Genomic DNA, 65,609 nt, shown 5'->3' with positions numbered 1-65,609 from the left:
TTATCTCCCCCAAGCCTGGGGTCCCTCTGGGTGAGTTTATACATCCAGTGCACACACACACACACACACACACACACACACACACTGCATGGCTCAATGCGAGCCTCCCATAGAGTGAGTAAAGGGAGAGTGCTGTCACACACTCATCCATCTCAGCTACATTCTGGACCAACGCCGGGAGTAGCAGTTCTCTCTCTGCAGAGCCCAAACACTGCAGAAGTAGGTTACCTTCAGTGTGGATCTTGGAAGGAGAGAAAAAAAAAGATTGTATAAACTACACCAGCAAGGGTATACATAGACATAGCAATGACTATGATGGGAATTTCTGTTGCTCTAGACTTTAATGGCAGTGACTGACCTCATAAATCACCAGATTCTACATTTGCAGCACTTAAATTCTCACATTTCTTCCAAAAGACTCCACAAGTTACTTCTTTAGTCACTTGCAGCATAAAAAAAAACTAGTGGCTCATGTGTCACCAAAACCAGACTAAAATAATCTAATTGACACTTAGAGATTACAGTTATGTTTGTCTCCAGCATTTAAAGACTTGACTATCATGACTGGTGTCTGTCTGTTGTCCTATCAGTCAGTTTAGCCATTTAGTGTCCTTTCAGACCCATCCGTCGTGATAAAGCCCTCTGTTAAGATATGAGACCGTGGGGTGTCTTCCATACTGTTACTGTCAACTGTCAAGTGTTAGCCGAACCATTAAGCAACGCTTTCAACATGCAAATGAATTAATGACAGCAAAAGAGGTGCTGGCTCGCTCCCAATTTGATTTGTGTCTATACTCAGCATTAGAAAGAAAACTGGGCCTCACAGTCTCAGGAGAAGATATTTTCAGTTGCATCTTGATGCTGGATCCTGCAAAAGTTCCATAGATTGAGGTTTGATCGAGTCAAAGGGCCAAAGGGACAGTTTGTTTTTCCAAGTGTGAGAAAGAAAAAGACCACCTACATTATACTGCAGCCTCTTCTGGAGTGTCTCTGCTGCTCTCTCTCTCTCTTTTACACACATACACACACACACACACACACACACACACAGTTACAAAAGTGTGACCTTTTTCACGTGCGTAGATAATAAGCTGTTACAAAAACCAAACAACCTGTCAGGGGGAAGATAAAAACAGAACAGCTGATTCACAGACACAAAAAGCAGCTTGGCAATGTGCAGTCCTCACTTATTCTGCAATGTAGAATAAACTTCCTGACACACGATCAGCCTTGATTTGCTGTTTCAGTTCTCAGATATTTCTCTTGCAATAACTTCTAGACCCATTTTTTAATTTCACTTTAGAGGGAGTCATATCTGCTTGACTTTTACGTGACATTCATCCACTGCTCACTTTAAACTTATACTTTTCAAACCCTGTCTGCCTTTATCCGGTGAGTGAGTGCTATTGCTGACTAACCCAGAGCCCTGCAGAAGTAGAGTACAAAGCAGAAAAAAAAAGCAGAAACATGAACTGGTATGGATCCGAGAAAACCTACTGGTGAGATATTGAGTGTTTGTCTCCTCAAGGGCCTGCCTCCATCAAGGTGATTCATTGCAGAGGGCCTGACTAACTGTGCGGGGCGCGATGGAAGTCCATCTCAGATGATAGTTTTATTGATGGCATCAAGTCACACATCGGCCTCTGCGGAGGTGCTACGCTGGCTGCTTAGCCTGGGTGGCGAGAGAGAGAGAGAGAGAGGGAGAGAGAGGGAGAGAGAGAGAGAAAGAGAGAGGGAATGAAAGCAAAGGGCAAAGGGGGTGGGGGGGTGGGGGGTATACTGGCACACACAGACAGGCCACAGCGTCTCTCCAAGAGCAACATGCAGACACCTGCATTTAGGGAGATCAATACCTTGCCACAAACAGCTAAGAGTGCCTCAGGAGAGTAACATTTATTGATTTGGAACTTGTGTTAATAGAAAGAGCCGATATCTCTGATATTCTCAGCTCGAGTCGGCTGTATTTATGTTTTTAAAAAGCAAAATTGTAGTAATCCCATAAGAGACTCAACCATTCCTGTCACCTTGTAATGTAATAGTTAACTGTTAACAATATTAATTATATTGAAGCATTTGGGCCGGCAGCATTTTATTGTGATTGCAAGCAATTAACCAACAAATGATCAAATGATCAAAATAGAGAAAATGTCTCTATAAATGTAATTAAAAGCTACATACATAAGCTAAAAGCAAACTACAGCAATCTTTAACATTCTGATAAAACATGATCAACTATCTGAGAGATTTAACACAATTAAAAGTTGCCACTCTCACAAAACAACTTGAAGACTGGCTGTGGCACGCATGATAAGTCAACTTGCTGTCCCAAAATGTGATGGCACCATACTGCTGCCTCTAGACATATTGACCTGCTGTGTTGGCACACTGTCTCTGAAGGCACAGAAGGGTCAGGCAGGGCTGTTGCCTCAGTACCCTTGGGATCAGTTACTCTGTGGGTATGGTATTGATCCCACAGCAGTTACAGGGCTCCCTGTTGAGTATTCCTATAGGGCCATGGCTCCGATCACGGCAGAGGTATCCCATAGCTGGTGCATTATATGTGGTGCGGTGTTTGCAGGAGGGCGTGGTACACTCTTGTCGCAATGCTGCTCAATCGACAGCTTTGTATGACCAGATTATTTACGCCTACTATGTCCTGCTGGTATTGGATTAGGTGTGACCAGTGTTCACGCAACATCGCTTCTCCAAGACCTCCAATCAATTTGAACATTTACAGTGTGGCAAACTGTCGTGTCTAAATTAACTCAGTAACTGCCAAAGTAACGGGACAAGACTTGATTCAAATAAAGGATTCTTTTAATAAGTTAAGCAGGTTTTAAGCAGTAACACCAAAAAGTGAGTATATTCCTTCATTGCACAGAAAAACTGTGCATGCTTTGTAGGTCAAGGCTGAACAGGTAAGTCATCTGTAAACACTCATGGATGTTTAGTGTAATAATTTTACCATGCAGTTTGGTTTGTATAGTTGCTCTGATACAGATACTAGTATCAGAAAAAGCCCCTGATGGGCTACTGCCTAAAATACTGGATTGGACAAGGCTACGTGCCGCTCCGAAACCATGTAATTTATTAATGAAGTGTATAGTTTCACACCTGGATAAAACCACAGTTTTCCCAGAAATCACTGCTCCTTTGCCACACTAAAATAGTAGTTGCCAGTGGTTGCACAGAGCAACTTCCTGTGCAGGCCACTGTTTAAGAGCTGTGAAGAAGAACTGATTTTGGTAAATTGTGTAACATTAGCTGTTTGCAAAACGGCAACAATCTGGGAATATGTCACACTGGAAAGTCCTGCCAATAAAAAAGCAATGTGTACAGTATGCAAAATTTTGAGGGGTTGCACTAGTGTTAGGACAACTAGTGTAAGTATTCTTATTTATTCGTACAGCATGTATCTGTTCATGTTTTACAAAGGGTTTACCTGAGCCATGTCATTCAACAATGATAGCAGCATTGTAGAGATCTTCCCAGGACGAAGCAGGTAAAGATGTTTAAATTGAAACAAACCAGCATGCTCAAGATCTCAAAGGACTGACAGGTCAAAATGTGTTCCATATGGGGAAAGTACTACCCAGGTGGAAGAGAGACAGGATTGCTTTCTACCTACAGTCTGTACCTGTAATTCCCACAGACTGAGAGAGGAATGGAGGGAGCCTGGACACAGTGCCTTATCAGCTGTAATGATGAGAAAGCTGGAGGCCATTTTCCAGCTGGGCCCAGCTTTGACATTGAAACACTTATGGTCTACCCTGCCCATGACAAGGATGGATGGGACTTCTGCAATGTTAACCATCCATTCAAATCTGATATGATGGCTTTACTGAGAAAATGCTATAATTTCACTCACTCTTGGTTATCTTCCATGGAAAGCTGAAGTTGAGAGCAGCCCTTTGGTTAAAAATGATTTGTCATTGCGGGACAGTGAATCTGTTTTTTTTGTTTTTTTGATGAAAACATAATGTTAAAATCAAATCCTGATTAATGCAGGCTATGATTAAAGTCTCTCCCCCAAGATGCATTTGTGTATTTGATGAATAGATGTGTGTTCTTTGCACTAAACTGGATAGCATGGTTGGTACAGCACAATATTTCACTCAACTGAACTGGCTTTTGGGATAAGAACTGTTGCACAGTCATAATTTACCTGTCACAGAGAGACTACTCATCAGTTACTCTAAATTGAGTTGGCCCACAATCACACAGGGTTTCTCAATATTCCTTCACATGATAAAAACAATTTTTCTCACTAGTAAAATAATCTGTTTCTTGTCAGATGAAAGTGAATTAAGTATCTGTCTCTTCTCTTCTGTTTCCTTTCTGTCTTCAGATCAGTCTGTTTTGTAATGCGTTGGTCTCAAAAATCTGCCATGCAGTTGAACATCAGTTTGTTTTACAGTTCACTGCAGCTGTAGGGAACACAGCACCATAAACCTGCTCTGCCCGGTCCAGGGTTGCTATGAGGAAGTTTTAAAACAAACATGGTCGTCGTCATTCCCAGCAGTAGATGAAAACATAGGCATCCTGATGCCTTTAAGCTGTCAGTGATGGCCATTAAACCTTTTCATATAACTTACAGTGGTGAGTTTTCTTGTGTATGCATTGTATGTCATTATATTAAATAACCTCCAGTGGTTTAACAGTAATGGCCATGGCAGGAGCATATGGGATATCTCCATTAATCAATCCAGTGTAGTTGATAGATAGTGGATTGGATGATTTTTCTCTCTTGAAAATAGAAACAAACTTTGTTCAGGTATAAAAATTCAATTTGAATGTTTAGTTTTTGAGCTATTTTTGTCAAGTATCTAAGCATTTATAGTGCTAAACTGTGACCTGCAGACAGCCCAGTTTACAAGATGGAATCATTGGCATAAAAATAAAAAAAGATAAAAAAAAAATACTTTATTTAAAATCGAATGACGGGGGAGGTTTCAATGTTCTGTTGGAAATAAATGCTATTCTAATATATTTACCCTATGCATAAATATTATTAATGTAGTAAATAGCAGGGAGCCTGATAGGGATCCCTGTGGGACACCATTGTCCATTTGATGACTTGATTTGAAACCACCTGGATTTGAACCAGCTGTAAGCCCATGCAAAGAAGCTGATTCTAAGATTTTATATAGAGAACAGATTAGACAAGGGCCATCATTTTAATCGCAAGTATATATAAGTGCAAAACTGGACAGACAGCAGCACCAGTTCAAGGTTATTCTGCTACTGTATGGACACAGCTTAACAGCTTTTCCACTGCTTTCTTGCTCTAAGACACTCTCTTGTTCTCACCCTATCAACACTGCACCATCCCTGTCTGCCTCCCCCAGAGGACGCTCCCCGCCCTTCCCCTTCTCCTCCCACTCTCTTCCAAAGACTCTGGCCAGGAGTGGTGCTGAAAGACTGAATAGTGGGAGATGGAAGGGTCTGTGCTCCCATTTCAGCGCTCCTGTCCCGAACCGGCTGTGAGGGCAAAAACCGTCCAATGCGCACAGGCGCAGATTTCACATCATGGTGATGCATGTCTCCGTTGACGTGGTGGATGTCTTTACATGAACCAGAAAATGTGTTATCTGATGGAGGGCTCTCCTAGTTCCAGACCGATCTCTGCTGCCATCCCACTACAAGCCTCGGGTCAGCCATCAAACATCTGTCCTGGGAATGTGTCAAGAAAACACTAGGCTTTATTTTATCTTCAGTAAGAGCAATATTAGCATTTGCCTCCTTATGAGGATGGCCCAGATGCTCTGTCAATTGAGGCCAGGAGTGGTGCCTCTCTAATAGAATTGCACGGAGAATCATAATCCTGTGGTTATTAGGAAAGCTCTCCTCTTTGTCGCTTCCTCTCTTCGTCTTTTTAGGCTTAGACAGAGCCCAATGACACTGATGCCTCGGCCTGTTGTCTAAAGGTTTTCAAAAGAGGACTCACAGTTTCTAATGAAAGACCTAAAGTTGCAACAGTTTGACTTTTCAAACAGATGTTCGTGACTCCTGCATGAGATGGATTTGATTCTCTGAAAAGCCTCTCTGTGCGAGGCGCTCATCCATCTGTGGTGATCTGTGTTTCAGTACATCTTAATAAAGTAATCCCCTCCCTCGTTTTTCTACCCCTAGGAATGCTCTTGTTCTTGCACTCTTCTCCTTTGTCATGTGGGGCACCCAGACTATGACTTGTTTAGGTTTCAGATTTAGGGTTGGCTGAGGCCATGACTCATCATTACTCTGAGATGACTTGTTTTAATCTCCTTTTTGTTAAAGAAACAAAACAATGTGGAGTTTACTGAAGGATTCTTGATTAAAAGGAATCCAGTGCAGTGTGCTTGTACTCATTTCAACATATTGTGGTAAACAGTTCTCCTCAGATGCACATTTTTCCTACATTTCATTATATTTAATCAGTCAGTAGAAATAAAGCATTTATTCTTTCCATCCAATTGAACCCTATCAGCCAAGGTATGGCAAAGATATACACCCATAATCCAAATAAACCAGCAATGTACCAGTGTGAAGTTTCATCCATCATCCAGGATTTCCATTCATTAGGCATTCATTTGTTTTCCTTCTGACATATCACCAGACTTTCAACCGCTGACCATGATAACTGAAGCAGTGGCCAAAGGTTCCAGCTCCTCCCTTTGAAATGCTGACCTGTTCTTTAAATGTTTAAAGAGCCTATTGCATCATCAGTCCTCGCCCACACATGCATGTTTGGGCGAATCTGAGGGGGGGATGCATGGGGGTGGGTGTTGTGATACATCATGTGTTTAAGCAGTGGATGGGAGGCCCGGGTTGTACGGGGTTAATGACTGGCCCTCTCTCTGGGCTGTGTCGACTCTCGGAGAGGATAAGACTGGCGGTGTAGGGGCATCTGGAGCGCAGGGGTCACATCGCTCACATCAAAGCAGGCTGGGGAGTCTAGGTCAGTGTGTTTGGCCGTGGGGTGGTAGAGAGGGATTGGGAAAAGGATCACGGGGAGTAAAGGAGATGAAGAGGCACAGGGATGGGTAGAGACAGAGAAAGACAAATAGAATAGAAATGAAAAGACTGTTAGGGTCAAGTAAAAGGGGAAAGTGAAACCCTACATTGTTCATATTCACAAGTCTGTCTGCACTTCTGAAAATGTCCATAAACAGAGTGAGGAAAAAGGAGTTGATAGAAGAAAAGTTGTAATGCAGCCTCCTACTACATGGTATCCCTGTTGTGTTGAAAAGAATAGTGGTTATCCAGTGAAACCTTTTTGAACACAGCTCACCTTAAAAGTGTATTATGTTCTGCTGGCCAGGGTTGAACAAGTTTGATGCACCTGTAGCTGCAAGGCTGAACTCTGTATCACCCAAACAGCACAACATCCACCCCTCAGGGCTACCAGTGACAGTAGCTGTCTCAGCTGGAAAGCCTCTTCTGGCTTTGGCCACTCTTCCCTTGATATAGGCAGTCCGGCTTTTACTTTATGGGTAAAAGGGTGAATGCAAAGGTTCCCAAATTATTACACAATAGGCCCTTTTTCGCAGACAACAATTTGACATGTCACAGCTGGAAAAACACATGTGTAAATAATAAAAATTAATGATGGCTGAATTGCATTTAGCTGGTTTGGTTTCAGGGCCATGGTGTTGTGCAACACTAGCTCACCGTCACACTGTCAATCGAAATTTTCCTCAAGACAAAATGTCAATGTCACGTAGCCAATCAACAACCAGGAAAGAATTCTTTAAACGAAACATCCTCTGTGGTCACAAACAAGCAGCTTCAGCCATGAAGGGTAAATCCACACTTGAAGTGAGGTAAAGACCAGAGTTCACATGCTGTTCATGTCATTGGAAAACAAGGAGAGACATATTTGCTTCTGGTCACAAAGTGATTGTACATTTACCTTGTTGGGGTGGAGTGTGACTAACCTCTCATTCAGGTAATATTGTTTCCATCCTTGTTTATAAAACCGCGGTAAAATAATGTAACAGCAGGAAAGGAAGGATGCTTTGTGGACTACTGTTGTTAGCCTGCTAGCTCCCACAGTTAATGCTTACAACACCATCCATGTGTCCCACTCACTTGTCTCCATACAACGCAAATACATTTCCTGACAACCTCTTGTCTGATCACACCATGAGGAAGACAACTGCTGCTTTTTTAGGGGTTGATTTTTTTTAGCATGTTGCACTTGTGGCCACTAGGGGTGCTGAGTACAGATGGTATATGGACAAATCTTTAATACTGAACCTTTAAAATGACCACACTGAATCACCATCATCAAAGATCAAATCAGAGGCTTCTCACTAGTGACTTAGAGCAGCATTGTTAGCTCAGCCATGATACACAGTACATTACCTCCTGGTACGTAAGACAGAAACAATCATGTTTCAGTAATGCATTAACTTACTGATTGAAGTGCCTTTGAATTATGTTTTGATCTCTTAGCCGACAGAGAATAAGTCAGTGACATCAACTCTTTGAAATGAACTGAATGAAATGATTTGAATGAGAAAAGTGATTTGTAATGTAAACCTCTAGGGGTCCCGGCTCAGTCAGTGATGTCACAGCAGGTGTTTTCCATCAGCTGTCAAAAGCAGTGGGATCAATAATTAGTTTTAGACCAGAAATACAAAATGATCCAAAACTAAGTGCAGCATTAGTTTTATTGACTCTAACATTGGACACTGGGTTTAACACACTAACACACACACACATGCAAGAGATTTATCAGGGGTAGTAACTCTCAAGGAGTAGAGGGTAAGAAGGTTGTCCAGACCGCAGACATTTAATCCTATGGATTATCTACAGGGCAAAGGGATGCCAGAGTGTAATTACTTACTGTGAACTACTGCGTTTAACTGACGTTAACTCACGTCTGTCATAATGTTTGGTTTACACATACAAACTGTTCAGTTTAAGGGGCCTGGTGTTATTTCAGTTATTCTGATTAGACCTCTGCTCAGGTTCAAGGTAGGAGAAGTCATACTGAAATTTATGTGAAGTCACCACACTCCATGTATCAATACAAATGATAAAGATAACAGAGAGTCAGTGAAATGTCAGTGAATCTCAATGTGGACATGCCAGCACAAGAGAGGAGGTCCAAGTCTGCAACAATGATTAAATTCACCTTTTGATAGCAGAAATACACTTTATCTGAAAAAGACATTTAAAAAAGAAACCATTCAGCAAGAACAGACAAAAGAACAATGTGTTAATGTTTTTAAATTTATTGCAGGTATTCTGTTATGTACATGTTTATTTACAAAGTTATTCATGTGTTTCAGTCTTATTTTGATACTTTTTGACAGCTGTCTAGTAATCTCCTGTTTTGATTGAATAGAAATATGATTGATATGATTAGAAAATCCTATAAACAATCATAAAAAAAACAGGCTATAAAAAAAAGAAATTGGACCTTCTATCTTTGATACATGCAGAAGCAGGTTGATTTACATAGTTGAAAAATAAATACTATTGACAAATAACATTCTATCGACTACAAGCATTTCAAAATTAGCCTTTGTCCACATGTAAAACATACCTCTAACATACACTCAATTGTATGGTGAAACTGACCTTTTCTTTATAACGTGTAGTGTACAAAGTAAGTTTTATTTGCGTTTCCAAATTTACATTTTATGTGATGTCCAGCTGCTACTTTACATGTTGGTTTATTTGATTGTCAGACAAGTGCCATTTTGAGGATTAATATTTAAAATATGAGAGCACACACATTCACTGGGTACAAAATGAGACTGCATCAAACACACAACCAGAGCTTACACAAAGGTAAAAATTCTCCTTCAAAAACTGCAGGGCTGTTACGTTGGACAGAGGGCAAAAATAGATTTCTAGTTTTCGATGCAAAGAACATTGTCAAATTATGTGAAAATGCAATGCAATTCTGCAATGATGAAGTTTATCTCTACATACCAAACTAAGCTGTGGGTGATCCAGAGCAACAGCCATTTCCCCAGAAAGGGTGACCAGCATTTCTGCATACCAATGGAGTGTGTAACATGCTACAATCCATTTAAAAAATCTGCATTTTCCCCATCAGTTATACATTTACAGTTAAAACCACATGTTCCTTGTGCTTGCGAGTTAACTATTTGTAAAAAGTAACGACACCTTTTATTTTGGTGCCAACTAGAATATTTCCTCTCTTACATTACTGCTGTTTCCTACTGAATGATGACTTTAGTGTAAACAAGTTTTTTTTTGTGGTTTTGTGCCCAGAACAAGGGCAGCAAGAAATCACATAATTTTGCATGCTCTCTCGCAAATAAATCAGTAAACCAAAAGGGACAGATTTAAATTGTTGACCCATTTCTTCAAGAGCGACATTGTAAATCTGGGCATCATTATCCTCGTTTCTCCCATTAACATCAGAATTTCATCAGTGTTTGTGCTGCAGAGCCAACACCCTGTCAGTCTGCAGGGAGCGCTGTTCTCGCCATCAAGAGAAACCAACGTTAAACTCAAACAGTGATCAACACATGATGCCCTACCACCATAATGACAGTCACATTGTCTAACTACGTATCATTATAAAGCTGTGATTGAGTAATTATGACATTTAAAGCCGCCTTAATGTTATTTTGGCCAATCGGGGGCAGAGGAACTCCACAACAAGGTGACAAACCCACAGCCTGACATATTATCACCTTATAAATTTGTGTTAGCAACCCTTTGCCTATTTACACATCCAGCAGACACGGAGAAACATTTACATTCATTTGGTGTTGTGTTTCACCTGATGACTTGAGGCCTAATTAACTCATATATTCCCCAGTAATTTGATCCATTGTTAATATGAAATATTGATTAGGTCATTTGGTTTTCTCACGATTGCTCACGCACTTTCTGCTTTACTTTTCTGGCTGTCCTCTGTCAGTTCTTCCATACTGGAGGAACAAGACTATCAGCATGTTCACAATGCAGTGCTCTATGTGTATGTGGATGGTATACTCGTTAAAGTCAAAAAACTGAGTGTGAAACACTGGAAACACCTCACCCTCAATGGCTGCTATCTCGGTCATGTAACAGACGGGGAGGGACCACCAGCCTATTTTCAAACTTGTGAAAATGGCGGCTGAGGAAGCTACAGGTGTTGTGATGGTTGCAGCAGTGAGTGGGTTCATTTAGCAGTCTGTAATAATTTGCTGCAGTGAACGATAACCAGAATGCTAGCTAGCTAGCTAGCTAACAGCAGCAATTGTCATTTCTGGCAGCTGTGTTTCATTGGAGACAACACTACCCAATCAAAATTCACACACTACGCAAGTATGTAGTGTACACAGTGTACCACATATAAGTGAACTGATGGAAGTATCAAGACAGAGCAAATGTTTGTTGCCACAACAAAAGTGTTGATTGCACATCCATCAGCAATCTCTATTTATTTGTCCCAAATCAACTGAAAATAAACTGCAGCAATTTTTTAAATCAATTTTGGAGATGAGTTTTATCATATTACTTTGAATACACTTAAAGGTTAATAGGAGAGTTGGATGTAGGCAGGATGTGTGTAAAATTGCAGTGTGGCTGTGGTATCATGGCTTGACTGGACTACATTGGAGTGCGGAGGACACTGCAAACTAGATTAGCTGTTTACTGTAAATCTTGGCTCATGATGGGAAAATAAAGTCCAGGTTTACCCTCAGACTCTGCGCCTGAAGAAATGATCTAACTGAAGTGCTGTCCTGCTTGTGACTTCTGCTGTCATGTTTCAGTTTCATGACATTAAGATTAAAATTGTGACGTGCGTGTCAATGTACCCAGCAGCAGGAAAACAAATAACCCTTGTAACAGACTTAAGAGCAAGCAAATTCAAGAGCCACAACAAAAGCTCCCCTTTGCTTATTCATTTTTTTAAACTTATAGCAATTTTACTACAAAGTAAGTTATTAACTACAAAAACTTAAAAGAAAATGAGAACTCAGGCTAACGTGTCAGAAGACAATGTTCTTTTTTTTTTTTTTTTTTTTTTTTAAACACAAAAATTTGGGACATGAGTACAAAAGAAGTTTGTACTGAAAAAAATGATGAAAACATATTCCCTTGTCTTTGAAAGATTGACATCCAAAAAACACCACTGCACGAAGACACAATCAACCAGGAGACTGGTGGCAAAGCATCTGAAGTGTTTTTCTTCTTCTGGTCAGTGTCTATGTTTCCACTGTGTTCTCTTATTCTGCACTTGAGAAGTCTTTGCATAAGTTCCAGCTCCTCTTTGTTCAAGTTTATGTAATTTTCTTATAAGTGCAGATGCTATCACAACAGGTTAAGTGATAAGATGCTTGCTCTCCTAGTCAACACCCTCTCACAATTATCCACTGCTGTCAGTGAACCAACACTGATCTCATTAAGATGAACGGCATCTCTAAAAATATAAATATAAGGTCATCTAAACCCTGCCTTATTTTGGTCCTTTTTTGTTTTTTCCTTTTATTATTTTCACTTGTTGAGGGTTAAAAAGGCTCTTTTAGCTGTTCTCGTTCCACTCTGGCATGATGCTGACACTATGTACAGTGTGGTACTGGTGTGGCGATAACGTACGTGGGATGCCATGTGTATAGAGGTACTCGTTTCCCTGTAAACCGGCTGTCGGCGACTGGATCCCAGCCCCAGGACTACACTGGCGGCCCAGAGTCTGATGGGTCATGGAGCTCTGGTACATGGCTGCGTGGTGGCCGTCACCCAGCTGCGGTGATGCGTGGCCCCCAACCCCACCCAGTCTGGACACCAGAGACCCTGAGGTGAAGTGAGCAGAGAAGTGTTGGTAGGGCAGCCTCTCCATTGGCTGCATGGTGGTGACAGAACAACTCCCATAGGGTGAGACGCTGGCCCAAGTGTTACAGCTGATGTCCTCCAAACTGGGAACAGGCTCAGCGCCCTGCGATGCGCTGGCATACATACAGGCCTGCCGCTGGCTGGATTCACTGCGGTAGGGCCCGCCGGCCAGGCCGAGGCTCTGGGCGTAACCAACAGGACGGTAGTAATGGTCCTCCTCACTGGACGAGCTCTCCAGGTAAGCTTTCTTATAGCTGTGCTCACCTGAGTGACAGTCATCCTCCACTGCAGGTAGAATGACAGAGTTAAACAACAGTGTTTCTCACTTTATGTAAAGTAATAAATGTCATGAACTTTGACAAAACTTTCTGCAAAATTGTCTTTTAATGTTGTTTATTAACACTAAAACAAATGATTAATTCAACTATTCTACTACTAATTACATGACTATCATAAAAACAAACCTTTTATGCACATATGTTATATACTCTGTGTGAAAAACATAGTATCAGGATGTGGTAGAACACTGGAAACTATCACACAAGAGACCACAAATGTAAATTTGTCATTTGGCAAATTCAGGCATATTTACATTTTAATTAGTTTTGATCAGTTTGTGCTGTTTCTAAAAAAAAATAAACACACATGTAGCACAACTTTGCATGAGATTTGAATGATAGTGCTAACACTCTATGTGAAAAAAATATATTCATACATATGTTCATATATCCATTCATAGTGTGACCATATATAAAGAAGGTTCTTGTAAAATTAACAACACATGTGACACTGATGTATATGCTGTTATTGGACAAATAAGAGTAATGTTTTTGTCTGTCACTCAGTACATGACCCTCATTAGAGGGCAGCTCAATAAAAGCATCATTCAGGCAGTAGATACAGACACTGTCATCGTCTCCTACCTTTCCTCTTGATGCAGTGGTACTCCTGGCTGTGCTCATGTGGCAGGGGGTAGGAGCCCGACTGAGGCAACATGTCCTGTGAGGTGCTCGTGACCCCGTTCTCACACTGAGAGTACTGGGAGCTCAGGGTGCTTGGGGTGCCCAAGCCTTGCACCTCCCCACTGAATGGGCTCTGGCTGGAGCCCACTCGCTGTCGCACTGTACTGCGAGGCACTACTGGATACTCCTTGGTGCTATTTACAGACACACACACACACACACATACAGTTACAGTAGTTAGCAATTATTCTAAACTGACATGAAATATTATTTCATATTCTATTCTAGTGCACATCAGAGATTGAACTTGTTGTGAAGAGTTTAATACAAAAACAACATTAGTAGTGCATTTCCTTATTTGTTTTCAGAGATGGCTACGCTCTCCATGACTGACTCACACAGACTCAGGACACACAGAGAGACTCTCTTCTGTGGGAAACCCATTCCAGTGAAAATGCCAGCATGTATTTCACTCCTATTAATCCACAGGATCCGTCAATAGATCATTTTGCTACTTTTGCCTCTTTGATTTTAGGGATCGCTTCAGTTGAAACAGTGACCTGATTTTGCAATAAGCTCTCCCTTCAAAGTAGTAACCAAGAGCAGACGCACATGGCTTACTGTACTCGGCTGGATTGGACAATGGCATGCGAGATTGATAGTGTGGTCTGGACTCTCACCAAGCTCTATATATTTGCAAGTTTTGATAGGTGAAATGCATTTCACTTAAAAAGTCATATTATCTTGTGGCACGCACCTACTTAAAGTGACTTAACGTGTGTCTGACGCAATCAGGCATGCGATTTAAAAAAAAAACCAAAAACTACTTGAAAGTACAGAAATCTAACCACTGTCCAGGGATTTTTCTCTGCAGCATAAACCGTGACATTAATCTGAAACGCTTAATTACAAAAACCTTTATTCTGTGGCTCAGAGCAAAGGTTATGGGAAGGAAGCAGAATTTTAGCACCTTGTGGAAAGTCTAAGCAGCTTTTCCAGTGTTGTATGATTTGGGATTTCTACATTTGAACACACACACACACACACACACACACACAGACACACAACGTCTGCATTGGCTGCCCAAAGAGAGGGGGTGGGGGAGGTGGGTTGGTGGGCTGTGAGTTTCAAAACCAGATTTTGTCCTTTGAAAAAGTGTTTTCCACACAGTATGGACTCTATCCCTCATCTGGACTGAATAAGAGAGAGAGAGCAATGTGGTTGTGTACTGCTTTGGCTGCCGGACCAAGCGATACCACCAGTTCAGCACACATGCATGTACACACACACACACACACACACACACATGCAGGAGACGCATTAGCAGTTGGAACATCCTGGTAGAAAGAGCTGTGAGGAAGGGAGATGTTGCAGTTGTGTTTCAGAGGTTCTGCCAGATCAGCCATAAAAGTCTTCAGCATGAAAACTGGCCGATGATCAAGAGCTACACTTACATCACTGAAAATAACACTCATAACTAGCTCGCACAGGGGTGATTGAAGGATTAAAGTGGGGCTTGTTAAGTGACAGTGTGTCCAGGATGTCAGCTATGCCTGCCTAATTGCGGTAACATTTATCTACTCATTTGACATCATTGAGTTTGTGTCAGCATTTCCATGTATCAGAGCCCAGGATCAATTAAAGAAAAAAAAGATCACGAATGCAATATAGACATGCACATGCTCCAAAATTAACAAGAGGCCCATCTAATATAAACATTTCTAGAGCTACCTCTGCATTCTGGACATCCTGTGCAGTTCCATGTCATCGCTTCCACGGAAACCTTTTGCAAATGGGTTGTTCTCAATCTTCAGCTGGGTTATCTGAAACAGCAAACACACTCGACATTATGATATATACCGGGCAATAAAAAAACACTTGTTGGGCTGGTTGTGCTTCGCCATTACAAGATCTTCAGCTTTGAAGCAATTTTTAAAAGTTGTATGGCCCCACTTAAGATGAACACACATACTTGTGTCAATATTTTTGTCCAACAATAGCAGTTATTCAAATGCAACATTTCAGTATATACCGGCCTCTCACAGTAAGCCCTCATCAGCTTGAGGATCATATAATGACAGTATTTTACAACATGTTTTTGTGGAGCTGAGTTCTGAAGTTTTTTTTGGATGCATCTAACTGCTTACAAGTCACCCAGGAGAATGAAATAATAGCTCACATTTCCAGAAACCTAAGATGCTTTGAGAGGTCCTAAACAATTCAATAAAAGCATGTCTCAATAAGACATATTATCATTGCATCATTTATAATGTTACATTTGATGGTCTCTGGCTTAGCAGATAGTTGGCACACGCTTGACATATGAAAATAATGTGATTTATTATATGAGTTTGTGTTTCGGTTAAAAAAAAAAAAAAAAAACACTTTTTCAGTATCAAACAACAAAAGTGCAGAATTTATTTTGACACAGTAAGTGAATCCCAAAGAGGTTAAACACAATCCAGGGATATCCCTCTCATGAGCAGTGGTTTCTGGCAGGTAATTAGTTGGCAGCTCTTGCGTGCTTCCAGCTTTCTGACAAGACTGGAGGTTTGTCTGCACGCTGGCTGACACTTTCGCCAAACCTTGTAAAATCTCTCGTGTGACACTCTGCTAGCTTCTTGTTAATGCACGCAGCCTGGCAGAGCATTCGCATATTGTTTCATCTTTTGGAATAAAAAAAAAAAGTGCTGGTGCACTCTCTTTACCCTCTGCTAGAGATCCAAGAAGAAACACAGCTAGACAAATAATTGCCCATTCCAAAGTGATAGCCTGAGCTCAGTTTACAGAAAAAGAAAATAATACAGTTTGCAAAACACATGTGAGTCCTCCTACTGACTGGGCTCAGAGGATGGAAATAATCACAGCAGAGAATATGAATACTATTAAAATTAATTTGGGACTAGACTCAAGACAATTGGGCAAAATTCATTCACAACTTCAAAGACTGCACAGTTTTCTAGACTGTGTCCAAACTATGCTCATTAAAATAACTGAGGCCGGTATATTTCCAGATGCTTTGCTATTTTAGCTGAAAGAAGCGAAGCACTTAAATGAGGTTTTCTGTTTAATAGGCCTAAGACTTGAATATAAGGTATAGAGATGTTGATCTGTGTTCATCTTTCAGCTCAAGAGTATTTCAGAAAACACAGTTTGATGCGGCAGGAAAGACCTGAAACCAGAGACTTTGGGCATTTTCATGAGCTGAGAGTCTAACAGGTGAATTGGACACATGCCTGCAGCACATATTGCTTTAGCAGATGTCAGACTGTTTGATTAGACAGTGGTGGTAAAGCGCCTGGAAATCAGAAATGCTTGTTTTTCTGCAGGCCTGGAAGGCCCCAATAATTAGCCCGGGGTTACGATCTCAGCCCCCAATAACATGTTTGAAAATAATGAATGGTTTCTACAGAACGTCGCTCATTTGTGCTTCCTGTTCCCAGAAGCGCAGAGACATGGGATTGGCTGCGGGGACATTATGAGCTTTCGCCCCTTTCTCCCATATTCCCCAAACTAAAAACATGTAGGCCTACATGGTTCAATGACGTTAAACAGACGCTGTTTACAGATATCTGTGATCCCGACATTTTTTCACTCCCAGAAATTTGGCCAAAATAAATACTGAGGTTTTTTTTTTTTTTTTTTTCCAAGTGTGACTAAAGTAGGAATAAACAAATGTGAGGCTGCTAGCAGATACATAGGCTATAACTTTTATTTAATGTTATTATGGGCTTATACCCTTTTCTTAATATTGGTGTGGGGGAAAAAAAAAACCTTGCAGGATTTCAGCCTTCACACACTGGAATGAGCAGAAACAGCGAGGCAGATTTTACTAACTGTTCATGTAACCCCGTCAACTTATTGCAAGAAAGTAAAAATAAATAAATGAATAAATAACAAAAAAGAAAGAAGTTTATTATTTCTATCATAGACAGATAGATAGATAATTTTTCGTTTTATTATTATTATTTTTTATTATTATTCTATTTTTTTTTTTTTTTTTTTACCAGAGCAGTAACCTCCAGTTTTATGTTGCGCATCTGTCACCAAAGCACAAAGGACTTTTTCAAAAATAAATACAGCAGATAAACTACAGGCCAGAGATAATCTCGTAATCCAGTAATCAAGTTAAAATAACCTCCACTGTTTTTTCTGACACTGTGTCTCAAACTGACTCAAAACAACACATATTAACCAAATAATTGGCACAAACCATTTCGAAGTGTTTATAATGTAGCAGAGATTCGCAACATGAGCTGCGTAATGAACAAGGTTATTTATTTAGCTCACTAATAACCTAGACGTATTATTATTATTATTACTATTATTATTATTAGTAGTAGTAGTATTATTATTATTGTATTTAAAAGATTCTAGCCGTTATTATTGTTGTGGTTATCACCATCATGTGTTTATCCACCGGGGGGGTATAGGAGAATATCTGTAGCGCTGTAAGCTTGTAACTTGGAAAAAGTCTCCTGAGGTCAGACGTCGTCTAGCCGGGTATCTGCAGCTTTCCCTCGTCTGTCAGTGACTCAGCGAGATATCAGAGATTTTCAGCTGACAGTGACAAGGCTTTGCTTTGCTACCTCACAGAGAACCGTGGCTTCCCTTTTTCTCTCCTGCAGCCAGCACATCCAGTTTGATGTTCAGCAGAAAATGGGCAAAATTCAAGTGAAGTCCAGCATGGGCGGCGTTTAAAATGACTTTATTCTTGTTTAACAGATAAATAAGACCTTTACATAATTTGCATTTGCATCGGGCTGTTTTAAAGCTGGCAACATGAGGTCCTGCTCTGCTGCGTTTTCCCTTTGCCTCATTAGAAACATTGTTAAAATGAAATCGCCTTATAAAATGCGCCTCGCATTTAAAGTCGCCTACTTACTATGTGACCGACTGCAGTAAAAAAACAAACCAAAAAAATAAAATAAAAAAAAAAGCCCAGGAAAGCCTTACCTTGTGGTTCTGATAGGATGTGACCGCAATGAAGGCTGTCTCGGGGAAGACGTGGGTGCAGAAGGCCGTGTTTTTGGAGCCGAAGCCGTTATTTTCATCCGCCTTCACGATGTGGATCCTCGGTTGGTATTTGTGCATTGAATTTAAGATGATCTACAATGAAGAAAACGCCACAAAGATTGTTAAAAAAAAACTTTCTAAAAATAACACTTGGAGCAGTGACAGAATTAACTGCGGGCACTAACTTTTTCTTCGGGCCTGCTTGGTGTGAAAAAACTTTTTTTTAAAGTGAAGCTCAGTTGCTTTGACAACGTGTTGGAGTAGTTTGGAGTATGTAATGCAAAATAAAAAAACCTTGTATTTCCCCTCAAATCCTTGTTTTGCCATCATGCATTTGAACTATTTTTGTTGCTTTGTTATTTGGGAGGTTTTTGTTGCTCACATGTTGCCTCATGAGGGAAAATTTCTACATTTGCATTTCTACATTTCTAGTTTTCTACATTCACATTTGAGATCTAGACACGTCGGTGTAAAGCCCATAGGCTACAATTACCACTCTGCGATACATTTCAGTACTTCAGCCATGATAACAAGTACCAAAATGAAATGCAAACATAGGCTATACAATAGCCTACAGAGCTGAGCACAATGATGATATAAAAGCAGGTGGGTCATTCGTTCAAATGTGAGAATTTTTATTGGCATAATTCCTGCATGAATTTTGCACTAGAGGAAACAAAAGAATGAAGGCTTGGCAGCTACTTAGACTAAATTAATGTCATCCATTAATCTCACAGAACCTCAGTATATCAAATTTAGATGAAAGTTTTCCCCCCAAGAAACTGCTAATGTACACTTCAAAGAGAAATTACATGTTTGAACAAAGATGAAACTTTTATTGCACTACAAAAGGTAATGAAAGTTTTATTGTTTCATAAATATTTCAAATAAAGTAGGGCTGCGTGCAGCGTTATTAGAAGGCCTGCTCATATGAACCCTTTAATTCATTAAAAAAAAAAAATATCAGACTGGTTCTATTTCAGCCTGAAGATGGAATAAAACATGCAGGGAACTAATTCACTTTCTATATTGTAATTATTACTGAGTTCTCATGGTAAGGGTCATGCAGAGTAATGAGATGAGCAATCCCAGAAGAATAATAGACTGACAGAAGCATGTCCCCTCTCTAATCGGACTAACCTAGTCTGTGCTAACTAATGACCACTACCAGTGGCGACATTAAGACGCGCTCCGCACAGCTGAACTTGAGCCTTGAACTTCTCTTTTGGGGCCCTCTCATGCGTGGGTCTTAAGTCTAATTGTTTTGACGGAACAGGGGGTCATGGTCATGGGCCTTGAGGAAATCTAATGGTTTTTATTTTCACCCGAACCACTTACATTTAAAGATAAAAAAAAACAGGGCTCCTTTTTTTTTTTTTTCCTTCCCCTCCTCCCAACCCCCCACACCCCCTCCTTTTTACACCCAGCTACCCCCCAACCTTCTGTCCCATAGGCTTTCCTCTTATCTGCTATCTCAAAGGTTGTTTTTGTACCTGCCTTTCACTGCCAGCATGAGAAGAGACAAGGGATCGCCCTGACCTCCAGTACCTGTGGGGGCATCCCGCAGTATTACACAGACATGACCCCAAGTGCTTTCTTAGAGCTGAGTGAGCCACAGAGGCCAACATGGATGATACAATGGTCATCCATTATTAATTTCCAGTTGAACCTGATCTCATATCAAGGTGCAATAGGTTTTTGTAACGGGCAGAAACTGGGTTGAAAAATATGTTCCCGCTGCCTGCCATGCACCTTGTGGATGCGAGATGATTTAATGGAAGTTACTGACCCTGTGCAGAAAACATCATCACTTTGGTTAGATTAGCAGGCTGTTGAAGAGTGGGCGACTTTTGCAAATTTTTACCATGAATGAAACTATTTACAACAAAGGGTTTTTAGGGCTGTATTGGATCTGTTTTACCAAAAGCGGAGTCCTAGACTGAGAAAAATGAAACCTCGCTGGGGTATTCCTATCTAAGTGTATTGGTTTCTGTGTTGTAAAGTTATGTCACTGTGCAAATGAGAACTGTTGTTAACCGCATATGCCAACTATCAAGTGGCACTTCCATTATGTTTGGATTCATAAAGGCTTTAACTTTTCAAAACTATCCAAACACAGTGCGGAGAAAAAAAGTGGGTCAAACAAAACATTTTCCCATGCATGCATTCATTGCTGCCTTATTTGAGGTCTGCAGAGATGCGTCCAAGCTTGGGACAAAACCACAACAACAAGCCCATCAGTGCAAACTCATCATTCACCACACTGCACGGCTTTAGAAGCTAAAAATGTCTGCCACTGAGACACATTAGAAGTTGCATGGAAAGTTCTGAGTGTACACTTCACCCTGGAAAGTAGCATGGTCCACTGACTGTGGGTTCCCAAAGTCCAGTATGTGTGTTAGTAGGGGGGTAGTGTGGGGGTAGGGGTGTAGCTGTAGACCACCCACTGGGGCCCCAGCACACGCCTCGTCTCCCAGGCCCAGCCGCTGCCCTGCCTGGGTCTCAGTATCTCTGTCCCCCCCTCTCCACCCACCCTAGCCTCTGGATGATAGTATTTAATGATAGTGAGGGATCACTTTGGGTCTCACACCGCTGCCCTTTCCTTTCAAGTTCCACCACATCAGAGAGTTTCCCCGAGCCTCGGGATTAGAAGGCTTTGTACACCATCATCTATTGCTCATCGCACACTGCCATTCAAATATAAACAGTGCGATCCTCACACTCCACCCTCCTGGCCAAAACATGTGTGGGAAGACGGGGAGACGAGTGCAGGAGCGAAGCGAGGAGGGGGGGAGAGATGAATAACACTGAGAAATATTCCTGGAGTTGAGAGGGAGATCAAAGCTGAAACTGCAGCTTGGTATGAAACCTGAGACAAAAACAAATGATTTTGAGGAATTCAAGAAAACAACACCAATTTGCTTACTTGACTCCATAACAACGAGTTCACAGTATTACTATAGTGGCTAAAGAAGAAGATACTTTGTTAAAAGCAACCCTAACCCTGACTGTTGGATTACCATTACCAGTGCAGTAAGCTGTGAGCAGCATTTAAGATGAGAACCTGTTTAAACCATGCTTTTGTATAGTTTAACTGAAAGCAACACATCATGTTTTTTAAGATGATCACCAGTTTTGTGAATTGCAAAGTGAAAAGTAGGATCAAACCACTACAGTAACTATAGCTGTCAAATAAATGTAGTAGGTCAAAAGGTACAATATCTCCATATGCAATGCAGTGGAGTAAAAACTATAAAGTGGCATAAAATGAAAATACAAAAAATTTTTTACATAAGTTCAGTCGTTGAGTAAATGTACTAATTTACTTTTCAAAACTGCTCTAGTGTTTTATTAACATGCATATTTATAACATAAAACCATATTCAAACCACATTATCTGCCACTAGACTGCAGTTCTCAGTGAAATCAACCTTTACCTTGAGATTACGATATGATCAATATGTAAAATGCTGGGAAAAACTGATTTCATGCATGTGCCTATAAGATGTAGCCCATATGCATATGTCATTGAAACATGCTGTTGTGCTGTTTTGTGTTGCGTTGTGCAGAGATACATCAACAATACATATTGTGTCAACTCACTCTTTCTGACTGAAAATGTCAATAAAAAATAAGTTGCAAAAATTAAGCAGACATGCAAATGAAGGAAACAAGCACAACACATAATTCAAAACTATGATTATGTCATTTGAAGAAAATGTAATCTGCAGTGTTTTTCTTTGCTATTGCAAACAAGCTGTATATTAAAGTAATTTTCAGAAGACTGTGTTGTACTAAAACCTAATGAAATATGATTTATTTGACAAAAAAAAAAAAAAATACATTGAACCCTGCACACAAACGTTCAGGCCCCATGTGGCTTAGCTTTCTTCACAACAGTCCTGAGCTGCGAGCTCGGCCCAGCTCAGTCCGCAGACGTGTGTCTCATTACCAGACATTTCTGGAGGGAAACGTTTGCTTCAGGCCTGACCCGAGCTGTTCCAATCTAAATCAGCAATATGTTTTGGTCTCATGTCTCACTGCTAGTAATTATAAATCATCTACATGTTATTTCAACCAGCTGGACCAACAAGCTGATGGATTAGATTTCTGGCCAGCCACCAGCATTTCATTTATGAATCCCATGGTGCTGTCTCCCAGCACAAAACAGTGCGAGCCAGGAACTACTGCAACCAATCAAAAAACACACGTTAACCTAAAATTTACAACAATGCTCACATTCCGACTGAGCCCCACTTTCATTTCACCAGCTGGGCTCTGGCAGGGCAACAATCAGCAGCACTGGTGCCATGTGGACCGATAGTGGCTTTTGTTTGTGTGTGTGTGTGTGTGTGTGTGTGTGAGAGTGTGCTGTAAGAATACACACTGGTATGCAATTTTCACTCTCATTTTAGATTCAAACTGAAGTCAATGATACAGATGGCTGTAAAAGACTTGACACCAGTTAGACTAGCTGTAGCTATCAAAATAATTATTAATCTGGGCATGATAATTAGAATTAATATAAAATTTCATTATAACACTGACTTAAGACAATAGCTTTTCTACTTCTTAATGACCGCCTACATTTACACAAAACAGCCTAATTAAACAACCTTTTTCTCATCACTGTTGAACCCTATTCAGTTTTACATCTCTAATTAACATTAACTGAACACACTTAATGACTTCGACCTAATTCATTTCCTGATGTTTTTCCTTATAATTTAACCTCTGTCCTTAAAAAAAAAAACAAAAAACGGGGCTGCTATTGATGTGCGTCTTTTAGCCAACCTCATTATTGTTTTTTCCTTTAACGACTGGGCCTATTAGTCAGAAAGCTAATTGTGTGACTATTTCATTTCCACAACAAGACATCTAATTAGGCCTCAATGTGCCCATCAACTCAAAATTTTATGAAAACCTGCGGCCAACAGCCTCATTTGTAGCCCGAAAACATGTTGATGAAGTAAGTGATATTTGTGTTTTCTGTTTTGGGTACGATAGAACTAACAAAAGCCTGGGGGCCAGATACTGAGTTGAGAATAATGAGGAGTTTAAGTTAGGAAATGGGTGCCATGCAGTCCCTCACTGGTAAGGGGGGCGAGGGAGGTGATGGGAGAGGGGGGGGGGCAATTGCCTCTTTCCTTTTTGCTAAAAAGTGCACAACTGCTCCCTTTTACTTGTGAAAGCAGACTTCCAGGAGGTCTGCAACTTTAATGCATCTAGGGGGTGCTATAATAAACCCAGCAACAAAAAGTGCCAAAGAGGTTCCAGGATGCTTGTATAACAAACATATTATTCTACTTCACCATCAGTGTTGGCATAGATTCAATAATCAGTGTAATCAATATTAGAGAATGGTGTTTTCTCCAAATAAAGGAGACTCACGAAAACATTATTGTATTACTTTTCTTTTGCTGTGTGCACATCAGGGCCAGATGATCATTTATGATGTCTGTTGTACATCATTAAGGGAAGCAACACAAGTGCACATTTAAAACGAGTTCACTTTGCCAAGGCATTTTTTGATTTTGCTATTTCTTTGAAACAAAACTATTTGGAGAAACAAAGGATCATTCTGTTTCATTTTTTCAGAAATCCAGTTTAAGTATTATTTGATTTTTTAAATTGTTAAAATTTTGTCTTGCAGCAAATCCCATTTTCTGTCATTTTAACTAATCTCTCTTGCATTTCATAGACAAAGAATTAAACACAATATTGAAAGCACGATTCATTTATGAGACTGATGAAAATAGTCAGCCCGTAGCTTATCTAAGTTTTAAAAAGTTGTGACTTTTTTTCCTGAGAGTAAATGTGAAAATAGATAATATTTTCTTTCTTTTTTTTAACACTTAATATATATCTCTTTCAACAGGAACAAGCATACTTTCAACAAAACTCCATAAACTGTATTCTTCTGTCTGTGAATTTTCTAAACCAAAACCCTCTTTCTCAAAATGCCACTGCAGAAACAGAAAATCAATTTTGCATCAGAAAAAAAAGCAAAAATAGTGGAAGTTTGAAAGATGAACAATTAACACAGGGAAAAAAACAACAACAAAAAAAAAAACAAAATGTGAAAACAACAATGAAGCAAAAAATTTATGACGAGCAAAATAGTTTGTGTAATTGGATTTTAGCACTAAAAATACTAGGCTACTAAATATAGTGAAGTAGTGATCCGTTCAGTTTTTAAAATAAATTTAAGGGACAACATTCAGACTTAATGGTGCCTAATCATGCAAAGGGTGAAGGTGAATCTTTCAGTTTTTTAAAGTTAGGCCTATGACTCTTAAGTTACAAGAATAGGTGGAAATTAGTGGTTTATAAGTAGACTAGCATAATGTAAAAATATAATAGATATACGTTCTCTGTATAATAATAATAATAATAATAATAATAACTACTACTTACAATAATAATAATAATAATAATAATAATAATAACAACAACTACTACTTACAATAATAATAATAATAATAATGATAATGATAATAATAATAATATTAATAACAACAACAACAACAACAACAATAATTTAAAGTTAGTAATTGTCATTTTTAGGAAACTGGCACTGTGTCCATTTTTTAAATGTGGGTAGTTTTCATATAAATGCATGAAAATCGAGGAAAACAATCAATGATCAGCTGTGAAAAGCAGCAGTTATATTGTAAAGTATGACAGAGAGGTCTATATGGGTAGAAAATGATGCTCTGGACTCAAAACGCGCCCACTGAAGTGAAGTGTCACTGAGCAACAATCCATGCGAGAAATAGCATTTAACACACACACACACACACACACACACACACACACACACACACACACACACACACACACACACACACGCTAGCATGTGTTTTAGCAGTATAGATGATAGGCCTCGGCACCTACGTGTCCGAACGGGTCCAGGTGGTTGTTGGTCAGTTTCAGCTTCTGGAAGGAGACGAGCTGCCTCATCCAATGCGCCCCCGTGGCGGGAGAGTCCGGGTGAACGTAGAGCCTCCCGGGCATGGCGGGCTCTGCCTTCCCGGTCACAGACCTGGATCACAGCAACACAGTCTCACTGTAACACCCTGAGCTGACAGCAACATGACAACTGCCGCCGGTGCGGACGCGAGCGCACTGGGAGAGGTGGACCGTGTCCGCGGTGCAGCATGTTAATTAGACATTTACATTAGGCTATATTAGCCCATTACTGCAATTCTGAAACTTTTTTTTTAAATAATGAAAATGAGAAAAAAGAAATATTAAATTAACATATATAGATTTTAATTTAAAATACACACACAAAAATGTAAAAAAAAAAAAAATTCATAGCCTATAATAAATAAATAAAACCCGCACAGTTAGTGGGACACTGTTACCAACCACCGAGGCTGATCTCCCTTCATTATGTCTCTCTGTGTCTAAAAGCTTTTCATCAGGGTTTCTTTACATTAAATACATCGGTGAAACGACGAGGAGTGTCGTCGTGTGTTATGTACAACACTTTTTTTTGGATGTAGTCAGTGGTCAGATTAGAACTGCTAGCAACTGTCTTCCCACATTATTAGATCAAGAGGAGAATTAGTTGCAGGACAAGCTTTGGACAGGTCATTATCGGCAGTATTGGCATGTGATTATCCTCCTTAAGTATCTCCTCATTGAAAGGCGATGACCCAAACAAGGCATTCCTGACCAGGGTTAGGGAGATCGACATGAGCTGAACAAATATGTTTATGCTCCACAGTGAAAGACACCCTTGTCGCGGCGCACATGTAACCTATAGCTTTAGGAGAAGTCATCAGACATCCATTCAGCACCGAGGAGTCAGCTCCGGCTCAAAAGTCTCTCCCTGCTGACTACATTTCTTGGCAACCATTAAAAAAACACACAGTTCATAATTCTGCAGGAATGAATACGTTCACTTCCGATTCTCCTCCATCAGGACAACAATATATAAGATTTCCTGTCGGAGTAAACTCCGCAGAGAGCAGTTGCGACCCCCAAAGACAAGGACCTCCATTATTATGAAATGCCCTGTGCGTAAAATTAAATAAAGGTTTGTTTCTGGAGGGAAAGTCCTTGAGAAGGATTTTTCTTAATGTTATTTATTTACATACCATTTATTGTCGGCGAATTTGTATCGATGGTCGTCCGCAGGAACAACATCCATCAGGAGAATATATTTAGTTTTGGGGTTTAGTCCGGTGACCTTCACTTTGAAGCTGGGGAACATTCGCCTGTGAAGGACAAAAGACGGTTTATAGCGCTTCGCGGTCTTTCTGCCAAAGGAAGGCCACACGCACACGCAACAAGAAACTGTGGTGTGTTTTCATTATTTTCTGCTCTGTAGAAGAAATCACTAGGGTTCACATCCAGTTTTGGCCATTTTCAAACCTTTAGATGGTGTACGCATCCAATGCACATTTATGAAATTCTGACTGAAAATAGGTGTTTTCAGAATAAAGTTCCGTTCAAGACATTTTAATGATTCCAATTTGCAAACTAAACTAAAGTAAACTGAAGTAAACTATAATGCATGCAGTGCGATGGTTTAAAACATCAGATAAATGCCTATATTTGCTTTGGAAAGGTAAAGACAGGGCGTTAGGTCTGTGTGAGACCTGCACATTATAAAACGTTTTTCCACCGTGGGCCAGATTTTTTTTTTTTTTTTTTTTTTTGCAGGATCCGTTTAGTAAATCATTTGGATATTTGGTAGGCTATCTGTCATTTGACAGAAAAAAAACACATAACATGAGTAAGGCTATCAAGTCTCCCGAGTCAGAGGGAAGGGCTGGAGACGAGGTGGGCTGCTGTGTAATATCGCTTCACGCCAAAAAACACCAGAGAAATGAGTGACGGGAATATAATGGGAGACTGTGCAGCTGTGAGAAAACAACTGTCTTCTGGTCGCGCCGGAGAGCACAATGAAATGTAGCTGTGTTGAATTATAAATGCTGGTCATTTATAATTCACACACCGGTCACTTTGACATGAGCAGACACCAGCGGTCACCACGCGCACACTGCACACTCAGCCGGCGTGCGTTATTTTGAGCGGATGCAGCCAGAGGGCAAAACCGTGGAGATGACAGCGAGACACATGTAGCTACAGCCCCTGCATAACATGTTGCATGCAAAAGTGTTCCAGGTGTCTGCATACGATCTCTCACACACACGCACCACACACACACACACACACACACACACACACACACACACACACACAGAGAGAGAGAACAGATACAGATTAAAACACATGCTCCTAAAATGACTTTATTTCATGAGGAGAGCAGACTCATACTCAGCAGTATTTTCAACCGGAGGACGGTTTTGTCCATTTGCTCTCTCAGGATGATTGGTTGATGGGTTTGCATGTCCCAACAGGGCCACCCAGACTAAAATGTAGCTATGTGGAACTGTAGAGCGCTAAAGCGTCCACCAGATGCTGTGTGTTTTCTCTGTGGCTCCTCACGGTGTATATTTCCAAATCCCCACGCAAGAAAAAATTCCAATCGGGCCTATGGTCTACATTTGGACGCACAAATAGGCCTAGGTAAACCCCATAATGGCGTGGGGAGCCTTATCAGCAAGCGGACATGCAGCAATCAAGTAAATAAACCCTGGTTGTGATTAGCACTCTCCAGTTATAATAATTACAGCCTAATTGTTTTTTTTTTTTTTTGTAATAGTTTGGCGTCTTACCTTCCAGCTTTGGTGATGATCATCTCCGTCCCCACCTCATGAAACTTCATCCACAGTTCCCTCTCGTGCAGGTAAACTTTTATTCCCTCCATTCCCTTCAAAATAAAACATCTTAGCTTTGTTGTAAGAAAAAAAAAAAAAAGAAAAAAAAAAGGGCCTATACTTCAGTTTTACGCAGAGGTGCCATATACTGGTCTCACATGGTTTTGCTATTTGGTCAAAACGCGTGTCTTCGGCTGCTAAAGGTGAAATTTATAAATGATAATTAACTGCAGTTTGAAATGAAACATTTCTTTTAATTTTAAAAGTACACTCTGTACATTCAGAGACTGAACAATAAATAATGTGGGACATATAGCGACAGTGCAACCCTCGTGTATCCACTCAATCATCCTGCAGCCTTAAGTCTGTTGGGCCTTGCATTCACATTTAACCTAAAGACAATATAGGCCTAGATATGGGTCTGACGAAGAGCTTTTTATCCTACAAAGCTTGTAATAATATAGTCTCATATACACTCAGAAAATCTCGGCTGAAACGAATCGAAAATGCTTCAGAATCTTTCTAATGTTTAACTTCTCTAAGTTTCTTGGAGCAGTTATACTCAACTTCACTAATATATTATACCTTTTTTTTTTTTTTTTAAGACAGACTAAAAAAAAGTTACATATGTATCCTATATAAAGATATATTTTGGAAACCAGCAGAATTAACCCATCCCATTGACACAACCTACATTTCCTTTTCTCCTCTGTGGATATTTTAACAACTAAATCTCGGGTGAATATGTGTCCAGTGTGGATGTGAGAGCTGGCTTTGCAGCCTGCAGTAGTGAGAGTGAGGCCTGCTCACTGACTGATACTGACCTGCTGGATGTAAGTTGTCTGTGAAGATGGGGATTTGCTTGAGGTCCCGTTCTGTTTCTCTGATTTATTATCGCTCTGTACTTCCCTTGAATCCGAGCCACCAGGAGAGTTTTGGAGGCCAAAAGTCTCCTCTTGGTCCGCCATGACAGAAGCTCCGTAAGCTACCGCCCCAGCTGGAAGACCCAAAGCAGAAATGTCAGTGTGTGCATGGGGCTGTGCCCCCTTATTAACATTATTCCTGATTTCAATGAGTTTAAATACTCACAGGAAGACACAAGTAAACTTTGTTAATATGTGACCACAAAGTTTTCTCATTTTCGGAAGTACAGTGTGCTAAATGCATCACAGGCTAAATAACTACAGCTCAGGGTGGCCAGCATTCAAGATCTAAATAGATTCATCAGGAAAGCATAATATAGGCCTGTTCATTTAAAAGTTACAGCGTAATAAACTGAACCTGCATTCAATCGTTTAAATAAGATGAAGCGTTGGCAGCTTGTGTCAAGATTCTTGTTGCAGATATAGTCAGTTTTACACTATCAACAGAGATAACCTATCATTTGAATGAGATGATTTACGCTGTTGAATCCCCAACACTGGGCTACAACAGTGAGGACTTATTTTAGGGAACTGAAGCTGCACATTGATGCAGGCCCCTCACTGTCAGGAAACGCTGTTCCCCAGCTTCACCTTTTTAACATCGCGATGTCCAGAACAAAGTGAAACCCGCTGAAAACAAACCCTCTCCACTCAGATGCTGTCCCTTCTGCAGCGGGCAGCGATTCGTGCAGCGCAGGGCAGCCTCTACTACCATGTAAACCCGCTATGAATCGCAACAGCAGTTCATACACGTAGCCGGATCAGAGCAGGATCAGCTTACCTCCAAACAAAAACACGTCGCAGCCTGGAGTTGGACACGGCGATGGCACAACAGAGAAAAAAAAACCGTCTCGCCTTTAAACTGTGCAATACTCCCGTCCCCGAATCAGATAATCCAGGCGTTTTGCTCGATGGAGCCGCACAGAGCCTCCATGAATCCTGCTTTTCTCTCTCTCTCTCTCTCTCTCTCTCTCTCTCTCTCTCTCTCTCTCTCTCTCTCTCACAGTTTAAGTCCAGATTTCCTACGAGCGGAGCAGCGACCGCGGAGATCCTCGCAGAGGGAGCTCGGTGACAGCTACAGCAGGGCGATCCTTGTCGGTGCCTGATTTTTGGAAAGCTGGTGACCGTTTTTGTGAGCCGACCCCCGCCGAAAAACACCGAGTAGTGAGCTGTAGCCGAGTCCCAGAGGAGCAGGTCCGTCACCTCCTTCTTCCCTCCTCTCTCTCTCTCCCAGTCTCTGCCTTGTCAATTCTACATTTCTCCCCCCCCCCGCTCTCTCTCTTTCTCGCCCGCGTTCCCTCTCCAACCCTCCACCGCGCATCAATGACCAACCGTGCGAAGCGGAAGCCGAGTCCACGACGTAGATCGGAGGAGGGGGGGGTTGATGAGGGGGGCAGCCTGTGCAGGAATAGTATTGGTTTATACCCCAAATAATAATTCCTTCCAGGTCCCCACCCCAGGTCTTCTGATTTTTCCGCTCTAAACCCCTCCATAATCCCAGTCTGGTGGCAGGAACCCATTTGGTATTTGGCGTTTCATGCGTAATGACGCGCAACTTTTAGCCTCCAGACAGAATACAGTTCATCAAACATCAGACCCATCTCGACGTGATAGGCGCGTCAGCAGATAGGCCACTGCATGGAATGACAGCAGCTGGTTGATTAATTGACCATAGGTTTTTGCCTGTAGGTCTGTTATTACCTGAACAATTACCAGGAACAATTAACGGGCCGCTTGCTCAGGCAGGTTGTCTCTGAATGTTATGAATGAACCTTGTCCTATCCTTTTATTTCCCCCCCAGAAGAACAAGACCAGACGGTTCAGAGCAGGAGGACAAAAGGCTTAAATAGATCGGATTTTTTTTTTTCGTCTCCACAGATGAAAACTAAACCCGGGAAAGTGAATGCACATCTTAAGACACAGGTTTAGTCTGACTGTTTCAGGCTGTCTCGGACAATGGACTTCAGATTCTCACACAAAAAGGATCCTAACAAGCCGCCAGAATTTCCTAAACTGTATGAGAGTGCGTGGGCTACACCACTACAGACACTGATGCATCTGACCTTATCAAGTCAGGGCAAAGACATAGGCTACTAATCCATGCACTGCAAAAAATAACCACCTTTTCATTATCCATACAGATACAGAGCAGATAATCAGCCCTGACGCTGCGCTGGTTGGACACATTTGGCCACCTTTCCCTCTTTTGTGTCAATGTATTTCCTGAAGTGTAACTCAGTGGACCGAGAATAGCTGCGCGTTCCTCCTGTTCCTCCCGAAACAAGCAAAAAATATTGAAACAATAGACTCAACACATCAGCCTGAGCAGAATATTTACTGCCAGTGAAAGACAGCAGCGACGGGACATCACGCGATTTGCCAAAGTTGTCATTTTTTTCAGTGTGCGCACCAAAAATGTCTCATTTGCAGTTTAGGCCGTTATCACACTGTGCAGGAGCCCAGAGAGTCAGTATTTACACCGTATTTCATAGAATGTAAAGTTATTATTTATCTGGACTGAAACCGAGAGTAATGATGGACGGGTAGTGTAAATATGGTGTTGAAAACAGGGACTAAGAGTTGGCTATAGCAGCTGATATTATAGATTATTCCAAGTGTTAAAGTAATTTTAGTAAAATAAAAATATCAGAATTAATTATCCAGTGTCTCACGATAAAATGTCTTAGCAAACTGAGGATGTAACCTCTAGATATGTCATAGCATTTGTCCAGAAACCTTCTCCTGGAAAAGTAGGCACAATATACTTTGACTACAAATTGTTATTGTCACTCTCGGTTCAAAAATAAATAAATAAATAAATGATAACAAAAAATAAAAAATAAAGGATATCTGGATAATTCTTTCTGATGCTTCTTTCTGAAGCTTTACTGTTTGTTACATGTTGAACTGCTTGTCTCTCATCAAAAAATAGATGTAGGCATACAAAAGAAGCTGGAGAAAAACAAAGTTATGACAGCTATGACAGTAGTCTGGAAGTTTTGAACAATTTGCTGTCTCTCTCTCTCTCTCTCTCTCTCTCTCTCTCTCTCTCTCTCTCTCTCTCTCTCTCTCTCTCACTCACACACACACACACACACACACAGACTTCCCAGTGGCATGCTTCTCCATTACTGTATCAACACAAGTAACGTAGGCTCTGCAGAACTTGGACAAGGCCACAGACCCGATGTGTTTTTTTTCACAGTGCAAATATGACCAGAATTTAGACCTGAAAATTGGCCCAAGATCCTTGAAAACGTACGATTATTACTGACCGGAGCTACACTTAGTTTTACAGCGTTATGCCACGATAACAGCCAAGTTGAAGATAAGTGTTCAGTAAAATGAAATATTGATGAATACAGATAAAGCAAAGGAGAAAATGCACAAAGGACAAAAAATGAAGAAAAAAAAAACGGTCACAACTCGAGTTTGCATACACATTAAAAATGTCTGGACAGAAATGAAATCATTAAACTGAGAAGTCGGTATGGCGCTGCAAAGTCAACATAATGTAAAGGTCAGTCTAATAAAGTTGAAACCTTCCTCTAAGAAGTCAGTGACTCGGTGGGTAACGAGGTTCATCCAAACTGAATTCCACAAATCAGTTTTAGTATAAAGTTTATATCAGCCGTACATCGATATGACTCCATCCTGCAAACACCTTCTAGGGTTTTATTTGTTGCCATTTAGCTACTAACTGGTTTGAAAAGTCATTTAGAACAGAGAGAGAGAGAGAGAGAGAGAGAGAGAGGCACAGAGAGAGGGAGAGAGCTTATTTGTCTGCACAAGTAGAGTTTCATGTCGACGGAAAACAAATGAAAAGGTAAAGTGCAAAATCGGAAAACAAACCCCGCTGACTGGCTTTCCTGGAGGAGCTGTGAAAAGACTCCAATAATGAGCCTCGGTCATTAAAGAGGAAAAGACCAAGTGCAGATTAATCGGAGGCCTCATGAGCAAGTAAAGGGAAAAAGAACAGTCGCAGTGGCCGCAATATTTATTCCCATAATGAACTCGCAGCCTCCAACAGGAGATGCGTTACCAACGAGATATGGGACGAAGGTTACATCAGAGCAAAACGTAAAAACGGCTGAATTCAGTCATCTTCTGAGACCAAAAACAAACAACGGAGCGACTTCTGAGATAGTTCAGGACTCACAACAAATAAACGGCATTAACACCGAAACGTTTTCGTTAAAAACCTCAGGGACGGTTGAGGATTTTTGACCATACATGAGTAAAGATGCCAACTTACATCATTATTTGATACCACAATAAATAGCCTGTGAAATATTTTCTAATGTGAATAGACGGCATAGCCTACTTTATTATAGATGTAGCCCACTGATTTACACCTTCAAGCAATTAAATAATAACAACAATAATAATAAGAATAATAATAAAAACTGAACAATGCATACTTTATTACATAAGTGGTCTAAAATAAATCGCACTGAAGTTCAAATGATGCAGCAGTTCACTGTCAGCCTGATAAGAAACGATATTAAAACTTTTACACACAAAATGCATCATGACAGATAATATGATAACATTTGAATAGAATAAGTTTGGTAAAGTAAACGCCAAAAATTAGAATTGGAAACCAAACAGCTTCTTATATTTTCGGTTGTTTCCGCACCAGTGTATTGCACTTGCGGGACGATTCAGTGTACCTACATTTGGTCAGTCTGGCAAAATGCCTCGGGTTGAGACCACGTGATGAAGGCCAATTTGAGACTTAAATGCAAACAACGTAATAATTAGATTTGCTTTAGAGCGCCACCTTAGAGCGCCACCTAATTAATCCGCAAAGTGAACCTGAAAATGAAATGAAAACAAAACATCTGCTCCATGAGGCCACAGAAGTCCGTGTGTCACATGGAAGATGACAGCAGACGTGATTCAACTGAATGCATACAAAATACAAAATCACAGCATCATATCATGGTGGCAGCTCCCTCATTGATTCTGATATTTATTTACTGTGACTGAAAAGATTAAAAAAATCAGCAATAAAAAAAAATTAAAAATAAAAAAACAAAAAACAAAACAATCTAACAACCTGCAGGATTCTTTGAGATTCTACAGTAGGATCTTAGAAAGAGCAGCTGAGCTGTATCAAAAGTCTATTGCAGCTTCAGTTCAGTAAGACCAAATCATTAGGAGTGATGAAGGGGAGCAAAACAACACAGCGGATTAACATGAAGCACAGAGGAAACCTGCATGTGTGGATCACCTCCTCTACATTTTTAAATCACATCTTCTCTGTGGTAGAACATAGTGAGCCTCTGGTGTTTATGTAAACTGCAAAGTTCATAAAACCTGTCCTCGCTTCTAATAAAAAAAAAAGAAGAGAGAGAAAAAAAAAAAATCTCAACATGTTGCGTGACCAGCTAACAGGTATTTACTCTGAAACATAAAGTCTAAATGTAGCCTCGAGGACAAACAATGCATCCACCACAGAAGTCAGTAAGCAACAGTAAGCAACACTGACCAGTGGCATCCAAACGGTCTGACCGCCAGCCTGTAAATCTGCAGCATTAAAATCACACCACTGGAATATAAACAGTGTCTAGAGCCCATTAACATCATATCTTAAAAAATAATCACATTGCCAGTGACTAAGCACAGTGTGTGGCGTGCTTCTTGAAAAACTACAAATCCCACTCATCCGGGTGAAAATAACAAGGTGGCAGAAATTAGAGTGATATTTTTGGTTGAAGCATCAGGTGAAAAAAGGTGAAGAAAAAATAAATGAATGCAGGACTTTCAGTAAGCAACTACTTGTGAATTTTGTGCTGGAATTGTTGTGCAAGTTCAGCCTAAAACACATATATACACACAAACACACACAAACACACACACACACACACACACACACACACACACACACACACACACAGGTTAAATACATGCTCCCTACCTCCTGGCTGTCCTGGCTGACTATTGAGTGTGTGGTCTGATGTTACCGCTTGTTTAGAGCCGTTTAAAGTCTGGTGAGACTTCAGCAGACAGGCAGGTGAAAGCGCTGGTGTGGCTAACCACCGGTCCAGCCAGGACTCCTGGGTCAGGGGAGAGGGGAGCCTGCCCAGATGCTCTGCACCAAATACCAGCTGTGAGGTTTGTGGCTGAAAACCCATCCACGGTTTGGCTCTCAGGAACAGAGCCAGAGAAGAGGAAAGGAGAAAAGAGGGGGAGTAAGAAAACAAAAGCTGCAGACACTGCAATTTTTTAGGCCAAATCTTTTCCAGGTGGCACTTTGAAAGAGTAATACCCCGATTTGATAAAATAATATGAATCCGATGTTAAAATACCCACTTGTGCTCTTCACACAAAGATGCACTTTTTTACTGCTTGCAGTGTGTTTTCATTTGGGCTGCACAGATTTGACAGGTATAACGCAAGCATGGAGTGGATTTTATGACCAATTTCTAAAGCATAAACAAAGGAATATTATGACTCATCCTCGTGTGGAGAAAGTTGTTATGAATGTTTTGCGCTCGGCTGTTTGTATATTCAGCAAACATTCCACTGTCAAATGAGCAGACAAATGTTACTAGATGATAGAGAAGTAGAAGCTAAAATCTTTTCTGCGGACTGCACCTTTAAAGTCCCACCTCTTGATCTAAAATGCAGCCAAATAGGCAGGAGTATATAAAATAACATGTTGTATAATGCTTTGTGTTTGAAATTATTGCCCTGCTTATAGGAACTGACAGAATTACATGGCTTAAACCTAAAGACGGGAGGGGAAGAAAAAAGCTGTGTAAAAGAAATGAGAAAGAAAGACATTAGAAGCCTGCAGGTTAGGTCATTATAATGACTGGAAAGTGATGTATTCCGGCTGATGCCTCATTTGTTGGTGAGCAGCGTGCACACTCCCACTCAGCCACCACCATCCTCCTCTGTCTTTCAGTTTCTCTATATAAAGATGGAGAGTTGTAAACTCCCTCCTAATCCAGTATGGTTTCTCCCTCCATGGCCACACATGGGCCTGTGGTCTGCCCTCCACCCAGAGTCTTTGGCTGCCTTTTTACCCACCTCCCCCTCCCCTCCCATCAGCTCCCAACCCTCACCCTCGACCTCGTGAGTGAGTTTACCCTTGTTCCACTAGAAAAGGCAACGATAAGGTATCTGGGCCTCCATGGCGATGCAGGACTTAAGAGGTATATCGTGTGTACGCAGATACACACACATATTCGCGTACAGTGCTCTACTTTTACAACCTGAGCAGGGCTGTGGGCTCAGGGGTGGTGGTGGTGGTGGCGGTGGGCTTGGGGCTGACACGTTTCTGCTAACAATCACATCACACACAGGGACCCACATTCCAACTTCCTGATCAAACCGCCCCCCCCGCCTCCCTCAACTGCCCCACCGCCCTGCTTCCCTGAGCTACCTCCACCATCGTCGTCCTCCTCCCCCCAAAGATCTTGGTGTAGACTTTAGCCGGGAGAGTTTAGAGAATTATGGAATTTTTCGTGGAAATATTTACAGAAATATAGAGTGGCAAAGATATAAATTTTAGGAAAAAACAAAATTTAGTCAGTCTGATCGGGACTGCTCAAAACTGCTCTACTGCAACATCACATTTTGGTATAAGGGAGAGTCTATTAATTCTGACACATCTGGATCTAGTTCATCTTGACATGTTGGAGAGTCATTTAAGTGAGGGACATAGAGTATGTGTGGGTGGGTTTTTATACCTGATGTCATGTACTCTGGTGCCCTCTAGTGACTTTTTCAACAGTTCACAATGTAATACGGTTACCTTTAAGTGTTGAGTCATAGATAAATTAAAGGCTATTCGTACTGATACAGGGTTTTCTATATAGGCTAGTTTATAAAAAAAAGTGTTGTATTTTTACATGAGGTAGTTATGTGTGTGCTGCTTGTGTATGTAGGTGATACTCTTTTGTGTGATTTACATATACAAATTATTATAGTAATATTATATCCCCAAACATGATGGGTTATACACTTCATTACTCTTCAGAGGATATATGCGTAATAGAGAGAAAAAAAAAACATCACGAGCCTCCAGAACACAACCACATGTATTCAAACAGCGACGCTGACAACGACTCCAGCACAGACACAGACACTCAGCCACCTACAAAGCTGAGGTAATGAGCATGGGTATCATGTGGTGTGGTCTGCTCCAGCCACGGCCACATTCACAGGCCTTGGGGGCCTGCGGGCCATCATGTCTCACTTCAGTGAGGTCAAAGCACCTTCAACTCTGACATGTTCAAATGCACAAATTATGACTCTGTCAAATCCAGAAATTATGAATTAGGTATGTCCTTTGCCTCATTTTGCATCTCTGGTATGTCAAGGATTGGCCTGGAAGTTACATTCATGCTGATAAAAGGGATGAAACACACTGTGGATAAGCTCTGCTAATGCTCACACAGAATAAAATCTGAAACTGAGAAGTAGTAACAATACATTTGTTTTGGGCGTCCTTAATACAGCCATATAATACATTACTGTCTTGTATCATGTGGAAAATGGTTTAACTGATGTACAAGAAAGTACACGTTGTTTACAGGGAAGAAAGACCTCTTTCTGAATTTGTTAAACATACCTGAAATAGTTCAACCTGAGATAATCATTAACACAGCTCTTATGCACCATGTATTGGTAACACTAAGGGGACACTAATGAAAAAAAAGTACATTTCACTAGGTTTTGTGAAATGTGTCAAAAATCTGAAACCTGTAGAGCATGTATGTATAGGAGGCTGGGTGTATGCAGCAAAGGTACTGCCACAGCGACAGTAACAGAAAATAGGACTGTCAGAAATGAGAATAATAAGTGCACCGGAGTGTGGAGGTCGCAGGAGGAACAGGACTTCTTACAACTGAAGAAAGCAGACGCTGATGTGGGAAACTAGACCAGCAGGTGGCAGTAATGAAACTTACAAGAGGATACCAGCCTCTGTAAAACCTCACAGAAGAAGAGGAAGCCTGCATTCAAATGCACTGAACAAACTAAAAACCCACTTCCCAAGTTACTGGCTGCCTGAGTAGATCCCTCCTAGTCCTGGGAAGCCCTCTAAACACGGTAAGATGCAAACTCTCTCATGACATCTCGCTGGCATTAAAGTGTCTGTTGTGATGTTTACTGGTTGATACTGGGGCCTGTTGTCGCTGGAGTTTTTGAAGCATTGTTAATAAAATGTCAAACACATCTTCTTATTCAGAAAACAGCACTGATTTGGACTTTAACATCTTTATTCAATCAGTCTGAGTGTCTTACCTTTCCTCTCTGCTGCACATGATCAGCTTCAGTTTTACACACAGGACCTGCCAAACCACACTTTGTCAATTTGACTTCCTCACGTGGGCTGTTCCTGGGGGAGTGTACCAAAAGTTGGATAGGTATGGGGGGTGTGATGTAGTTAGGAACAAATGTGATTTATAAAGTGGTGTTGATGTCATTTGCAGAAAGAACAAATTTAAAAGGCCTTTTAAACTGGCTTTTATCTCACATTTTTTGTCTGGAGGACTTTTGTTTCCTCAAGCTTCTCTCACCAAATATACAGTTTAAATTCCACTGCTGAAAAGACCCTGTGCCTTCAGTGCTTGACCAACCAGACCCCTGCTGCAAGTAATTTGTGGGAAAATACCATATAAGTTGAACAAATGCAAGACAATGAATATGAACACAGCTGCTGCATCGTATATTTCCACTTGCTCTTGTGGAAAAATGGCAGAAAAAATGTTTTATGCTTGCAATGGGTAAACAAGGCTTTCTGGAAGAACTGAGTCTTTCCCAAGTGATGGACTGAAAATTACTCTTGAGGCTTCAATTGTTCAGTAGGGACATCTGCTGGTCAAAATAATTTACAGCAGGGATGTGTAAGGAAGGCTGTAAGACTGTGTGTACAACATTTGAGCCAGTTATGAAATTTAAATTAAACTGTTTATGCATAAAATTGCACAATGAATATTCAACATGAAAAGAACCTGGTAATGATGGAGTTATGGATTACCATGCTACTGGCATCTCGATGCTACTGGCATCAAGAGTTCTGTACGTTAGCAGCATTGTTGAGTGGATAGCCGTTGTGGTTAGTTGACCGGTCCACCACAGTGATTGAGATTGAAATAATTTAAGAGATTGCCTTGCCATTTAGTCAGGTATGTTAGCATGTTAGCATTTAGCTCAAAGCAATACTGTGCCTAAGTACAGCCTCATACAGCAGCCAGTGTGGCTCCAGACTCTTCATCCCATTTTCAGAAGAGTGCCAACCAACACAGTGTTGAAGGCCATTGAGTCTGTAAGTCTGTGCAATGATGCAGCAGACAAGCAGACAAGCACAGCTGCTAGTACAACTCAACATATTAGTGTCAGACATCTGAAGTTTAAATCACTGTAAATGGGAATATCAAACACAAAATCAAATCCAACCTCAACACTATCAAGATCTCAAAATATGCTGCTAATTTATATCTGCCTGTTTCAATTATCAATGATAAGGTACCAGCTGTTAACTGAGCACACAAAGGCCTATGTCTTCTCTGTAAAAGAAATTCAGTTTATGGTTCTGTCTAATAATCTCCTTTGATTTTGTACCTTTTTAAACTTTGGATTATTACAGATTTCCTACCATTATGAATCTTTAGTAGTCAATGTGTCATTGGTATCTGTATCACTTGTGATTTATTTGAGGAGTGACAGATGGATATTGCCAAATAACATGATATTTGTGTGATGCTAGCTTATGATGAATGACCTGCTATAACTTAATACATGCCAGTATACACTGTAGCTGTAGAATTGCTTTAGCTGTTTGGACATTGTGGTTATTCCTTCATTAAAACTATTACAGGTTTAGTGCTCGCAGGCAAATAAGGATAATACATTTTCCTGGGATGCGTCCTGTGTTTTACTTTCTTCTCTGTTTCTCTAGTTACTAGTAAACAAGAACTAGATGAGACATTGGTGTAACCGTCCCACGCCACTGTTGTATTCAGCTCTTTAAAAAGGACTCACTGCCAGTTTTAGATCGATAGTGCACGTCATAAGAGTGGATTGGCTGGTCAGCCCAAGAACCCTCACAAACAGAGTTGTGTATGGCAGAGTTTTGGCAAAGTTATCAACACACAAACAGGAAAGAGAATATGGGGGAAAGCTCTGGAAAGGGGCGACAAGGAAAAATGGTTGACACTCAACTGGAGAAAATTAGAGCAACAAGGTGTTGAGCCAGGTGCACAAACTGATATTGAACAGGTTCACAGTGTACTGCCACCTTCTGATGACAATTCAGTGGACATTTCTTTTTAAACATTTGAAAAAGGCAATGGAAAGTACATAGCATTAAGGACAATGGCCTCAAATGGAGAGCAGCTGCAGCAGTAGACATAAATCAGTTTATGGTTGTGTTCCAGAAATGTATAGAATGAACTTTTGTGAATTTAGGCGACAACTTGGAGGATCATACCTGGATTTCTGGAGGAAACAGGAAGTAGCACTGGACTGGTGCCTTCATTTCTGTGAACTTCTGCACTTACCAAGAAATGAAAGATCTTATTTTATTGAAGCAGTTTATGGTTGCCATGCCACGCTAGAATGAGCATGAAGCAATCCCAAAATGTGCAGCAGTTACGAGGTGGCTCGTGGTGGTATAGGAAAGTGGTTGGAAAAAGGAGGCCAGATGATGAAAGGACTGAGGGGAACAGAGCCTGGTGTACACTGCCTGAGCAGAGCGGTTTTCAGACTTGCTAGACCTGGCAAGGCGCTACCAGTTGTCCATCAGGACATCCTGCCAGCAAAATGGCAGAGCCCTGTTTCCTGTTTCCTGTTATAAATTTGAGCATAAAAAGAGCAGTTGGCCAAAGTTAGATTACCGTGGTAGCCTAGCTAAGCCAGTTGGAATAGTAGCTGTGGGGAAAAGTGTTGATGATGACCAACCCCAAAGACCCAGTTGAGAGGCCAACATTGCCGGGGGGGGGGGGGGGGGGGTGGGGTGGGGGGGGGGGTGTGGGTCAAGTGGAGTGGCAGTAGAAAGCTGTGGTTCGGGTAAGGCCTGAATCCTTTCTTCATGCTGTTGTTCGCCTGAAGGCATTCAGCACATGGTGTGACCTGTTAGTAGCTGCTACAGCCATGAGGCTCAGTTGTTATTATGTCCTCCGGCTCTAACAATCAGTCATTTCACCAGTACTACCTGTGCTGTGACTATATGATGAATGGATCTCAGATTAACCAGGTGGCTCCTGCAGTGTCTTGGCCTTTAGGTAGGGGATAAACCTAAATTAGACACTAACACAAAAACTAAACTAGTTGAGCAAGAATGAGTTAATATGACAACCTTGTCGCTGGAATTCAGGAACATATGTTGTTTTGCGTCACAAAAATCTCAAGACTGACTCATTACAGAGGCGCCCGATTTCAAAACACAGGCAAAATCTTTTAAAATGTTTTGCTGCACCACTCTGCATCATGATTCTGTCATTTCATTTTGTCTTCTGAGTTTAAGCGTCAAGTCCTTCGCTCACTAATTGTAAACTTGAGCAATTGGAGATATTTTAGGTTTAATTAAACTTTTAATGCGAGCTCAAGTATCTAATTGCTTATCTGAGGTCCATTTTAATTCACCATAATTATTCATTCAATTCCAGCTGCCCAGTGTGCCATTACAAGAGCAAGTAACTCTTTTCAGGCGACTGTGATGCTCAACTTTTTATGAACAGAAGACATTTAAAAAAAAAAAACAAAAACAAAATAGAGAATGCAAAGAATTCCACAAATTAACAAGTTAAGAAACAAAGTCATTATATAAAACAAATAGACAGAAAAACACAACACTTCACTAACAAATTAAAGAAACGTAAAACAAGTAAACAAACAGATGATGACATTTTTGCAAGAAGACAGACAGTACAGGTGTAGAGGTGGGTGTGCCTGTGTTTCTTCACCGTGCCATTTATCGGATGTTGTTCTGCTTTTGTTAGTGTCCCAAGTAACAAATGATATACTATTTCCCTGTGGTGTGGGTTTTATTGAGAAGCCCGGCAGCCATCCCTCGGCTACAACAGCTTTCCCAGAATGTGAGGCAATAACAGTGGTTTACACTTTATCTCTTAATGTCACATGAAGGGTAAGACTGTGGCGGTTTTCTAACCCACACAAAGCACCTCAAAGATGCCAGAGCGAATATACTTCCACCCTCCATTAACTCATTTTTTTGGCCACTGTAGAGCAGACATGACTCAAAGCAGAAACTTTGAGTCGTGTCTGTAGCTACACCTGGTGAATGTAAGGCCAACACTGATTGTCTGTTATCTCTGTTTTTGGTCTGTGCCAACTCCTGAGAGAAATATTATCAACTGAGTCACCCCTTTCACACATAAGAAGTCATGTGATCCAATGTTAACAACACTGATTATAGCAGCTTTAAACTGTTTCTAGGTTGTATGTTCGGCTGGTTATAACAATTTTCTTTCCTTTAACCACCCGCTTGTTGATGGGATATATTGACTTATTCTTTTTTTCAATGTTCAAAAACTTCTTCCTGGTCATGCCTGTCTAGGGTTTGAGCCATCATAGATGAGTGGTTATGTTATGATGGTTATGTTAAATGGGCCACTCTGCCTTTGAGTTTGGCTCCCCCTTCTTCACGGCTTTGCTGCTACACTTAACCAGTTAGTGTGTGGACCCCAGGATTGGCTCTGGTGATTTACGCTACAGTGTGGTGGAGCCTGCAGAGGGCTCCACCTGCGTTCATAAGTGGCTTCTGTGTCCTCTCTGTAGATGGATGATGGATGAGATTGTATAAAGTAACCAGAAGAAAGAGGAGCTCCTGGAATGTGATATCAATTTACAAAGACAGAATGACCCGTGGTGCTGCCAGAGCTGCTGTCACATACCCAACACAATGAAGTGTGCTTGTGTTTGTGTGTGTGTGTGTGTGTGTGTGTGTGTGTGTGTGTTGCTGCATTACCTATAAGAAGACCATCACATGTGAATGTATTTGGATCTATTATCGTTTGTGCATTTCCCCTGTATTCCTTGAACCGAGGCAGATGCAAATATGAGTTTGAGTCCACTGGCATGTCTGCTGGTGCGTGCGTCTGTCTGTGCGTTTGCGGTGAGCCTTCCCTCTAATATGCCAGCCAGCGGTTGTGTATGAAGTGCTGCTGATGGTGGAGACTATTAGGCCTGTGAAGGGGAGAGTTGGCTGTCTTCTCCCATTCCCCACAGCTCATTTAAACCTCCAGCTGATGGTTGAGATTAAACGTCTTCTCTTACTAGGAGGGATTCTGTGGTTGGACTTGGGCTGCCATTTAAGAAACTTGAATGAGTGAAAAGCATGTAAAGAACCCATTTAGCATAAGACAACGGAGGAGCAGTGGGTTTGTGTGTTCAAACAATGTAACGTGCCACACATGTTCCCCAGTTTTCTCATAGACTACATCTGGCAGGCTGCTCTTAGCATTTGCAAATTTCAGGTAAACGTGCGAATGATATTGTTGAAAAGTTCTAAAAAAAAAAAATAGTGAAGGGAATTTTGTCTCCTTCATAATTATTTCTAAATCATTTTGATAATTCCTGCCAGTCGTATTTGCTGAAAACCAGTTTGCTGATTACTTTATTATTGTGGGGTTTATTAGAAAGATTTTTTTTTTTTTTTTTTTTTTTTTTTTTTTTTTTGAACTTTTTATGTCAATTTTTTTTGTCATTTTACAGAACAATACATTGCCTGATGTAGGACCTCATACCCTTAAAAATAAATTAAAATAATAATTATCAAAATAAATAAGTAGAAGAACACTCTTTTCTCACGGAAGGTATTTGCAGCACAACAGTGTCAGTTGCAGAGAAATATAACAATAGCATTTTCAGTGACACCCCATTATAATAACAGAATTTTGTTACAAAGTCCACCTTTGTATATAAAAGAGTTTATTTTCAGTCGTAGACGTGCAGTTATTTATTCCATTATATAGACCATTATATGGTGTCCGCAGTACATGCCTCTGGTCTGTGTCATGTATCCCTCTAGGTTGGGCTCCGAACAACAATAACGATAGGTTTGGGGGGGACAGCAGCTTTTAAAATACTGTCGATTTCTTCTTCAACTCTTTTCCGGAGCCCTTGAATTACTGCACAGTCCTTAGAAGACATTTTCAACATCAAAATCCACACAATTCAAAAATTGCAGTAGTGATAAAGATCCGGAAGAATAAATCCTCTCAAAATCAACGAAACACATCATGAGTTTTGTTCAGATTGTCTTTGTTCAGATGTCTGTACAAATAATAAAAATATTAAAAATAAAGTCACAGTTTATTAGTCAGATTAAACCATTAACAAATACAATACTTGACTATTTTGAATAATCACAGTAAGTGTTGATCAATTCAGTGGTGGGTAAGTCAGCTGCTTTAAATATGGATAAAGACAAACTGCCTGTATTTATCCCAGTGAGTGAGTGAGTGAGTGACTGAGTGACTGAGTGAGTTAGTTAGTTAGGAACTTTATTAACCTTGCTGGAAAATTATTTGGCATCATCTCTTAGCATTAAAAGCAAAACAGGACAATAGACAATATAAGGCAGGCTTTTGCTGTTTTTAATATACATTTGGCACTTTGAAGCAGTACTCCTTGATTAGCATCTGTGTTTTGCAGTCTTGTATTGAGGACTGAAGGATAACTATTCAAAGAAAGGATGACGCCAATCAGCTGCACAGAGCCAATGAAGTGCAATTATGATAAAAGGAAATCTGTGGACAGACAACAGACAAATAATTTTGCATGTAATTCCAGTTTTAAGTATCATATGACACAGTTTTTACCCATTACATTTTGAAACATGATGCAGACTACTGATTCAACAACAGACTCCTGTGTTATCATGTACTTGAGCAAGCCATAGCACACCTCGACAGCTGCAGGGCAGCTCACTATGACTGAGTAGAATTAGGGCTGACAGCACCAGAAATGGGGATCATTTCATTGACTGACAGGTAGGCATGTCGGTGAGCTGCAAATTCCTCAGAACAATGTAACTTTACCTGCAGATGTGATATTTTGAGCTGCACCTTCTCAAAACACCAAAGTCTGATTTACTCCTCCTGGGCTTATTCCTTTAAAAACCCACAATCACACGGGCAGAAATCAGGCTTTCATTCCACAGCCCTCAAGTTTCGTTCTCACCCTCTGTTTGATGTTGCTTTGGTCCTGGCACACAGGCCTTTCTGTTGTTTCTTCAGGCAACACCTTATACAACCAGCCTCTGAACACCTTGAATATCTCATACGTCTCAGTTATCATTGTGTACTTCTTTGTGTTTTGGAAAGGGCAGGTATCAAAAATGAACAACATGTCTAATGTTGCTATTGTCTACAGAATCCGTTGTAGCTCGCTTATAAATTAAATGATTGAATTTCCCCCTAAATTCTCAGCAAATGAATTTGTAAATGATCATTAGGTGCATATTGAATAAGCTATAGGCTATTGAGACTTTTAAATTGAAACCACAGTTCAGAGGCACTTACAACAGTTTCAATCACAATAACAATCATATGATAATAAAATAATATTCACGACAGGGATTCTGAGTATACCAAAAATGTAAAACAGAAGTGTTGACACGTGTAATACTTTATTTTATGTCAGTAAAGCAGTTTGTAAATTTTGATTTATAAAAACAATAAAAACTTGCTCTTAAATTTAGAATATCTTGAGTTTGGCGTACATGCAAGTATTAGTAAGTTTGACCTATAACTGTTATCTTTCTTTTTTTTTTAAACCTTTTTTTTTTCTTCAATAATATAAAGCGTTAATAAGCTTTTATCAGTTACACATACCTGTCAGTGGGGAAGGTCTGTCCCGCCACACCTGCATGTGTTATGATCTATAACCGTCCACTGTCCTTTGTAAAGTGATCCTAACTTTTCACAGTGATAATCAAAAGAGACAGAGACAAAGATAATAAATCAGACACCAGCACGTCCACTGCTCCTCTTCCTCCTGTTCAGAGACGGACAAATAATAGTCTGATGTCCCCGTGAGATCAAACTTCAGCCCAGCTCTCGAGAGATTGTTTTTCTGTAGTGATGTCCTGTAGACACTAGAGTGTGCTGCCACATCATGAAAGGACAAGCACTTTTGGCAAAGAAAAATGTTTCGCCATAGCCTTCGAGCAAAACACAATCAGATTGAAATATAAAATGCACTGATGCCCCCATGTAATGGAAAACTAGAACTAATAACATGAGCGCTCTTCACCTGTCTAAATGACTGACTGTCTGTTTCTTCCTCTTTTGGTCGCTATCGTCTGCAAGGTCTTTACTTTTTTCTCTAGCATGGCATGAGATTGCACAAACAGTTGTTCCTAGTCATTTCTCCCAGCCCTTTTGAGGTGCATGAACTCAAAGACAGTATCTTTCCCTCTTCCTTCTGTACTTCTTCCCATCCTCACTAACCACTCGCATAAATGAAGCAGAAAATTGCAGTTAATTAATTTTACAAGTTACAAGTTAATTTGATGTTTGTAAGCTACGGTAAATAAATCCAAACATGTAGTGTAGTGCGCAACCCAGAATTATTTTGGGTTTTGTTTTGCATTTTGTAAGTGTCCCTCTGAGCAGACTGTGCTCAGTGTTTATAGTAAAGCAGTTTAATTGTTTTATAAAAAGACCACTGGGACTGTTTTAGAGATTTTGTGGAATTGGATCAGATAACAAACCTCGGATCACACATTGTTGTGGCCATTCATTTAACAACAAAAGGTGTGCATTTATTTTTAGGTCTTCTTACAATCATGAGCACATGCACATAAATACACGTGGAAGGGTGTGTTTGAAAGTGCAGGAAGTTGTTCTCAATAAACAAGTGTGTAAATCAAAGCAGACGCCCTGTTTTGTCATGCATACGTAAAGAACAAATAATCTACCAGTAATATCATAAACATGCAGTTTGTGGCTGTACAACAGTGGCATTATATCGTGAACAATACATTGTTAACGGACTCTTAAAAGTGGAGTGACACACTCCTACAGAGTTTTTCATTCATAAAATAAAAAAAAAAACTTAATGCTGGAATTGTTGTACCAACCATGGTAAGGTATTAAAGCCTGTCAGTTTTAGTCAGTGCTTACATGGCACTGATCCTTGATTATTATATCAATTTTATAATGATGCAAAAAACAAAATCTATTTCACAAAAAGCAACAAATGAAACTTTTCCCATTCACGCACACACGCACACACATGGACTCACCTACCACCCCCAATTTAATTTGTGATCTACTCAGCAACGTCTCATCTCGTGTTGAAACATAGTCTTGGAATGTAACTTGATGAAGCAGAAAACATCTGCACAGCTGACATGAGATACAAGTAATTAATACATTCAGCTTCACTCAACTTAAACGTTCTATTTTTATATAAGTGAGATACAGTTGTTTGTTTTTTTTTGTTTTTTTTTAAATAGATCATTTGGTGATGGATTCTGTCTCTGCCAGTTTGCCATGCACTCTGCTCTCTACTGACTGGAATAAGTAGTAGACCACAAGCTGCATATTGTAAGCAATCTTCACATTTTGAACAACTGTTGAGAAACTAGTTTCTTCTCTACTGAATTAGCTAAAACCCCCTTTTCCTTTGGTGTCATTTCTTTTCCTGTTTCATTCTGTTTAATTGTATTTTTTAAATAGACTTAATAAATAAATATATATATATAGGCTATAAAACAGTTTCAAAACATATTTAGATACAAAACACTGAACTTTTTTTGACCAAGTATTTAGGTGGCACTGTTGGTGAAATGTCCTTTATTTAGCCTACTTTTATTTTTTTATTTTTTTTATTTTTTTATTGGCAGTTGCACCATCAGAGTTTACCCTTTCATTGTTGGACAAATGTCAGAATCAAATAAGAAGAGTTCAGCCAATAACTAACCTGGACTAGTCAAATATAACCTTACCAACGGGACACTGAGGGTTTAGAGACGGGGACACGGGTTTTTTCCCCCGCTCACTCGTGATTTACTGCCACTAGATGGCGCAGCTGAATCGCGCCCTGTGCCCACGCCTAAGTAACCTGTTCCACGGAGCGGTCAACCCAACATTTAAAACCCCACTCTCCTCTAACTACAGGTCAATGCGAGAAGCACCGACAACCATCACCAAACGTGTCATAAACTGAGGCTGCAGGCTTCGGAAAAAAAAAAAAAAATGAGATGGTATATTTAGACTGACTGGGTCCAAACTGCGGAAGCCTCAAATGTCCAAATCAAAGCCTCCTAACGCAGATCTGCAGCGAGCGGAGGCCAGAGAGAGCGCACACTGTGAGCAGGTGCGCAGATGAATTTACAGCATCAGGTGTGGACTGGCTCATCACATGTAGGCTACTGCTTTCTTGATTTATTGTCATAGCCTATAATATATAATTAGTCGCTTGTGCACTTAAATATATATATATATACGGCAACGTGTAAAGTGACAAAATGACAATGGATGCAAACGTTTAAGCGCACACTGCATTTGGTCCTCACTGAACTGAACGGTGTCCCTGAGTTTCTTCTTCTTTGTCTTATTCATGTCATAACTCCTGTCAGTAATAGCTGTGGCTCAGCCTCTGGGATCAGGCTATTAAGCGCAGTCACACTGATTTTATTTTATTATTATTTTTTAATTTATTTTAGCCTACCTGAAGCTCTATGCAACAGATCCCTGACTCCCTGACTCTTCATTAGCTCTAAACCGTGGCACACGGAGCTCATTTACAGTAGCTGTGTGCCCACGTCAGACGGTCCTCATCACCGAGTTCTCACCCACGGATTCGTCCTTTGCTTTTGTTTTGCTGTGCGGTTAATAAGCCGGCGCTGTGAGCCGCTTGGGGGCGTCGTGTCCTGGTCCCATTACAGACGCATTGTCGCCTTCCGTGCAATAAAATGGAAGATATGAACCATCGAAGGCGCCAGGTGAGCAATAAGACAGAGCAATAGAGACAGCGTGTGTCATGTTTACACCTATTCCCCAGCGCCAGGCCTGCTACACATTAACCAGACAATATACAAATAAAGATACGGTGTTGATAAACTCATGACTCGAAGTGCAATAGAGAGGGTAATCAGGGGATGACAAAGCCTTTCCAGATTTCTCTGTGGCAGCGGAGACGAGCACTGTTTCAGAAGACGACGAGGGCCCATCAGTGCTGTCGGATTTTCAAAACTTTTACAGACAGTGATGCATTTAAGGACACAAGGGGGGTTTTCACGTTTGGTGACTTCAACTTAGAATTTTGGCAATGTGATTTTTTTTTTTTTTTTTTTTTTTTTTTAAATCACCCCACAAAAAAAAAAACCCCAAAACAACACATGGTCCAGATTACCTCATGTAGGCATATGCAGTTTCTTCCTGGAAATAACTTCCAAAAATAATTTCAGGATTTAAAATAATACAGTCTTCCCCTCCACTATCACTATCTCATTATATGGGAGTTATCCTACCTAGCAACTGGCGCCAATGGGACCAATAAATAATTTGCACAAAAACAAAAAAACGCTCAGGCTATAGCGCATGGGCTCTTGTCCAGGTAGGAATCCCAGGTATGGTGTCTGGGCCTGAGAGGGTCTTTGGGGTCTTTCAGTGTGAACACAGCCTGGACTGATATCTCCACTGAGGTAGTGGAGGATAGGCCTAAGTGGGCAAAGAGACTTCTCTCACCTCCAGGCAAACACAAACTGTAGCCAATGCTGGTTAGAGCATTTTTTTTTTTTTTACAATACATAAGGCAGCTGCGTTCACTGTCAGCCGTAAATCAGCCCATTCAAATGAGCAACAGTGACAATTTCTGTCGTCAGAATGAGTTCCCATCTATAACGGGATCAAGCGAGGGACACACACTAAGAAAGGGCATTTCAATATTTTATTGAAACTTTCAAGAACACGATGTTGATGTTGTAAACTAGACATAACTCCAATACAACATAACCCACTGACAACTTAAGAAACACAAAAGAAACCTTCATATTTTTCGATTATGCGGCACTTTTATGATCAGGTTCGCAACGTAGGCCTATTTTTTTTAATAATACCAGAAAAATAGTCCACTTTTTTGTCACACTTCAACAACACCTCTTTTTGCTCTTCTTAAAAAAAAAAAAAAAAAAAAGGAAAAAGAAAGAAAGAAAACATCTTTTTCCAACCATTGGTGCAGTGCGTTGTCGCTTTTTCATTCGTTTTAAACAGTAGCACTTCACACACGGGGACAACAAGTGAAAATACAATGGCACATGAGTGTGAATAAGAATCAGTGGCTATTTGGGGAGGAATAAAGTCCATATTTTAAGAGGGGGTATAAATGCAGATGGCAACAAAAGGATAATAGCCCACAAACTATCTTTACACAGGTATATCGACAATAAATTAAGAACAGTTCCCTAGAAACAAACTACTCCGTTGTATTTACACGCAATAACAATATGAAATAATTACATAAATATTTTATATATCCCTATGTACACCTATAATCAATACTACCTTTCATTTTTTAGTATTTACTTTAAATTTCTGCTTCCCTTTGCCTGTTGGACATTTGGGCTAAATTGCGCATGCCTGGGCCATGGATCTGTCCCAGAGCACCAGTCCTATTCAGATTTTAAAATGGCATGAAGAAAAACAAATTTGTTTTTAAGAACAATAACCTAATCAAAGGGCGTGTGTTAATTATACTCCAAACAGGATGATTTTCCACACTTTTCGTTTCCGTTTTTAGTGTTAAAATAACATTCGTTGGGGGTTTTAGGGGGCATGCAACATTTGGCCGATCTATCAATTGATAGTGTAGAACAAAATACAGCAGTCTTTTTTTTTTTTTTTTTTTTTTTTTTTAAAAAAAAAGGTAGATTAAACGGTAGTGAATTCAAATAAGTCAAATCAATTCAGAGTGCATATTAAAACACATTTCTCCTCTTGTACAATAAAGTTAGGAGACAGGACACAGCAGCAACTTCTCCTAGATCTGTAAGTCACACCCATGCCAACGTTTTCAGTTTCAATACTTGTACGGTATTCAAATGACAGGATAAAAGTGTTGTTTAATTTAACAGAAAAAGAAAGAGGGAGGGGGGGGGGGGGAAACATATACATATCAGATGTGTATTAACCAAAGTGCATTTCAGAAACTAAAACGTCCAACAGTTCATGTTTGTTTTTTTTTTTAGTTTTTTTTTTTTTCACTTTAAAACCTGCATGAATCTATGAGAGTATCTCCCTACTGTTAATGTCTCTCTTCAACACTTTTCATGACAACAACGAAACGAGAAGCAGGTGGTCTGTTTTTTAAGAAAAAAAAAAAAAAAAAAAAAAAAAAGAAAACTCCTATGGGGACCCGCTCCGTGGCCTGTCCTGATTTGAGTCCAGTCCACTGACCAGGCGCTGGATGCTCTGCAGCTCGTTGGCGGCGTCTTTCTCCGTGCAAGTTTTTGGGGACATGGAAACCGAGCCGGAGGATATGGTGGACGAGTGGCTGGTCACCTCCGACGTGGAATCCAGGGTGACAGCAGACACCGGGCTGGCCGGGACGATGCCGTCCCCTTTCAGCTCGCTCCCGCTGCCCGCCATGGAGGGCATGGCGGTGGTGAGCAGGGTGCTGTCCGGTACCGTCATGGGGAGGGAGTAAGGGCTGTACCTGAGTCGGGGGCGCACTGCGTTCAGGAATGGGTGCCGGTGCACCGATGAGGAAGCAGCGGACGAAGCTGCCGCGGCTGCTGCCATGTACGTGTAGGGATAAGGGAACAAACTGCCAAACGGAGACATGGCGAGGCCCTGTGGAGAAATGGAGAGACTGAGTGTGAGCCTCAAGGCTGGCGTCACAGACACCTAATAGCTGCCATCACACAGATCAGACACCTCGGTGTCCTGGATAAACACGCAGAAGAGGGGGCAAATAGAGCGGTTCTGCAGGGTGAGGAACTGTTTTACCAAACCCCTGCATCGTGGAACAAATGCGTGAAAGCATCAGAGTGCTTCGGGCATTTCTTGTGCTTTACTTTCACTGTCCTCAGTAAAGATTTTTGTCATACATAATAAGGTTAGTGATGCATCGTTACAAAGCCAAAGGCACTGTCTGATTCTCCGTCAATACAGACTCAGTCTGTCCTGTCTTTAAATGCTTCTCTTCACACTGTTTTTTTTTCCCCCACAAATCTGGTCCTAACAAAATATTCTGCAGCAAAACTTTGCCACCCAGCATGTAAACAGCTTTGGTGCTTGTTCAAGAATTTGCAATGCAAATAAAAATTCCTAATATGCTGCAATCAAACAAGAGAAGCTGCGGCTGTAACACTTGTTTATGTAATAAATGGAAAAACACAAATTTGTTGTCTATTAAAGCATAATGTTGTTTCCCCTCTCTGAGCCAATGAGGCATTTTAATACTCGCCATTGTGGCTCTAAAACCCGCTTAATGAGCTCAAATCAAAAAGGCTGCCTGACACCTCTGAGCTGTTTCAATGTGGTCTCTGTCTCTCTGTTTGTTTTCCTTAACGATTGTTGGTTAGCCTAATATCATTAACAACAATGCCAAGGTAGACGAGAAAGGTGATACAACGCGTCCTCTAATAGCCTAGTCAGTCAAGATGTTGTGTCCAACTTTACTCTGAACACTGGCCTATTTGGCAATAACACAAAACCACGCACACTCCCTCTGTCTGTCTCACACTTAGTGTTTAAAAACACTAACGGAGGAGATGAGGAGAGCACTGCCCTGCTATATGTGGCATATAGGCCTCCATGAATCTATAGTGTGTGTGTGTGTGTGTGTGTGTGTGTGTGTGTACAGCCCAACACACGCTCTATGCAAAGCTGCGAGGAAACAGGTTTTACCTGTGATGCCAAGACGTGTTGCTGCAGATGAAAGGGCAGGCCTGGTGCTCCCGTCAAGCTTTGCGGCGACGATGCCATGCTAGTGGTGTCCATGGTGCTCACCCCTCCAGTGGACACAGCTGCCAATAGGGGTCCCATGCCCGCGGCCATGTTTGAGAACGCACCCCCCATGTTGAACTGACCGGGGTGCAACAGAAACGGATGCGCACTCCCTAGGTGGTTGAAAAACTGTTGTCCTGTTAGACCTGCTGGAAATCCGAAATTATGCAAGTGGCTGTGGCCTATGTGCGGGCTTTCAGTCTGAACGGTCAAAGGCATGAAACTGTCCTTGCTCATTGACCTGCACTCGTCCGCTTTGGGCTGGTCCAGACTCGGGCTCTTGAGGTCTTCTCCGGAGCGGGTGGTGCTGGAGATGACGGTGATGGGGCTCTGCCGAGAGTCTGCCTGGCTTTTCTCAGTCCTAGGGCCAACGTCGCGGATCCTGCTGGCAGAGTCACTGTTACTAAAGGGGTGCCCCTTAGCCGGGCTCGCCTCATGATCCTTCCCGTCCTCCGTGGTCGTGGAAATCTTGCTGGAGTCCGGACCGTCTTTGATGTGTCCGTCTTTGCTCTCATCGTCGCTGTCCTCGTCGCTGTCGCAGAAATCTGCACAAGTGGGAGGAGGAGGAGAATATCAGTTGTCTTCCTGCACACTGGCGAATTATGAAAACAATAACTCCCGTTATCAGCCACGTTGCTGTTGGCTCCCACAGGTGGAAAGAAGAAATAGATCTGCAGGAGTCCCCACTGGTGATCAGTATGGGCTGAATCAGTTCACCAATAAAACATCTCTAACGTTTGTTTGCCATAGTTTCCAGTAATATCTGGGTGCACACATTAATACATGGCAGTAGAATTTAAAATTGATTTTTTTTTTTAATTATACTTTCTTTTTGCAGATGAACCGAAAATAATTTGTAGCAGACTGATATTTAGCTTCTGGGCAGATAATCCTTTCATCACTCAGTGAACATATTAATTTCCCGTGTTTTATTTAATCCCCATAAGAATCACTGCGAGGGGCTGCGCTGTTATTCTCCCACTGTGCGTGGACTGAATAAGAGTGATCAGCCAATATTAAAAGCTGTTCATTGGCTGTAACTACTTTACATTCATAAACTTTACTCTTATTCTACACATTACTCATAGGCTGCCTCGTAAAAAATACTTGCCACAATAGAAATTTTACGACTTTCCACACACGGCTTGTGTTGACTGACTGTGGGGTCTTTCAGCCTACCTTTCAGGTGTGGGGGGCCCACGGTAGACACGGCAGGGGACGAGGCCTGGCCGAAACACTTAAAGGAAGCCTGCTCTCCAGAGGAGTCGTCTGAAGCCCCGTTCTCCTTTTTCTGCTGCTCCTCGTATGAACGCATGGACTGCAGAGCCAGCTGTTTCCTGTGCGGGAGCACTCAGGTTATTATAGGTGGCGGTCACAGCTCTCAGGTCAGAAACAATATCTACAGCAGGATGACTGGCACGGGAGCTTATTTAGGCTGGAGACCTGAAACGGTCAAGCTCCTGGCTGCAGGGCTGACTCACCTATGCGGCAGGTGAGAGTATGAAATCCATTATAGCGCCATTGCTTTAGCAGGAACTTAGATATCTGTATCTATCTCTACTTGTCACATCATCCATCCAATGATATTTAAAAATGAAAAAGATAAGGTTCTGGCAAACAGTGAAATTTGAATTAATAATCATAAAGTAAAAGTGGTAATGGAGGCTTCCCTGCTCCAGTTTCTGGTCCATGCATATACAGCCTATTACAGTGTTTGATTAGAAACTGATGATCCACATTCCCTGCGGGTTAATCCACCCTGATCACTCTCTTGTTAAGACATATGAAGTTAATTTATTTCGTATCTTTTTTTTCCAATGCACTTTCCCCTGTCTTACCTCTTTTCCCGTCTCCCATTGCCCGTGTCGCGGAATCCTTTGGCAAATGGATTATGGTCAATTTTCAGCTGGGTTATCTGAAAGAATTAAAAAAAAAAAAAAAAAATGAAATTGTAAATATTAAGCGAAATTTCACTTTCCTGTAGAGTTCTCATCCAGTGTGTCTTTTTACAATTACAGGTAATTTCCCAGAGGTGGGACTAGTTTCTGCAAGTTTACAATACATCAGTATTACTGTCTCAACAGGCGAAAGCTACTGTAGTAACATGCTTTTACATATGAAGGACTCACAAAACACGCAGAGAGCACACGAACCCTCGTTTTGGCACGTTTTTCCATGAGAGTGAAATGTAGTGGGTTTTTTTTTTTTTTTTCCCTTTTCTTTTTTTTTTTTTTTTTTTGGGATAAACTTTTGCAAAACTTTACTCCCACACCACTTCCCCTCTCTTTCCGGCAGTGTTACCGCCGCACATGGGAGGGGGGAGGTGGTGCCATCGTTTCCCAAAGATATCAAAGAGCTGAGGAGATGATTTTCATTATTTTTATGTCTTACAGAGAATAAAATGTTACCATGCAGCGCTGTCTGACACAAAAAAATGCCCCCCCTCCCACTCCCTCCCTCTCTCCTCCTTTTTTCTCTTCTTTTTCTCCGCTCAACCGCACAATGTTGCCCCTCTTCTTTTTCTCATTTCTCAACCCCTAACCCTTTTAGCTTTAAACACACACACACACACGCACACACGCACACGTACACAGAGAAAGCAAGCAAAAGAGAGAGGGGGGGTTGGGGGTGGTGGTGGTGGGGTCTGGATCTGTGCCAAATCCTTTCCACGTGATTAAATATAACCTGTATGACATTCCTCAGAATTATTAATTTCATACCACAGGCTGGTGAATATGGCACTCAGTGGCAACGTCACACACACTCACTCACACACACACACACACGCATACACTATAATATGACATCTTTCATATTTTATAACAACAAAATGGCGCAGAGCATGAAAGACAGAGAGGCGAGCGGCTCTGACAGGGCGAGCAATGCACAAGCTACATTTTCAGAAAATGTTCAAAACATATATCGTCGGGCCTGTGGGCAATAATTGTCCTTACCTTGTCATTTTGATAAGCCGTCACGGCAATGAAATCCGTCTCAGGAAACACATAAGTCCTGAAGGTACTGTACGGGAGTTTGAGAATGTCGTTGGCTCTCACAATGTGAAATCGAGGTTGATATTTGTGCATCGAGTTAAGAATGGTCTGCAACACACAAGCCAAAAAAAAAAAAAAAAAAAAAAAAAAAAAAAAGAGGAAAAAAATATTAGCGCAATATTTGGGCTATATTACAGATATTTGTGATCGTTGTTACACAATGCACACTTCAATAAAAATGCTAACTTAAATTATTAATCACAAGTCAAATTATAGGAGGAATTAAATCTAATAAATAATTCTGTGGGCTGTTTTAAAATTTTAATTTAAAAAATCCTCAGGAGGAAATTTGGTGGAATATTCAATTAGTTCAGTAAAGCGTTTTTACACAGTGAGGCTAGATCCAGGGATATCTAATATAGCTAATTAACCTATATGCAATTCTTTAAAAAATAAAAAAAATGAAATTTGTAATTTTATTTCAAATTTTGTAATGATCTACTATCTTGGCCAGGTCTTCCTAAATAGACAGATACATAAATAAATCTTCAATCTGATTGGGCTTCCTAAATGAAATAAATTACACATAAAAGCATCAACATCATTAACAGGTGTGTGTATTAAAAGTTGATAAATAGGAAAATTGACATACATGAGTTGAACTTACAAATCCATGCTTGTCGGAGATGTTGTTTGTCAGCTTGAGTTTGTGAAAATTGACGACTTTTGACATCCACTGTTCACCAGTAGCCGGACTGTCCGGGTGAATGTACATCCTCTTTGGCATTTCGGGGTCGGCCTTCCCTGCCACCATCCAGCGGGAGTTATGAAATTTGTACCTGCAGTCGTCGGCTGCAACTATATCCATCAAGAGAATATATTTGGCCTTCTTGTCCAGACCAGTGCACCTCACTTTGAACGGGGGGAACATCCGCCTGAGACGAAGGAAAACAAAATGATAAGCACAGGTGTGGTGGCAAATACAATTCTGAGTCAGATATTCAACAATATCAACAAAACTGACATATATTTTTTTTTAAAGACAGATATAAATATGCGTTTTTATTTCATGCTAATACGATCTTAAAGCGTGTTGTATGGGTGTGATGAGTTCACTGATGTAGCCAACAGCCAGCTCTTATCTGCTGAGGGTAAGTCAGCTGAAAAAGTGTGTATGAACTATCCCGAGAAAAAGAATTTGAGTAAACTCTACAGAAATGTGTTCTTCCTCTGCTGTGTCCACAATTAGGATATAAGACAACATGTTAAGGCTTTATGGTGTCTAGATATTAAATGCCTTGAAGGCCTACACACACACACACACACACACACATACACAGCAGCCATCTTTGTATACTATCACTGAGGTGATGACGAAAATAATTCAGTCACAGCTCCACACACTCAGATGGATTAACCCGTCAAACGTAACGTTTTGACAAACCGGGCGTAAAAATGAGAATTAACAAACATCTGCCTCAGCAAACCAGATTTGTATATCCGCGAATTTGCATAGATGCACGAAGTTGCTACTGCAATTTGTGGCTTCATATAGACAATACAGCAGCTGTAAATCGTATCCCTTTGTAATTACACCCAAATACAAAATAATCTTCGACCTAACATTACAGACATGTTTGCGCACAGCTGACCGCAGACCTCTGGCTCTGTAGCCCGTGTGAACACACAAGCAACTGGCAGCTTAATCAATTGTTTGTTTTTTTTTCTATCGAGCTAAAAAATATGTATCAACAGATAATTTTTAGGACATGATTGTATATTGTAGTGCGGGCATATCATCGTGTAATAAAAGTCACACATGCGTGACAGTTGTTGGAGCATTTATGCTGCAGTGGAAGTTCAAGTCATTCAAATTAAACTAAGAGCAAGGCTCGAAAGCGTTACAGGAAATAAAGATGTTATCCAGGGGAGCTAGAGAGATATAACTAACTCCAAGTGGTGTGTGTGTGAAAATAAATGACTAGATGTATCTATCAATATCCACAACAGACCTCTGCATGTCGGATAATATATTATAGCCTATTGTTGAGATGAACACAAAAAAAAAAATCTAGGCTGTTTCACCTTCCGGATTTTGTGATCACCATCTCGGTGCCTTTCTTGTGGAACAGTTCCCAAAGCTCCTTGGCTTCCAGGTGAACTTTGGGGTCGTCCTCCACCTCCTCCTCAGGCTCCAGAGTCTTCAGAGGCCTGAGGTGGGCGGCCGCAGCTTGATGCCCCAGCGAGGAGAAGTGGAGGCCGGTCTCCGCGGCTCCCATTAGCTGGTCCATGATCGGCTTTCCCAGGGCGCCCGGCAGAGAGAGGGAGCCGCTGGGAGGGAGAGCCAGAGCCGGGAAGAAAGGAGGCTGGTGACCCAGCATTGCACTCATGGCAAATTCCGGACCCCGGTGAGGTATAAACGGATGATATGCCATACTTGATCCCTGTATGACTGGATCTCTCATCAGGAAGTTCATCCAAGTGCAGGCAACGAATGCAGGCGACTGTTCTGGATGTGAAACAATATTTCTAACAACAGTGAAGCCTGCGCAGGAGAGGAGCAAATGAAGACAAAATTTAAAAAAAAAAAAAAAAAAAAAAAAAAAAAAAAAGAAGAAGGAAAAAGAATATCAATCTGAAGTTGGAAAGCTTTGGAAACTCCTCTTTCAACTCTGTAGAAATAAGCATCCACTTGTCTTTCACAGGGTACTGGGGAATCTCTACAGTCCTTTGCTGAATTTAGATCAAAACTCTGCACAGGGCAATGTGAAAACGCTCTCCATTAATCTTCAGGAGTGCTGCGAGACCGATTTTCTTCAGAAGTTGACGCGCATCGGACACCTCTCTGTGTCTCGCTGGCTTGCGGACATTAGTCGAATTAAACCAACTCGGGTGAGTCACTTAATTGACTGCGGCGCATTCTTTCTCTTCTGCTCGCTGTTTACAATATCGGCATTCCTGTTAAAATGCGTTCCCTCTTATTGGCTTCAGTCCTGCAGCGAGGGCGACGTGTTGAAATATTTCGATAGCGCCGAATAATCCCCCTGCCTTTACTTGCTCCGGACATGCACCCTCACACGCACACACACACTTTATTCCTCCTCTCTCTTTCGCGCACACACACATTTCAGAGAAAGACGTGTGCAGAGAAAGGAGTCCGCTGACGGCCAGAGAGAGAGGGAGAGTGAGGGGGAGAGAGAGAGAGAGAGAGAGAGAGGTGGTAAGGTCCCAGCTCCGTGATTTTCCTAGCGCCTCTGTGGCCCATAGGGCTTCATACTGTATGGATGTGCCGCATGTTACGAGTAGCAGCGCTCCGTTTGATTGGCTCTTTGACGCTTTCGGACCAATTGTGTGGCTGCGTAGGCGTGGTTTTAACAGGTCGGGTGGAGGGGACAGACTTCAGACTTATAAAAAGGTGTTTGGAAACTCAAAAGGGCTTTGCCGTGAAACACCACCCTGCCTGAGTCAGTGTTGTGTGAATATGTCAACATCGTTATAGAAGTTGCGCTATCGGTCGGACTGTGAGCCCCAGCGAAGGGGAGAGAGAGCAGACGAGCCAAGCCGGGGAACCGGCTCGCTCTGTCGGCGAGATGTTGCGATCTGTTGCGCTGTTGACTTCCTCCTCCTGTCCCACTGCACATTCGCACTGTCATACTCCTAAATGTCGCGAATATGATTTTATTCATTTATAATAATATTTATTTCATGAATTTAACTACTTAATTCGCGATCTACTGATTTTTTTTTTCTCCCAGAGATTTAACAGCGCCGAAAATCAGCCTAGAACATTTCCTGTAACATCCTCCTCTGAAATCATAGCTCAGTAAACATGACCGGATGACGGGATGAGGCGCTCGATGATAAAGTTCGTGCAATGTTAATAACAATGTCGTGACGCCACTGTTTATTGTGATATTTATAGCCTATGGGTTTATTGAATTCCTTTCAAAAATGCTCATGAGAGTAAGGTGTATTTATGAAGTTTCTTATATCCCTCTGTCATCGCGGATATTTAGGCAGATACACTCTGCTTTTAGCTTTTCCTCCTCCGGGCTGCATTTGCATTGGAGTCAGTGTGAGTGAAGTCTGTTGTGAATGCTGTGTGGAGAAGTAGCCTGTAACTGATGAAGGATGAGGAGCTGATGAAGCCTTTTGGACGAGTGAGGGTGCAAACCGTCTTCAGCTGTAGAGGAGGATATTTTTTATTTTGACTTGAAAAAGCGTTTTATAAGTGAAACTTGAATTACAGCTCGATCATCACCGTCAGAAGGGCAGACTCCGTGAGGATGCGTTCACTGCCGCTTTTTTTTTGTTGTTGTTATCAATTCTTGTATCAGGACGTCTGTGTTTTGAATCATATCACTCACTCTGTTGTTAAATATAGCACGCTTTCCCGGCACAATAACTGCCTCTGGGAAACAATTCAATTTTACTCTCAGTCTACAGAGTGACACTTGCACAGGCTGCTCCAAGTACAGTAGGTGCCATTGATAATACAAGGCTAATTTCTATTTATATTTGAGCATGAGTATTCGGTTTTGTGGAGTAGATTATGCAGTTGTCATACTCAGTTTTCTTATTTTTCTTTATCACACTGAAGCTGCTGCAGGTTTGAACTACAGCCAGTCGATTATTAAGGTGAAGCTGTGCATATGGATAACACGTACAGGCTTTATACTTATGCAAAAACACTGCAGAAGTGTGCAGGGGCTCACTATTGGCTGAAATAATATTGCTTCACTGCTAAGCCTCTAACAAGACAAAGCCAGACTGGAGCTCTCTAAAACGCTATTTAACCACAAATTCACAAGTAAACTATAGAGAGCCCTGGCCGGTCAGCCACCTTGGATAAACATTGACCATCAATTCTCAGTCAATTGTCTGTCTCCCTCGATCCAGGCAGGGACCAAAGCAGTGGTAGATCTCAAAGTCCTTGAGGGGCGTCCATGCAGAGAGAATTCTCAGAAAAGAAACAATAGGCCTAACATGCTCCCTCCAGTATTTCTGCATCGCTCCTTTAATACTAATTCATCAGCAAAATTGTTAAAATTCGAATCTGTTCCTCTGATATTTGTGATGTTAAAATGTATTAAGTAGCCTACTTGTTGCACACTGTTTATGGCAGTGTTGTTTTGAATTGTGGAAATATGAATAGTCAGTTAATGCCTCAGGGCTCATATTGGGAGCCTCTGCAAACATTAATTTCAATACTCTTGCATGCAAGTAGCCAGTCAGTGAGAAACCACTGCTGACCTGTTGTGCAGGTTTTGTTGATTGCAGCTCAGTTGTTGTCTATCGTGATGTGAGATATATCTGCCACATCTTGGCTAGATGACAAGGTTTTGTCTTAGGAAACCACCCCTGCAGCACCTGCGTGTGTGTGTGTGCATGTGTGCATGTGTGCAAAGTGGAGTGGTCTGCATGCATATACAGTACATTCCCCAGGGGAGATGCACATGGAAATTCAGCTTATGTGTTGCATGTTATTGATTCCTAGAGAAAACAAATGTGATAGCTGTTGATAAGCCACAGCAGCATGTGACTGAACGCCGGTAGCTAAACCTTTACATGTGTAAGCCCCCAAAATGAAGGTGCTTCTTTCCACCAGCCCTACATGGGGCCTTCCATCCTCCTCTTTGTGTGACTGAGGTCAGGCCTGTGTCAATTACTGGGGCTTATTCTTCTTTAAACACTCGCCCCCATTAGCAGCACATTTCAATTTAGCGGAAGGTGTCATCAAATAGGAAGCAGTGTTGACACGGCGGCAGCCTTTCAGTCTATGTGGCCAAGCTGGCTTCATTAGCTAAGCAAGTAGAGAATGGTCAATACGCTATATAAACTTTTACAGGGTTAGGGCTCTCAGGGACTTCGAGAGGCTATAAAAAGGTCTGGGCTGACACTACTGATTGATGAAGCCAACTTTGTCAGCGCTTCTCTTTTATACATCTACAGAGATCATGCATATCAAAATCAAAAGGGGCAGTATATTTGACTGGACAGGCTCTAAAATTTCTCACTCCACGTGGGTGGGTGACTTCTGACAGTACAGGGGAACAGCTTGCGTTTTAAACCTGTCTGATATGTTACATCATCATGCAGTACAGTCCACACAATTTCCAGGAGTGAGACTTGAAGAATGCGCTATAAGATATTTGCATTGAAGTAGAAATGCAGCTCCTCTCACATAGTTTTGCAGTAAAATGGATTCCAACTGCAACCAATATGTGTTTTTATTGAATATTCTTATATTGTCGATGAAGAAAAACTGCGTTAAGGTCATGGGTTATGAAACCTCAATGCCCTGACGACACACAACAGCTATACTGTGTGGGTTCATTAAGCAAAGCTTCAAAGACATTCCTGGAATTGATCATGGAGCTGCAAGTGATGTAATGTATGCTGTCCTGTTTATTTGCAGATTGTTAATGATAAGCAAGGACAGACTTGGTGGCACCGCTCCTGAATGGAGGAGATTGTCTGGTGAGAGTCATCAGCCCTAACACGACATGATAGGAAAAGGAAACATCACAAGATTAGTATATTCAACTACTATAATGACTCCAAACTTCATTATGGGCATCCCGACGTAAAGTGGAGGGGGAGATGTCCAATTGACAGGGTAATGACTTTCTAAATGTGAACCATTTACCTCAAAGATTTAGGTGGGGCTAGAATTGATCTGCTGAGGCTACATTGCCCCAAAAAGGTGCAGACTGTAAAATGCACTTTTCAGAGTCACACACATGTTTTAGTCAATTGGCTGGAGGAATGATAAACTCTACCTGTTGATGAATTGTCCACGTCAGGCATTTTTAGTCAAGTCAACCCTTGCTCTCATCAATTCCTGCACCGGCAAGTTATAGCTATTGATGAAAAACAATTTTAGTTAATTAGGGGATGTGCTTATTGATGGCAGCCCATTGACTACAGATTGACAAGGAAAATGGTAGTGGGCTTATTGGTTGAGGTTGTTCATCAGCAGTGATGCAAGCTCTTGATTTTAACTGATTTTAAGAGGAGGCAGCGGAAATGTGAAAAGTGGCATATTTAGCTTTTGATCCATTGTCTAAATAAGGCGACATTGATGCAAATCTGATCTTAATTAACAGTAGGAAGAGATTTGACACAAAGTTTAAAGAACAAGCTGATTCATTCATAAAATGATCAGAAACGGACTTTAAATGTGACTGGACAATTATTTTACGTCCCCACATTCTGAATATCAACATTACGTGCATTCAGTTATTTTATAGAATTATATTTAGGTCAGAAATCCAAAGAGTATATGTTTTGTTCATAAATGAATTTGCATTGCATCGTCAGGCCAGATGCCCACTAAACACCTGCTTAATTGTTCCTATTCACATAAAACAAGCTATGCTCATTATCGCCTGTTGCTGTAGAATAGAGTAAGGGCCAAACAGCTAGAGGTAGATTGTACGCAGCGCTATTACAACAAACCAGTCTAGTGGCATGCATCACCTGTAGAGCCTAATGCAGGGGATTTGTCTGCTCAGCCCCATAAACAGCCGTCGGGCTTTCTCTGCAGCTACAAGCTGTGTGATCAAGATGCTCGTGGTAAATGCCTCAGATGTGGACCATGTGTCAGAAGTCTTTAGCTTGCCTTACGTGCCACCGCTCCCCAACATGGGAGATAAGCATCTTTCCCCTTATATTCTGAGCACCAAGGATCTTACTGCAACCAGTTTTGCATGCTAAAAAGCAAACAAAGGCAAATGGGTAACAGAAAAATCCTCAGGTTATTTGTCATCAAGTTAGCACAATATAAATATGTCCCCGCTATGTTCACGAGAGGCATCATTTAGGGGCTATTCTGGGTTTGCATCAAAAAGGATTTAGGTTTGCACACAGCAGTGGGCAGGGAGGTGCCCTCATGCGGATATCTGCTGCCCATTTAGCTTCACCACCACCGGCATTGGCTTTGTGCTGCTTTGACTTCACAGTCTCACGAAGTTACAAGGTTTTGCCATTGAGCCCAACCTCAAGACCCAGTGCTTTTAAGAAGAGAGCGGTATAAAGCAGTGCATTCCTCCACCGAGGAAATCTTGGGCTGAGGGGTTAGGGTGGCTTCTCTCTAGAGGTTAAGTGGGATAAGTGTGTGGCTCATGTCAACCCCACTACCCCCCAATAGTTTCTGGAAAATTTGCAATGGGGTCAGATTGGATTACTGTGTTTTGGTATTTACATGGAGACAGAGGGCTTTGAAATGGAAAACCATAGGCGGAAAAGCAAGTGCCATGCAGTCTGAAAGGCTGGGTAAAAGAAACCAGCGCTGATTTCCACTGACGGGACGGTTGAATACATGTCTTTTATGTCCTCCTGCCCCACAGCCAGACAGTTTGTAACCGGGAGTTGGTGATTGAGGTAAATGGATCAAGTGCAATACCAATCTTTAAAGTAAATCCTTGCTGAGTACTATGATAGACGTTCAGTAGGAAATAAGGAGGTTTCAGGCATCATGCTTCTGCTCACAGATCCTACACCACATCATAGCTGGGACTGCGGCTTCAAGGGAGCTCCTTAAATGCAGTTAAGGAATTTTGCAGCACAGTTATGCTACATAAACAGCAGTGCACCCCATCCCTAAATGACCTTGTAAAAACTCACTTAGGTGTCAGTACCCCTCAAGGTAAAGGCAGCTCTTTTTGGATTTGCGCCTCAGGTAGGCTGTCATTTTTCCTGTTCAACCTCGCTGCAGACCTGCTGGGATAAGTTTTCTGGGTTATTTTGAGAGAAGGATTCTCCAGGCCACTCCCCACAGGTGCTGTGTGCAGGCCTGAGCCCATAATCCACCCTTTTCAAGTGCGGATTTTGGTGAACCTCATCCCACTAGATTTTTGTTTTTACTCTGGTGAAATGAAACAACTGCTAAAGAATAAAGCCAGCAAAGACAGATGTAAAAAAAAAAAAAGCACTTGTTTTGCATATTTTTTAATGCCATTGTAAAACACATACTCTGTAGTTTATTAGGGGACAAATAATGATTTCAGTCAGTTCAGAATATTTTGGGACCTCAATAGAAAAAAAAAATTCCACAGTTTGTAGAACACATTCAATGAAAAATCCACTTTTCATTTAAATACAGCAAACAAAGTATTCACAGTATCCAGTGTAATTTTTTATTCTGACCAAAAAAAAAAAAAAAAGTTACATTTGTTTTGAGCTTCTCTGCATACTCTCTAGAAAAGACATGTTCTTCTCACACTTGAGTGAGTGAATCCATACA

The 65,609-nt window shown here is 41.1% G+C and overlaps 2 protein-coding genes across 3 annotated transcripts; both read right to left on the bottom strand.

Moving 5' to 3' along the window:
• Nucleotides 1–11,964: 11,964 nt before the first annotated feature.
• tbx5a (T-box transcription factor 5a) lies at nt 11,965–30,680 on the bottom strand. The gene is made up of 9 exons (XM_071466774.1): nt 30,209–30,680; nt 29,329–29,501; nt 28,463–28,557; nt 26,876–26,995; nt 25,665–25,812; nt 18,708–18,860; nt 15,483–15,574; nt 13,713–13,945; nt 11,965–13,074 (listed from the first exon to the last, which is right to left on the bottom strand). The coding sequence occupies exons 2-9, from the start codon at nt 29,470–29,472 to the stop codon at nt 12,482–12,484; spliced, it is 1,578 nt and encodes a 525-aa protein (XP_071322875.1). The 5' UTR covers nt 29,473–29,501; nt 30,209–30,680; the 3' UTR covers nt 11,965–12,481.
• Nucleotides 30,681–50,296: 19,616 nt separating this feature from the next.
• tbx3a (T-box transcription factor 3a) lies at nt 50,297–58,839 on the bottom strand. Of its 2 annotated transcripts, none has more exons than XM_071466535.1 (7): nt 58,448–58,839; nt 57,015–57,297; nt 56,324–56,470; nt 55,208–55,284; nt 54,549–54,706; nt 53,271–53,914; nt 50,297–52,211 (listed from the first exon to the last, which is right to left on the bottom strand). In XM_071466535.1, the coding sequence occupies exons 1-7, from the start codon at nt 58,837–58,839 to the stop codon at nt 51,765–51,767; spliced, it is 2,148 nt and encodes a 715-aa protein (XP_071322636.1). In that variant the 3' UTR covers nt 50,297–51,764. The 2 variants fall into 2 exon arrangements, with proteins under 2 accessions (XP_071322636.1, XP_071322637.1); XM_071466536.1 differs by having other exon boundaries at nt 57,030–57,297.
• Between the last annotated feature and the right edge of the window lie 6,770 nt (nt 58,840–65,609).

This window comes from Trachinotus anak, unplaced genomic scaffold (assembly GCF_046630095.1).
Source record: "Trachinotus anak isolate AG129_WGS33_773 ecotype Australia unplaced genomic scaffold, CSIRO_AGI_Tana_v1 ptg000028l, whole genome shotgun sequence".
Classification (NCBI taxonomy): domain Eukaryota; kingdom Metazoa; phylum Chordata; class Actinopteri; order Carangiformes; family Carangidae; genus Trachinotus; species Trachinotus anak.
This window is presented reverse-complemented; position numbering and strand designations above follow the sequence as displayed.

Coding starts and splice junctions, on each gene's coding strand:
- tbx5a (XM_071466774.1), bottom strand. CDS start 29,472: ATGGCGGACCAAGAGGAGACTTTTGGCCTCCAAAACTCTCCTGGTGGC. Junction 25,813..26,875: donor AAATTCGCCGACAATAAATG/GTATGTAAATAA, acceptor GCTGTGATCCAG/GTCTGTGACCGGGAAGGCAG. Junction 13,075..13,712: donor CCACTGCATCAAGAGGAAAG/GTAGGAGACGAT, acceptor TTCTACCTGCAG/TGGAGGATGACTGTCACTCA.
- tbx3a (XM_071466535.1), bottom strand. CDS start 58,839: ATGAACTTCCTGATGAGAGATCCAGTCATACAGGGATCAAGTATGGCA. Junction 54,707..55,207: donor AATGGGAGACGGGAAAAGAG/GTAAGACAGGGG, acceptor GCTCCCGCACAG/GAAACAGCTGGCTCTGCAGT. Junction 52,212..53,270: donor AACACGTCTTGGCATCACAG/GTAAAACCTGTT, acceptor ATTTCTCCACAG/GGCCTCGCCATGTCTCCGTT.